Source organism: Coenobita brevimanus, chromosome 106, assembly GCF_032717465.1.
Source record: "Coenobita brevimanus isolate Jiangsu-jjx chromosome 106, ASM3271746v2, whole genome shotgun sequence".
Classification (NCBI taxonomy): Eukaryota; Metazoa; Arthropoda; class Malacostraca; order Decapoda; family Coenobitidae; genus Coenobita; species Coenobita brevimanus.
This window is the reverse complement of record NC_137059.1, coordinates 5,308,655-5,371,540: the sequence shown is the minus strand read 5'-3', so window position 1 is coordinate 5,371,540 and position 62,886 is coordinate 5,308,655. Positions and strand designations below refer to the sequence as shown.

General features: G+C 42.6%; 1 protein-coding gene and 1 non-coding gene across 2 annotated transcripts; both read right to left on the bottom strand.

Moving 5' to 3' along the window:
- Positions 1 to 9,215: 9,215 nt before the first annotated feature.
- LOC145416517 (ethanolamine-phosphate phospho-lyase-like) lies at positions 9,216 to 46,399 on the bottom strand. The gene is made up of 12 exons (XM_080285475.1): positions 46,292 to 46,399; positions 26,862 to 26,980; positions 25,189 to 25,294; positions 21,281 to 21,409; positions 21,007 to 21,100; positions 20,103 to 20,311; positions 17,258 to 17,434; positions 15,083 to 15,276; positions 14,877 to 14,976; positions 14,518 to 14,665; positions 12,704 to 12,803; positions 9,216 to 11,419 (listed from the first exon to the last, which is right to left on the bottom strand). Exons 1-12 carry the CDS (start codon positions 46,351 to 46,353, stop codon positions 11,415 to 11,417), a joined length of 1,443 nt encoding a protein of 480 aa, XP_080141601.1. The 5' UTR covers positions 46,354 to 46,399; the 3' UTR covers positions 9,216 to 11,414.
- Positions 46,400 to 58,330: 11,931 nt separating this feature from the next.
- Positions 58,331 to 58,449, bottom strand: LOC145416556 (5S ribosomal RNA). The gene has a single exon (XR_013900288.1). It is a non-coding gene; the product is annotated as a 5S ribosomal RNA (ribosomal RNA).
- Between the last annotated feature and the right edge of the window lie 4,437 nt (positions 58,450 to 62,886).

The following is a 62,886-nucleotide window of genomic DNA, read 5'->3' as shown; positions in this document are numbered from 1 at the left end:
CTTGATATGATATGAGGGGTACAAAATCACATGCAGCAACCTGTGCCTCGCGTCACAACATAACAGACAGACAACACACCTAGGCACATAAAACAATCACCACACAAAACATTATCAAAACCCTTTACAACAATAACCCATCTCCAGACATTTCAACACGTTCAGTGAAGAAACACCTACCGCACATGGTCACTTCACGCACAGGGCAATACAACTCGAACACAACACTGTATTACAAGCCCCCCTTCCTGACTTCCACTTACTGAAGGTGTCTTTAAATAGGTATGTTCACGTTCATCTAACAAGGCTAAGAGGTGACATTCCACATGGACGATCGTCTGTTTTTGGCAGATTTTACCATCCCACTCAGACGATTCCATGTCACACAATTCTTATAGTCATGGTTACAGTTAATAATAGGTGAATCATGTACCGCACTTTAATGAAATGACGTTACTTTTCCTTATGTGGCCAAATTTAAGTAGAAAATATATGTACTGTCATACAAAAAAGCAGAATCAATGATGTAAGGAGAATCTTGCACGTATTTAATAAATGTATGCGCTTACGGACAGACCATCACTTAAGAAAATAAATTTGTTTTCGGTTTTGGAAAATGAATTCTATTGTTAACGCTGCCCAGTGCCCAGGATATCACAGAACTGCATGTCACCAGTTATTATTATTATTATCATTATTACAGTATTGTTATTTTATGTGTGTGTCCTTAAAATGCCAGGGCCTTGCGTAACATTCTCTGAAAGTGCGTATGTTGTCTAGAGTGGTGTTAACTAAAGTGTCATATCGGTCAGTGGAAAGATTTACCTGAAAACTTTGTTTAAAATACGACGGCCACACACCGAACTGCCTAATTTGTTGTGTATACTGTCCCTTTATATGACAAGAAGCTAATCACAAGTTTGACACTTGAACAGTATTCACTATATTATCTGGTATGAAGACAGTCACTGATTAAAGTACCATTTCATAGAACTATAGAATGATATAAATAATAATTTCGGTCCTCATAAAATAACTAGTTATGCTAAATGATCAATGCTCGAGTGATGACAACACCAGCATAGTGGCAAAGAATAATCCAACTCGGAATCGTCTTTGATGAGAATGTCATTGTGGGAAACAATAGTCATTCTGGGCATCATCGCAGTTGGAATAAACCGGTTTAGATCTGGATATCACCCAGCCCTCCTCAGCAACTAGCTTAGATTCGGGTTAGGTGGAATCCCAGATGGCATGTGCCCCACCTGTAGCACACAACACACATAATGGAGCACTGCACAGCACATGCCACAGTAAGGCGCAGACACAATCACCGGTGTTGGGAACCTAAGGAACAACCCCATATAGGCAGCGGTAGACGGATCTGCTCTATGAGATGGACCGAGGTTGAGCAACAACAGCTTCATTACGAATTTTGATATATTGAGGAATATGCTTTCCCTCTATTCTCGCTTTCTTTCTTTCTAAGTGTGCGGCCACACTTACTCGAAACATGTAATCGCCAGTATTAACCGAAGCACCGGCTTCTTTGAAAGCAGTGATAAGAAACAGGGAAGTGAGCATGGAAGTGAAAAAGTTACTACATGACAGTATTGTGATACCAACTCTAACGTACGGAAGTGAAGCTTGGACGTTGTTGGAAGGACACAAGTCAAGAGTGAGAGCCGTGGAAATGAGTTATTTAAGAGGAGCCTGTGGAGTCACATGGAGAGACAGGCTGACGAATGAGGATATAAAGGAGCGTTGTGGTGTGGATGTGGATGTGATAGGAAGCGTTATGAGGAACACATTGAGGTGGTTTGGCCATGTGGAGAGGATGGAGGGTGAAAGACTGACGAAGAGAGTGTATGTGAGTGAGGTGGAAGGGGAAAGAGGGAGGGGGAGGCCGAGGATGAGATGGAGAGATGGGGTGGAGAGGTATATGAGAGAGGGGGGGGTGAGTTGGGAGCAGGGGAGTGAAATGGCGGGGGACAGGGCGACTTGGAGGCGATTTGTTTGTGGCCACCCCAAACGGGATTGAGGCGTCTGGCAATAGATAGATAGATAGATAGACCGGCTTGGAATCGCTGCAGTATCCGAGTCAACGACGGACTCTTGAGTTTCCCCTTGTCGATCACATGTCTGGAGCAAGTCGCATTCGCACCCAGAGCCTTGGCGCGCAAATGATGATGATGATGATGATGATGTGTGTGTGTGTGTGTGTGTGTCCATATTCACGTACTGTATATACATACGTGTGTAAGCATAAGTACGAGTATATATACTTCCAACATACTCTGGCTTAAGAATCTAGGTGCTACGTATGATTTTCTGGTGTATCTTTTCATCTTTTTCTCATGTACGTACTGTCGTGCTTTCTTACTGTGTAACTGTACTCAGTATGACAACTTTTGCCGCATATATGCAATAATATATCCTTGTCCTCATGTACTCTTGCCTGCTTGGTCTTCATTGGCAACGTTCTCCAGGGTACTGTGAATGGAAAAAATCTAAAAAAAAAAAAAAAATCCCTAGCTGCGATCTGCCACTTTCTAAATCTTTCTATTCGGCCTCTAGTGACAATGTTCCCCTCAGTGCTCAGGAAGTCGCTGGGTGGTAAGTTAAGAGTACACAACCACGCCCCCCCCCTCAAAAAAAAAAAATGCTAGTAGCTTTAATACAGTATTGTCTTAAAAATTCATTATCCTGCTGTCTCCAAAAGATTTTATTCAGTCATGTGCTTCTTTTTTCAAAGGGATGTTTGATATTACTTTATTTAACTACTTATCTCCTAAGCAATCTCCTGTGAGTTTATTTTTGCAAATGATGCACTGATATGATTTTGTATATAATCATTTGTATAATTATAATGACATACGTGTCTGATGATAAAGAAATGATTTAAATAACATGAAATAAATCACTAAGGGAAAAAACCAATAAACCGACCAGAATGCGTCCCACGGTAGTTTGCTCTTCACCAACCACTTATCAGTCAATCTGGTTACTATTATCCCCAGACCCATACGACTACTCTCATCCTAAAATGCATGTTGCACACAATCATGTTCATTGCCTCCTCAAATTCGAGTATCCTTTCTCTTCCACTTTCCTTGTACCATATGCACATCTCCCATGCATCCCTACATATCCTTGAGCAGCTTCATCTACATGACCAGTTAAATCCCAACCCAAAAGTCTAACTTCATTATCTCCCATGCCACCAACCACATGTAACAAGTCGTCCCAGAATCTATCTTTTTCTTTTATCATCCAAACCAACCTGTGGAGTATATGCCAAAATAATTGTAATCATGAGTTTACGAAGCAGTATTTTCATTTCTATAATCATTTAATTTATTCCCATTATTTCATGACAAATTCCACCCATTTCTCCTCCAACAACACACCCATTCAACTATATCCATCTACACTTCCCTGCCAAAAGAGCTTATACCTACAGTTTTCCAAAGCAATCATCCTAGCTGACCCTCCCCTATACCTGACCTCCTGTAGGCAACAGACATGCATCTGCCTGCTACTCAATCTCTACCATTTCGAACAACCCACAGTCCACAATTCCACTCTGAACCCCTTAGGTGATTTGATTTTCACATGCTTGCTTTTGATGCATTTGCTTTTCATTTTTGTCAGTTGGGTAAATAAAGGGGAAGACAGATCACGGGCCCTGTCCACCCATACAGTTCCAAGTCCACACATGGGACCAGGAACCTATAGCCCACCAGCTGTGGCCAGTGGCTGTGGCAGTGGCCTTGGAGCACCCTGCCAGGACAGCTAAAGAGACACTCTCCAAGCATGCATTGACACTGTAACTGCCTAGCCGTTTTACATTCACTGATAGGGCAGCCTCCTGGGGTGCTATTCCCAGGTTTCGAACAACCCACAGTCCACAGTTCCACTCTGAACCCCTTAGGTGATTTGATTTCCACATGCTTGCTTTTGATGCATTTGCTTTTCATTTTTGTCATGTTGGGTAAATAAAGGGGAAGACAGACCAAAGGCTCTGTCCACCCACACAGTCTCAAGTCCACACATGGGACCAGGAACCTATAGCCCACCAGCTGTGGCCAGTGGCTGTAACAGTGGCCTTGGGGCACCCTGCCAGGACAGCTAAAGAGACATTCTCCAAGCATGCCTTGACACTGTAACTGCCTAGCTGTTTTACATTCACTGATAGGGCAGCCTCCTGGGGTGCTATTCCCAGGTTTAAGCTCCTCTTTGCTGGGCAAAAGCAGCAGCCTGGGAATTGCAATGCTCTGTACCTTCTTGCACAGATCCGAGCCCCCTCCCGTCCTGGCCCCATAACTGTGCTGGCAGACCAACTTCCCCTCAAGTCTGCCACTAGGTAGCGAGGGCAAAGTTTTCTGGCAACATACCCTTACTCTCACTGGTCCCTGTGATGTAGTGGGGTAAAATGTGTGGTATGTAAAGTAAATGTAGAGTAGTACATAAGATAGAGAAAAGTGCTTGGGAGAGTATGCTGGCCTACTTTCCATGTTAGTATCACAATGAAAAAGGTCAGCAAAGGGGAATGGTCAGGGAATCTTCATTAGCAAGTCCAATGGAGATGCACAGGCTGTAGAACCAAAGCAAGAGCCACTTGCATGACTTAGAGAGATGTGCACAAGACACTAGCACAGCACCACTGAACACATTACACAGTCACTGATAGGGTACTATTGAGGGGCCAATAATATCCACTGCACTCGTCAGGTTGCATGATTAGTTTTATGTGCGGGATCTTTGTATGTGGCATGTGCTAGGACCGTAATGCTGCATGGTAATGAGACCTGGGCAGTTATGCAAGAGGATATTCTTAGGCTTAAACGTACAGAAATGACAATAATTTGGTGGATGTGTAGTGTGTCCTTGAATGCAAGGCCTGGGGGGGCTAGGTTTATGATGGAAGAGTTGAGAGGAAGGATGGGACTGGAGTGTAATGGTGTTGTGATGAGGAAGGGTAGATTGAGATGGTTGGGCATGTGGAGAGGATGGGGGATGACAACTGGGTGCAGAAAGTGAGAAGTGTGTACACTGGGGGTAGCGTTGCGAAAGGCAGACCAAAAAAGACCTGGGATGAGGTCATAGAGTGTGACCTCAGGGATAAGGGACTGAATAGGGAGGCTGCCAGAGATTGACCAGCAAGGATAGCTGTCATTAGGTGACCAAGGCCGATGCATGCAAGCATATTGGAGCCCCTATAAACGTAAATGAAAATGACGAGATAGCATGGTGAATCGACAGTAGGTCAGTCATGGCTCTACATGTCTTCATTGAGGCAGCAGTGATGCACAAGATGTGGCCAAGATGGCAATATAAATGTCACCATATGGTATTTTTTTTAACTAACTTGTCGGTTTTGACACAGTTAATGGATGCCTTGCTGAATTTTGGCAGAGCATATGGGCACTGAATAAGTGACCTGTGTGCAAGCAGGGTCCATGTAAGAGGGCTTAATGTAGCTTATTACAGTTCAGGCTCCCTAGGTCAGATGTAATCTTGGTCTGGAAGAGTCTCCTTGGGGTTGTGAAGCTAGTGAATGTTATGGGCCACTGATCTTTTGGCTATGCTGTCACAAAGCCCCCTCTTCCCAAGAAAAAATAAAATAATAATTATTATTAAATACAATAAAATAATAATCGCTGTTGTTAAGCCTTAACTGACATATTCTGTTTCTTGCATGTGAAAAGAAAATCAATTATGATTATTTTATTTGATCTAGCTTCTGCATTATTATATACTGTATTAACTGCTTATCAGTAAGGTCCTGATTTGCTTTCCAGGCACCCCTTGGACCCATACCTTCATGATTTGGTATGGTGTCAGTAACACCCCCCCTCCCTTCTCACAGGCCCTGCTTCTAGTAGAAAGGCCAGTGGCATGCACAGACAATTTTGGGGAGAAGGGCTACAGCTTAAATAAAGGGTCACCTCACAGCCTGCTAGTTACCATTCAAACTTCATGACAATACTGTTTAAGTAATTGTAACTGGCAGGAAAAGGGGCATGGGCTCTAGCTCCTTTGAGTTATACCTCTGCAAGGCCCTGACAGTAGCCATACACTGGCTGACAATGGCATTACTATTGCAGATCCCCATGGGCATAGCTTGAACCAACAAATGTTAATCCTTTTCTGGTAAAAGGAAGTGCTGTCCCACAGAGGGATCTCCCATTATAAATGTAAAGAGTGTATTGCAGCATTGTTACTACTTGGCACACAATGGCCAAGAAGTCATCTTCTCTTTTCACAAAGGATGAAATCTGGTACTCAAGAGGAGGCATCCTGGTGAGGGTGTGATGATTCTGCTATCAGTGGTATGCGTGGTCTTTCTTGCACAACTTATTATTCTGGACCAAAGGATAATGATAAAAAAAGAAATATAATTATAAGCTGTATATTGTACTTTGCTTGGGATAAAAAAGTAGCCTATTCAGTTATGATCCTGTACATGTGATATACACACACAACATGGTCAGTCTTTTAGATGATACAAATGCCATGCAAGTTTCACTAATATAGTGATAAAAAAACCTCCTTCCAATCATAAAAAACATGAAACACTTGAGCCAAACCAATCATAGCATGTCTCACAACCTATACATATGGACACTATTCCACTGTTTGTCAACTAATCAATTATTATTACTGTACTATTGCCTTGGATATTTGTAAGGACTATGGATTGGAAAATGATCATGACAAAAAAAATGCTGGATGCACCGTCTTACACATATTAAATCTCAACTCACACTCACTCACTCATACTTACAAAATAGTATCCTGCCTAACATTACAGCAGGATTATGTACATGGTGTTTTTTTTTTTTTTTCTACAGCATCTGTAAAACTTAGTGCACAACAGTACCTGCAGTAGTAGTAATATTAGTTGATTAACCCTGGTCTGTCTGACTGGACTCATCAACCACAGGCAAGCACTTTCCCTCACAAGATATCCTCACTACTAATCTGATCTTTTGGCCAGCTCCACATGCTCCTCTCAAATAACTCATTTCCACTGCTCTCACTCTTGACTTGGATGGACACTGCATCTGTGTTTCTTCACCCAGTTAACAAGGGCACCATGGTGGGTTCCACAACACCTAGCAAGGTAAAATAGTCTCCTGGGTTACAGGAAACCATTAAACTTGTCACTCAGTGAAGAGTCACCTTAGGAAAAAGAAAGCAGCACTGCATCAAGTGAGTACAGTACTTAGGATAAAAGTAATAATCCTTCATGAAGTATGATATGGTTGTTCAAACTTCATGCTGCTGTAGCTGTTACATAAAAAACTGGTGTTAATGTTTAAAAAACAGGTTGTGCATTTTAAAGGTATAAATATTCTTACACTACTACGTATAAGAACTTATGTAAGCTAACACATCTCCATGAAGTACTCAGCATCATACACTGTTCACAGAGCTGTCCTCCTCTAAAGAGTGTACAGCAGCAGTGTTACTATTTGACATGCAATGACCAAGAAGCCGTCTTCTCTTTTCACATGACAACTTAAATTGAGAATGTATAAATGCCTTAAGAAAGTATTAGTTTCAACATGAACATAGGAAAACAATAGCACACTATATAACATCCTTAAAGTCCATAATAATATAATGTCTTTCCACATGCCCAATCCTTGAACTGGTCCTGGGTGAGTATGGTAGTAATACACAGTACCTCTCACATTCCCTCCTCTTTCCCCCACAGTTTCTTCACTACTTTCCTCTAGGTAATCCTCCTAAATTCAGTTCTAGTTCCCCTCCCTGCTTCTCTATTACTCTTCCACCATTTTTTAAAAACAGGGTGTTAGTAGGAAGAGAAGTCTGGTCAAGAAGGTGCAATGGGCAAACAGAAAACAACTTTCATCACCTACTTCTTCCTGCACTACAAACTACCTTTCCTCATACACCCACCCATTCACACTATCTATCTACATATATATTTAACTGCTCATCAGTCTATCTACCTAACAATCTATCAATCCAACTAATTGGTTTTCCTCATCTCATTCACCCATCACCTTTGTTACATCTGCCATGTTCACACCGTATTTGTAAATTCCTCATACTCCCTTCAGTCTGATGACACATTTTTCTACTGTAGTCTTCCTCTTTACAGATGATTTTATTCAACTTAAGACAGACCTCCAATAATGGAGGTGTTAATTAAACTCCCTAATGCAACAATATATCTATCTATCTATCTATAGCCCGACGCCCTAATCCCGCAAAGGGTGGCCGCAGACAAAACGCCTCCAAGTCACTCTGTCACCCACCATATGACTCCCCTCCCCCCAACTCACCCCCCCCTCCCTCATATACCAGTACAATATATGGTACTGGTAAATATTATCATTGCTTTTCACAAATAATTTATCATTCCCCACATTCATTTAAAATCTTTTGCTCACACACAGATTCCAAATTCAGCAATCAGTTTCTACAACTTTCTATCCTTATCCATACACAGCTGAACATTATACTTCAGGAAGATAGGACAGCAGTCATACTGATGTGCTGAAGTGACTGCATGCATAACTTTGAACTTTAGCAAACTACAATAACATGTTTTTCCAACCAAGACAATTCTGTGTTGATATCTATTAAAAAAAAAAAAAAAAAAAAAAGTCAGGACATCAGAATTACCAACTTGGCATTTAATAATCACTGCATTAACACTTTATTTCCTTTTTCTAAATGAGGGTATGGAGGTTAAAAACCAGTAACAGATATCCTCACTACTAATCTGATCTTTTGGCCAGTTGATAGCCCTTTCCATTTACTCCTTATGCTCTAATTATATATATTAGCAAAGCAAAATAAAACAAAGTATCAGATCAGAATAATGTTAACTTCTATATAAAATAATTTACCGGGTACTGAATCACCAAATCACTAAAAATGTAACCAGTAGGTCTACTAACAAGGTAATGGTACCAGCACTATGGTTTATGACGTACGACTTGAGTGCAACTTTATTTCAATATTACAGCGCATTGTAACAATCTATCCATCTATTGCCAGACACCTTAATCCTGTAAGAGGTGGCCACAAACAAATCGTCTCCAAGTCCCCCAGTCCCCCACCATTTCACTGCCCTCCACCCAGCTCAAACCCCCTCTCTCATATACTTCTCCACTCCATCCCTCTCTCTCATCCTTGGTTTCCCCCTCCCTCTCCCCCCCCCTACACCTCACTCACATACACTCTTCACGACAGTCTCTCATTCTCCGTTCTCTCCACGTAGCCAAACCATCTCAAAGCATTTCTCCTAATGCTTTCTATCATATCCACATCCACACCACAACTCTCCTTCACTTCCTCATTTGTCAGTGTCTCTCCAAGTAACTCCACATGCTCCTCTCAAATAACTCATTTCCACTGCTCTCACTCTTGACTTGTGTCCTTCCAACAACGTCCAAGCTTCACTTCAACACATCAGAGTTGGTATCACAATGCAGTACTATCATGCAGCAACTTTTTAACTTCCATACTCACTTCCGTATTTTGTATCATTGCTTTCAGGGAACCAGCAACCTTTCTTTGTTGCTGTACTCTTTCAATCACTTCATCCTCCAAATTTCCATCCCTACTCATCACAATACCCAAATACTTAAATGCACGCACATTTTCCATTTCCTTTCCAATCTCACTGTAAATTCAGTGACTTCTTTTCTCTTGAAGACCATAATTTTACTCTTCCCTACATTCACCTTTACATTCCTTTTCTTGGACACTCTCCCAAACTCATTCACCAAGCCTTGCACTTTCCCTTTGTCTTCATTTAACATCACACTATCATATGCAATAATAGTTGTAATAAGACAATGCTAAATAAGCTGTTGTCTCTACTGTTTCTGTGGTCCCAACTGCACAGTGTTGTCATCATGGGCAATCTCTCTAAACATCCAACATTTTTCCCAAACTCATAATACATGATAAGCTGCTTCTTGTATGGCAGTGCTAAATGAAAATTTGATATGTTAGTAATAATTGCATGCAATAATTACATTGCTAGCACCTGTACATCCATAAGTCACTTTATGTTCATAAATTAAAGTAAAACCTCAATCTCTATGTTGTTTTATATTGTAAAACCTCAATCTCTATGTTGTTTTATATTGTATCATTTATAAAGGCTCGAACACGTTTGCATGCATCGACCTTGGTCACCTAATGGCAGCTCTCCATGCTGCATGATCTTTGGCAGCCTCTCTATTCTGTCCCTTAATCCTGAGGTCATATTCTATGACCTTGTCCCAGGTATTTTTTAGCCTGCCTCATACAGATGAAATAGTCATACTACTGCAGAAGACTGAGTCTGGTATTATCTGATGGTTATGACATGAAGTGCTGTCCCCAGAAGTTCTTTAATGCATTTCAACACAAAAACAGTAATATCTCTGTAAATGATTAAAAATGACCTGCACATAATTGTACAAAGAAATACTGTATCACTCAGAATGGAGCTATACTTCCTCCTTTGGAACATATGTCTGAAAGTTCAATGCACTTCAAACGTGTTCATATGCAAAAACCAAAGCACTTGTTATGACAAAGACGAAGATCTCTTAAAACATACAACCATTTGTAAATTCAATAATGTGGAAAAATAACAGTTAAAACAAATGCATATTTTTGTTCCTCATTGTAATGCACATAATGTGAACATTTACTTGGTGAAAAAATCATCCAAGGTATTGGAATAATTTAAAATGTGCATGTAGATTTGGAATTCTGTACGACAGGTAGGGTATGTGCAAGTGAGGGCATATTAAAAGTTAAAGAATACTCAAATGACCCAGTAACATCTACAAATGATGAACACATACTCTGTACCACAACATTTCATTCTGAAGTGACAGAGATAAGTTGTAACAGTACTCAGCCAACTGTACTGTACTTTCAAAAGTAAATACCAGTGACCACCCAGTAGATGAAGCCAGGATCAGATGAAAGCTCTATTCAATCTAAGGCAAATGAACTCAAATGATGATGAGAGTAAGGATGAGTTCACAGTGAGATGGGGACGATAGTGGAAAGTAATCACAACACTGACTGATGGCTTTGTCTGCAGGGGGGTACACTGATTATTGCTTTTGTCTGTACATGTGCATTAACATAAACCGCAAAGGAGGGAATAATCAATATTAACTACTGTAGTAGAAATGTACCTGTATACCACAGTAAAGCACACTACTGTACATTATAACACATCATCCTTCATAAATACCAGTACTTACTTCTTTTAATTTTATGGCAACCATAAATAAAAAGCAATATTCATATTCCTTAAACAAATAAGCTCATAAACAAAGGAAACTGAGGCACTAATAAGGCTATTTTATGACCCCAGCTGCCACACGCAGAGGTGTCTTTTGTCGCAAGGGCCGTTCTCATACTGGAAAAAAGAGTAAACAATGATTTCACTACTTATCTTGAAACTTGTGATAAAATTAAGACTGATATTTACTTATCATTCCACATGACCTTATATGTAATATTTAGTATGACAAAGAGAATAGATATTTCTCTAAGATAAAGGTGCACATATATTGCTTCCTTTCATGAAGGATAGTCAAGGTGCACAAATAAGTGACTAACTAAGGCTCTCTGTAAGGTATGACAGAAGAAGGATATTTCATTATAATTACCATCATTACTTGACCTTTTTTATCATAGATGGGGTAAAGCAGGATCAAAAATGAGGAAAATACCGTATAATATACTGTATATCAATCTGCAATTGTTACAGTACTTATAATCTGAACATCATTATCTTAACTCTGTTTTCCTTTTCACACTTCTTAACTCTCTCAACCAGAGGAGGAGGTTTTTGTTTGCTTTCTACTGTTCTCTAAAAACTTGATTTGATTTAGTAAGGATCTGCAGTAGTGAAGGGGTTAATTAATGCAAAAACAAACTAAGAAATATGTTACAGGATTCAAGGGGTTAAGGGACATGAAGTGGAGGAGAGAAGGGGAAGCCCCAGGAACAAAATCCTTCACTTGTTGTTGTTGTTGTTGCTGTGGCCCTATGCTCATCTGGATGTGAACCCTATGAACTGTATAAAGCCAGCCACTTCAGCCATCCATCACCTAATCCTATGTTGCCCCATGAGGAGCATTGGAACCTGGGGCTAGGCAAGTTGGTCCTGACATTTAAGATTAGATTAACCAGCCTCACTCATCCCTGAGTGGCATTACTTGAGCAATAAACCCCAACCATCCCTTGGATATAAACCAACACAGGCTCAATCCGATTGGAGCACCTTAATTACCCACTAAACCACCAGGCGTCATAATTTGGATATATGGTTACCACCCAGCATAGCAAATGGTTTCCTGGTGTACAGGAAAGCATTTGGCTTGTCACTCAGTGCAGAATTACCCATAGACAGAAGGAGGATGAAAGAATGAAGGAAAGAAAGACAGAAGAGGGAGTGTAAAGTCACCCGTAGGCAGAAGAATGAGGAAAGAGTGAAGGAAAGAAAGACAGAAGAGGAAGGATAGAAGAGGGGAAAGGGCAGACACCCAAAGCAGCACTACACTGAGTGAGTGGATGGTGAGCGCCCCCACCTACCATTAAAATTAGTGTAACACATGGGAAAAAAAAAAAAAAATCAACATTTTTAATAAATTTCCAAATACCGTACACAGTAAAATTACAAATTAGTTTCTCTTACCTTTCACCTGAATTTCACTTGGACTCTTTCTGTTTATTTGTGGTTGTTGACTTGAGATGCTGACACTCTCATTGACAGAGGCTTTATCCAACACCGTCTTCTGTGAGAAATGAGCATAATTAATTGATAAACCTGGTAATTTACAAAACATAATGTACTTCACAGTACAGAAAGTCCTTGTAAAAGATTGGAGATGTGTTGCAAAATATCAGCTTTTTCCCAAGTAACTGGGAACTGTAATTTTGGGGAAACTGGCATTTCAGCTTTATGTGTAACAATAAAACATTGATGGCTAATTTTTCTTGGAAAATACTTTTGGATTTCTTAGCAAAAGAGGTTGTCAGAAATTGACTTATAAGGACTTAGTGTGAAGCACATTAAAAGGCCCAATTCATCTAGTAGGGGACTTCTACAAAATATATTCAGACACCTGAGGGCCATATAATCTGGAACCACTTTTTCGTAATATTCTTGGTCGTCTACAGGTCAGGACACCCCAGATGGAGTGATGGCCTTACATGGATTCAGACTCCCATGGCGTGACTGGAGGTTTCTGATCATGTAATACTTCTAATAGGAAATGGCTATTCATCTCTCTTTAAATGTGTTGTACTATGGTAGTCTAGTCTTGGGCCATCTAACTTCAATGGGAGTAATATGTGATTGGTTGTAAGTGTGTTTGAGTGACTGATTATCATTTACTGTATACTGTATTACCATTAGCTGTACCTGTCTTCCAAATGTTTCTCTAAAAAAATTTAATGATAACTATAGGTTTGCTATAAACCTGTAAATATACACTGTTGGTGGTGGATGGGGACACCCATTATCCACTAACTTGATGTAGTGCTGCCTACTGCTTCCTTCATGTCTATCATTCTTTTTCTGTGTCCATCCTTCTCTCTTCCTATTTCTACCATCCTTTCTGTCACTATTTATTCTTCTTCTTTCCATTTCAGGCAACCCTACACAGAGTCACAAGTAAAATGATTACTGTAACTCAGGAAAACATTTACCAGTAATATGCTGGGTAGTAACTACATACACTAGCCAAATGAGGAGCTGAGGAGCCTATTTTGGTGACCTTGTTAACTGGGTGGAGAGATACAAATGTGGCATCCACCTAGGTTTCAAACCTCCATGCTAATCCCGGCACTTTGCTGTGGCAAGGTGCTGTCAGCCACATGGGAACACTGACTCACGGCATGGGATGGTCCTGCAGGGACAGATACTTGCCAGTCTGCTCAATCAGACAGACAGGTAGCACAACAACAACAACAACATATACACTGTACATGGTCCAAAGTCCCCTAAGAACTTCAGAAGTACACATACATAAACTAAGTAATGATTTAAACTGTAATTATTTGTATACACTGACTAGATGCTAATAATCATATAAAACAGATGCAATGCTACTTACTATCTATCTATCATCAGAAACTTTAATCCCATAAGCAGTGGCCACAAATGAATCACCTCCATGCCATACAGTCCTCTGCCAACAGACTGTCCTTTCTCCAGTCACACATCCCTCCATATCATCCTTCTCCCTCCATGCCCCCCTTCACCTCATCCACATACAGTGCATTCTCCTAGTCAGTCTCTCACTCTCCATCCTTTCCACACAGTCAAACCATCTCACTGCTATTCCTAACAGTTTCTAGAATATCTACATCATCACACTGCTACTCATCCAGTACTAATATTTGCAAGTGCTTGAAAGTCAGTTAATGTCATATGGCACTGTATTTTATAACTCACTGCTAGAAGATAATATGCAGTACATCACAACAAGTGACCAGGTTACATACCTCTGCCATTTCCATTTCTGTCATTAGTTTATCAAGTTTGTCCACAAGTTCTTTGGCATCATCCATACTAAAGACCAGAGGTGATTTAAATTTGAGAACATTTCTGTAAGGGCCATCTGCACTAAGCAGTACATACTGTTCCTTCAATCTGCAAAGAGAAAATACAACTCAAGGTGACTCAAGAACTGACACATGGAATTCAAATACTTAACAAGGTTTATGGAGAAGGATATCCATATCTTTACTCAATGCCAGAACAGAATGAAAGTGTTGAAACAATACTGTACACAGCAGTCTATACTTTACTAAAGCATTTGGAATTTTCAATCATTTTTTTCATAATTCAAGGTAATTGTTACCTCTTATTGATAAAGGCTGCCTCAGCTGTGGCTGGCTCCCTAGTCTCTCTGTCTTTAACCAAGTCAATCCCAAGGAACATTCCTTGCCCTCGTACATCCCCTGCAAAATAATGTAGTTCACTAAATGACTGCAAAGATATATATGATGAAATCAGTTACTGCACTGACTAAACATATTGAGTAAATCATTATAATGCCTTTCTTACCAATCATCATGTGTTTTTCTTTCAGACGATTAAACTCCTTTTTAAGGTAACTGCCCATCATTACAGCATGTTCCATAAGCTTCTCATTTTCAATGACGTCAAGGACAGCATTTGCAACTGCAGCAGAAACTGGATTGCCTCCAAATGTATTGAAATATTCCATACCAGTGGCTCCAAAGTTCTCGGCTATTTCTCTGTTGAAGAAAATTATATTACATACACTAAAATATAAAACCACAAGAGGGAGAATTGGTATTTCCATACCAATAAATCACACACTAAATTTTGTTGTTTAAGAGTTAAATGCAAACGCATCCCTATTGATGACAGGCAATGGAACATATTATGTCAGCAAAGGCCATCCACATACAGTACACAAAAGCTTCACCTATACTACATGAGAGAGAGAGAGAGAGAGAGAGAGAGAGAGAGAGAGAGAGAGAGAGAAAACTTCAGTTTACCTACAATGATACACATTTATCATACCTGTAGCAGGGATTAAAACCTTTAGTACCCACTAAAATACATTTGCCTGTTACTCTGACACAGGCTGGCATTAATGTGATAAGTTCAGGCATCTCTATCCATTAATCATATATGTACAAACATCAATCGTTCATCCATCCACCCACCCATCTATCACCCAAGCCATTACTGCTCCATGAGAACTTACCTTGGGCTAGGCTGCTAGGTCCAGACATACAAGATGAGACAAAACAGATAATTTAACAACCCATTTCAGTCACATACCTACAAAGAACCTCATACCACTCTACAACATCCACCAGTTGATAGTATCATCATTATTCACCATCATTCTGACCTCTTTCCTACCTAAGGATAGGGTGAGGCTGGGTCCAAAAATCAAGGAAAATGAAAGTATGACAGGGGAAGAACTATCAACAGCATGTCTAGTGAAATGGGCCAGACACTTATTCACTCACCATTCAAGCCCCTCAAATCCTTGCTCTATCTCACAGGCCTAACCTTTGGCACTTTTTTTTTCTTTACACAGTAGATGCACATTACATTACACATCCTATTATGTACTATAACAACACAGCTTTTTACTCTCTGCAATATATCTGTCATCTAATGTCTTCATTGTAAATATAGGATCTAAATACCCCTACTCTTTTTAAACCCACCTTGTTTCTCATCTGTATTATCTTCTGTTTGGTTATGAATCTGCTGTGTAAGTACCCTACCATACACCTTCCCTAATCTGCTCAAAAGGCTGCTCCCTCTATGATTCATAAACACTTCCCTTCATAGAAAACTATTATGACTACCTTTCTCCAGCCTGCATCTTATGCAAGTTTGCCTACTGTGTGTACTGTCAAATGCCTCATCCTTTGCTTGACTAATGTCACTCCTGCTGCCTTAAGCAATTTAATCTTATCAGCTGCTATAAGTACTTACGTCTCTAGTATCTGGTCCTGTACCACTGGTCTACCATCACTCTTTATGATACACCAACAAGTAATTATTGCATTTTTCTTGTCTGAAACCGCCAGAGTGTTAGAACGTGCTCTCTGTCTATCAACTACATCAGCGTTATGCTCTTGCACACTACTGTACTATCCAAAATCTAAAGTTTATCCCCACCCTCCCTTCAAATTCTGTGCTCTGGATTCCTTCACTGCTTTGTAGTATTTCTTTTTATCACTCCCATACTAATTACTTATTCTTCTTACATACAGTACTCACAATCCCCTCTCCTACAGGTTTCTCTTCTGATCCATATGGCCGTTTCATGCTCTTTTATCTATGGGAAAATTGTTAGGAAGACGATGAGCACGCAAATGAGTCACTCAATAGAGGTTATCCTACTTTCTGTGTTATGGATTACAGAAGCATGGATTCCTTATACCTTAAAGAGGGCGATAAGGGAAGAGCTACTATTGCCATTGAAAAAAAAAAGAAAGAAAGAAAGAAAGAAAGAAAGAAAAGCCAAATACAATAGTTGCACCATGCTTTAAAGTGTCTGCATCTTTCTTAATATGGAAAAATGTGAAAGAATCCTACCATATAATTTTGCAGCCCTTCACTGTACTGTACTTTCTGTTTTCTATAATGCTACAATACATTAGACTGCTGACATATAAACATAATTTCAGCGAAATTTACTCTATCAGCATATACTACATACAGTGATAATTTGTGGTGCAATACCTGGTGGTGATCACAGCTGAAACAGGATGTCCATTGCCCATGGGTTTGCCAAGGGTAACAATGTCAGGTACTACGTCTTCCCCCTGGGTCTGGAAGGCCCACATGTGTGACCCTACACGCCCAAACCCAACCTGTACCTCGTCTGCTAAGCAAACACCTCCAGCGGCATGAACATGCCTGAAACACAAAGGTCATTAAACTTCTAGTTCATTATTATCTCTGACACTTCTGAACTTAAGGTGATGGACACTGCATGAATGGTAGATTTATTAAGTTTACATACTAGGGTTTAAATGAGACGTATGGGGATGAAGGAAACAGCAAGGTAGAGTGATGAGGTGATATGAGCTACTGAAGAGAAGAAGAAAGCATACAATGACTGAATCACAGTAACAACAGCAATAATTGCGGTAAGTGAAACTTCAGACTCATCTGAATATGAACCCATTGGACTGCAAGGTGAAGTTGTCCTCGTCCCTCAGTCCAAAATGCTTCTTTCAAAGGAGAGGGAGGAAACAGAGACATTCTATAACTGAGTAGTGAAGCTGACCAGTCATATCAGTATCACTGTAAGAAACTGCCCCTCTCCAGAAGTGATAAGATGGCAAATAAAAGAAATAAGGATGTGGAAAGGTGAAAAAATTTTACAGTTGAGAGAGAGAGAGAGAGAGAGAGAGAATATCTGAAGATGCCCAAGAGTAAAATGGAAGGACAATAAGAGGCTGTTTTGGAAGGAGGTCAAGAAAGTATGGGAGAGTGAGAGGGGAAGTGCTGGAGTACTGGAGAGAAAGATATACAAAGGATGAAGGCTAGTGGTCAAGAAAGGGAGAAATGTGAGACAGAGAGAGTTTACCGAGTTACTGAATGCAGAGAATGAAAGTGGATACTGGTATCAGTGGATGGGGAAAGGCTAGGAGAAGAAAGGATGAAGGAATAAGAACAGAAGTGTATGAGGCACTAAGGTAAGTCAAAATGGGAAATTATCAGCGACTGATGGAGTATGTGGTCAAATGCTGAAAAACAAAGAGACAGAGACTGAATGAATTTAAAAAATCTCCAGATTGGTGTGTGAGAATGGTAGAGTGCCAGAGTATCTGGTATAATAGTTCTCTTGTTGAGTACAAAAATAAAAGTGGTGTATGTGGAAAAGACAGGGATACCTGTCTTCTTAGCATAGTGAGAAAGGTACAGTACATTGATTACTGTATGAGAGTTGTTGACAGAACAAAAAACAGATCTAAAGGAATGACAGGGAAGGAACAAGGGGGTTTTTAGGAATGGGAGAGTGTGTGAGGACCAGATATTCTCTGTGAGATGAATAAAGTATTCAGAGAAGGGTAAGAAATGGTATGCTGCCTTCATCATGGATCTGTTTAGGAGGAACCATAGAACAGAGTTAACAGAAAGGGAATGTGGAAGGTACTGAAAATATGAAGAGACAGGAAATTGTTGAATGCTGTTGAAAGTATTATACTCGTATGGGAGCAAGGGAAACAGCAGGTGAGATAGATAAACTGAATACATTCATAAACCTCTGAATAAGAGTTCAAGGATAGCAGTGCATATGGAAGGCAAACTGAGTAATTTCTTTAATCTGAATGTGAGGTTGAAACTGGGATATGTAATGTCTCTATGGTTGCTGACTGGATACAGGTACTGTATATGGATGATGTTATATAAGAAATACAAGGCAGGCACTGGATTTAGGAGTGTCCCTAGTGGAAGACAGGAGGACTAGGAAACTGCCTATACTGTTGCTTGTTGATGATACTGTTCCATTGGGAATTGTAGGGCATGGTGAGTGAACTTGGAAAAAATAAAATTTTAAAGTAAATATCGTAAATTTTGTAAAATCAAGTAAGGTTATGATTTTTTTTTTCTTTTTTAAGAGGAAACAAGCCACCTGGTGTAGAATAAGGACGAATGGGCTCAAAATGGAGAACATGAGTGCCATCAAGTTTCTTGGTGCAGCAGTGTGATGAGTAAGAATAGGAGTTTAAAAAATGAAATCCAAGAAAAGGTACTGCTGGGAGGAAAGAGTGCAGGTATGGTCAAGAACAAAGATTACCTGATATTTCACCTCCTTTGTGTCTCGTCTTCCTCTGCTGGCTAAAACAGTATTCCTGATCTTTTTTGTCCAAAGATGATTCTCTGTGAGACGATGTGTCACGGAGGAAAGTGATAGACATGCCACAAGTGGAACAGTATGTGAATTTCTGAACCTGAGTGTATACTGATGAAGGTGTAAGGAATGGGGAGGTAGGTGAGCATGGATGTAAAGAAATCACTATTCTGATCTTCATGCTAATGTACAAAAATGCATCTTCAACTTTTATGGAAGAACAAATGTCAAGAGTGAAGGAAGTGGAAATGAGTTATGTGAAAAGAGCATGTGGAATTGTGTGGAGAGACAGACAAACAAGGAGGTTCGCAAATGATACTATGATGTGAGTGTGTTGGAAAGTGTTCAGAGAAATACCATGCAATAGTAAGGCCAAGTTGAGAGAATGGTGATAGACTGACTATAAAAGTTTATGTGAGCAAGGTGGGAAGAAGGAGATGGAGATGGAGGTCAGAGATGATGTGAAGGTATTGGGTGGAAAGGCTGGCCATAGCTATAAATGAAAGTGGTGTGGGATTAAGGTAGGACAGCTTGATGGTAGAGGACAGGGTGAGGTTCTGAGTAGAATTAAGCTGAGGTGATTCAAACAAGTGGAGAAACTGGAAGGAAGATAATTATAGAAAGCAGAAAGAAGAACAGATCAATTATGGGAAACCATTTGGCTTGTTCATATATGTAAAATCAAAGAAAGGATAATATTTGTATGACAATGCTAACACCCACTTGTACACCTGTCGAAGGTAGCCAGGAGGGAAGACTATCTGCCCACCACAAGACTGCATGGACTCAGCAAAGAATATGGAGACACCACCGGAACGTTCAGTGGCCTCCTCACACAGCATTCGCACTTCATCAGCATATTTGGTGGCCAACTCTTCTAGTGTGTAGTTCTTGTCAGTATACTTCCCACGGTATATGTCAGCAACTGGTGCCTGGAAAACAGTTTATGGTACTGTATTTATTATCTGTCCATTCAGAGAATTACCATTATCATAACCCTATTTCTCATTAACAGATGGGTTGGGTGGGATTCAGCAATACAAAGATGAAAGCAAAGAAGTAAAATAATCAACGTATGGACCAATTAAGTAGGGCATAAATCCAAACACTTCCTTTGAAATTCCAGGTTCCACTTCACAGGCAATGAGCAGTGCAAAAACCAATTTATAATATTAAAACTGCTCTTGCACAGCCTTGTTATAAAAACATTTTGTCATCTAACAAGTTTTAGAAGGTGTATGTGAATTTTCATATACACTACATTCACCAACTTCTATCCTTGATTATTATTTTGTTTCCTCAAATTCTGTACTTTGCTTTCTCACACATATATTTTACTAAACCACTCCTCTCCTTTTTTTTTTTTTTTTTTATGTGTATCAGACTCTGGGAACAGATCAGTCAGCATATTCACAGAAACACAGCAGTTCTGTATAACAGATCTGATACTGTACAATACCATACATCACTAGGCCCGGGAAGGACTATCACAATTCATGTATCAATGTTTGAGATTTCTTGGATGCTTGTGTATGACCTTAACAGAGTAAATTGAACAAGAGAATCTACATTTTCCCCTATTTCACTTCAGTTACATAATCAATGATGCTAAGTACACAACACTCACCACATGTACCCAGTCAGGCTTGCCCTCTCCCCCAGGGTGGTTGAACTTGTAAGGGGATATGTCAATGAGCGATGTGACATGACCATGGTAGGCACTGCAAACACGGAATAACAGACAACATGTCAGCAACAATGTGGCAAAGAAATCATAACACTGACTTGCAAAAAGGGAACTATAAATTGATTACTCAGTCCAATCACTTAAGAAGTATGAAAAAAAAAAAAAAAAACAGCTTTAAGGTTTATGGTGAATAACAGAGAACCCAGAGTCATACTGATCAAGGGTGATGACATCCCTGTGGCCGGTGTGGGTGCGAGCCAGACGTATGGCCAAGTCATTTGCCTCACTCCCAGAGTTTACGAAGTAGCACACACTCAGTTTGTCAGGGAACAGTGAGGTCAACCTGGGGAAAAGAGACAGATAAAAATAGATTACATGTACATAAAACAGCAGAGACAAATTCCCCTTGACATCTTTAATTCAACAATGTAGTTTTATGTTTTACTTTTGCCACCTCCAGACAGTTTTACTCAGCTTCTGAAAGACCTTCAGTAGTAAAGGTGTTAATGACGGCTAAAACTATCTAACTCCTCCAATTTAAAAAATCTCTCTAATACCATATAAAATAGTCTGTCGGCAAGAAAAATGAAATAAAGGTTACATCACGCTCAAGTACTGCACATTACATCACTGTACTGTAGGCAGCTTCAACTAAACTGTGACATCCCATTTTCCACACTTTTAACCCCTTCAATACGTGAGGATTTTCCAATGCAGCATAGAGCTTTCAGGAACAGCAGGATCATAAAAAAAAAGCCACTATAGTTAACAAGCTGATGAAGATCATCTACAATCCTCTCAGTATGAGTAGCTTTTCCTATATCAATTAAAACTGTGTGGAAAAACCAAGACCAAACAGAAAATATTAAGTATTCTGAAAGGATTAATTAAAAAATACTGAACACTTATGGTGGTAAAATTCGTATCCAAATAATATTCAGAAAGCATTAAACTGAATGAACTAAATTTCTCTATCTCAAAATCTAAAACATAAGCACTGCATAGGTACTGTCAGTGTGGGGTTGTGGTGATGTCTGCAAGACTTAGGTGAAGTCTGTCGGGCTGTGGTGATGTCTGTGATGTTGTCTGAGGGGTTGTGGTGATGTCTGTGGGGTTGTGGTGATGTCTGTGAGGTTGTGGTGAAATCAGTAGTGTTGTGGTGGTCTGTGGGGTTGTGGTGATGTCTGTGGAGTTGTGGTGATATCAGTGGGGTTGTGGTGATGTTTGTGGTGTTGTGGTGATGTTTGTGGTGTTGTGGTGATGTCTATGGTGTTGCAGTGATGTCTGTGTTGTGGTGATGTCTGTGTTGTGGTGATGTCTGTGGGGTTGTGGTGATGTCTATGGGATTGTAGTGATGTCTGTGGGGTTTTGGTGATGTCTGTGGGGTTGTGGTGATGTCTGTGGGGTTGTTGTAATGTCTATGGGATTGTAGTGATGTCTGTGGGGTTGTTGTAATGTCTATGGGATTGTAGTGATGTCTGTGGGGTTTTGGTGATGTCTGTGGGGTTTTGGTGATGTCAATGGGGTTGTGGTGATGTCTATGGGATTGTGGTGATGTATGTTTGGTTGTAGTGGTGTGGAGTTGTGGTGATGTTTGTAGGTTGTGATGATGCCTCTGGAGCTGTGATGATGTCTGTGAGGTTGTGGTGATGTCTGTGGGGTTGTAATGATGTCTGTGGGGTTGTGGTGATGTCTGTGGGGTTGTGATGATGTCTATGGGGCTGTGGTGATGTATGTGTGGTTGTGGTGATGTCTGTGGGTTATGGTGATAATGAGTGTTGTGATATCTGTGGAGCTGTGGTGACATCTGTGGGGTTGTGGTGATGTCTGAGGGGTTGTTGCGACGTCTGTGGGGTTGTAGTGATGTCTGTGAGGTTGTAGTGATGTCTGTGGGGCTGCCATGATGTCTGTGGGGTTGCAGTGATGTCTGTGGGGTTGCAGTGATGTCTGTGGGGTTGCAGTGATATCTGTGGGGTTGTGGTGATGTCTGTGGGGTTGTGGTGATGTCTTTGAAGTAACAGTGATATTGGTAGTGTTGTGGTGATGTCTGTTGGGTTGTGGTGATGTCTGTTGGGTTGTGGTGATGTCTGTGGGGTTGTGGTGATGTCTGTGGGGTTGTGGTGATGTTTTTGAAGTAATAGTGATATTGGTAGTGTTGTGGTGATGTTTGTGGGGCTGTGGTGATATTGAGAGTGTTGTGGTGATGTCTCTGATCTTGTGGCGATGTCTGTGTGGTTGTAGTGATATCTGTGGGTTTGTGGTGATATCGGGAGTGTTGTGGTGATGTCTGTGGGGCTGTGGTTATATTGAATGTGTTGTGGTGATATTTGCAGAGTTATGGTGATGTCTGTGGAGTTGTGGCGATGTCTGTGAGGTTGTAGTGATGTCTGTGGAGTTGTGGTGATGTCTGTGGGGTTGTAGTGAAGTGATGTGGCGATGTATGTGATGTTGTGGTGATATCTGTGTTGTGGAGATGTCTGTGGTGTTGTTGTGATGTATGTAATGTTGCGATGATGTCTGTGATGTAGTGATGTCTGTGATGCTGACTGTGATGTGGTGATGACTGTGGTGTTGTGGTGATGACTGTGATGTTGTGGTGGTGTATGTGGGGTTGTAGTGATGTCTGTGAGGTTGTGGTGATGTCTGTGAGGTTGTGGTCTGTGATGTGATGGTGTCTGTGGGGTTGTGGTGATGTCTGTGATGTGGTGGTGCTTGTAGTTTTGTGGTGATGTCTTTGGGTTGTGGTAATGTCTGTTAACCTACTGATATCTACAGTTACTGGTGATGTTTGTGATGGCATCAGTGATGTCTAATGATAATGGTGATGTTTGATGTTACTGATGATGCCTGTGGGGGAAATGATAATGTTTACTAATAATGGTGATGTCTGACGTTAATGGTGATGTCCAAGAAGGTACTGGTGATGATGTCTGAGAGAAGTAAGGACAGATAAGGCTACAAGAAAAGACCAGAAGGAAGCGTAAGAGTACTCTGTGTTGCTAAAAATGCTAGATAAAATATTGCAAACATAGTAGCAATTCTCACATAACTCTACAGTTCAATACAATACTACGCAATAAAAGTAGTCCTATTGGTAGTATTTTGGGTAGTGAAAAAAAAAAATCGTAACAACTCTTCCCCAACGAATTATTTTGCATACTACTTGCGCGCGTACTATGCATAATAAATAGTGAAGAAACATTTGTCCCTAATGTTACCTAAATTACGGGTAAATGTTTGAATATCTGTGGATGATGTGGTTCATGATGACTGATTCTCACTACACGCAACGCCTGAGTTTATATTCTCAGTGGCTTTGGAGCTTTCGTAACATCACTTCCTTACCTATTAATTCTGCAAACCTCGGTATCGCCTAATGTTACTGATGCAAACTACAGTATATAGATATTAATGTAAGCTGAATATCATATGCAAGAATACTTAGGTGTACTATGCAAAGTAAGCAGCCCAGGTAATGGTATTATGAATGTTCCTATGCCTCTTAGAATACGGCTATACCTTGTTGCCAGTGTGGGTGATGCAAACTTGTTACGCAGGTAGTGGGGTGTGGTTAAGCCATGTGTTCCCTCGCCTGTTTACTGTATTTTTCTGTCAAAAACACTGGTAAAAAAAGAAAAAGAAATCCACTGTGCTGAACTGGGACGGGAAATAAATGGTCACAAATGATAGCACTGAAAGAACACAATTTTGGTAATAACGGTGCTATTCTACACACTCAGGAGGGCCTATGTCCAAATATGACCTCTTCCCTTCCCCCTCCCCTTTTTTTTCACACAACCAGTACCATAAACTTAGAGAAAATGGTTAATCGTGTGTGTGTGTGTGTGTGTGTGTGTGTGTGTGTGTGTGTGTGTGTGTGTGTGTGTGTGTGTGTGTGTGTGTGTAACGTTAATATCTTTCCCCACGATCAATGTACACCTGTGCTATTGGAGTATGGTAATGGAAAACGAGTGAGAAAGGATGGTGCAGATGTGATGAATTGATGTGTTACGTCACCATGCTTCGAAACTGCTGAGTAGGTTGCTCGGACACTGCACAGGCGCCCAATGATCGTGTGGAGGGGCCATCAGCTAAAGCCAATGGTAATACTCGTAACTATACCTTTCAGCGTAGAGGACGAGGTTGTCGTGAAGGAACCTGCAGTTGGTGTTGAGGACGGCCATCTGTTGCATAGCGGCTGATACCACGTGGGGGTGGCAGTGCCCAACTGTACACACACACACACACACACACACACACACACGATAAATATTAAATTACACAACAAAAGGCTGGCATATATATTTCAATAATTCATGAAATCTAAGCTGGTAAACTGAAACTGTTACAAAATTCTACTGAATCTTTTTAACAACACTATTTTTGTATTACAGAAAGTACATCAACAGTGAAATATTTACATATCAATTATACATTCATAAAATTAATGCATATGAGATGGTTTTTCAGTATGGGAAAATACAATGTCCAGTACTTCATATAAACATAGCTAAAACATGTATTAATTCCATCACTACAAGTAGGCTACAAAATTTCAGTTTTATTCTACACTCGTTTTACTCTAACTTGGCCTGAAATTGCCATCTCTCCATCTTGAATTTGAGTTGTTGCAACAGATGAACGCCAGAATATGATGCTAGTCACGAAAAGGTGCTGTGGAAAAGATGTTAGGCCACAGCACCGTCCTTTTCTGCCACTGAACTACATACAAATAAGTTGAAAAATTACGAAAATCTGGGCCAAGTTAAGGTAAAAGGGGGATAGTTTTCTCTCACCGAGTTCACTCAGCTCAGGGGACGCATTTATAAACGTCTCCTAAGCTTAACATATATACTATCTGTCCTCTCCATTACTGCTACCAAATAACTAAAAAAATAAACTAAACTGAATAGTACAGGGATAAAACAAAATAATCTATATAGTTAACTGCTATGGACTCTTGTTTATCATAAAGACTGATTAGGAACTCTGATATTGGACGTCAGGAGAGACTCTCTTTTTCTTTTTTCCCAAACTGAAGGGGTTTGGATGGCCTTCATTGACCTACTCAGTACGAGAGGCCGTTCCTAAACTGAATGAAATCGTCTGTAAGTAGCAAGAATAAACTATAAAATAAGTCCTCGGATTCAGAGAGGAAAATACAGGGTGGTAAGTAAATAGCTCTCCACTAGAAACTCACCTGGCAGTATCTTATGTTTTGCAAGGACGGCTCAGTGCGCTGGTGTGGGCGTGGGTGTTGCAGTGGCGGTAGGAAGTGGGTGTGGGTGTTGCAGTGGCAACAGGAAGTGAGTGTGGGTGTTGCAGTGGCGTAGGAGGTAGGTGTGGGTGTTGCAGTGGCAGCAGGAAGTGGGTATGGATGTGGCAGTGCCAGTAAGAAGTAAGTGTGGGTGTAGCAGTGGCAGTAAGGAGTGTGGGTGTGGCAGTGGTGGTAAGAAGTGGGTGTGGGTGTTGCAGTGGCTGTAGGAAGTGAGTGTGGGTGCAGCAGTGGCAGTAGGAAGTGGGTGTGGGTGTGGCAATGGCGCCAGGATGTGAGTGTGGGTGTGGTAGTGGCAGTAGGAAGTGGATGTGGCAGTGGCAGTAGAAAGAGTGTGTGTGTGTGTGACAGTGGCTGCAGGAAGTGGAAGTCAGTGTGGCAATGACTGTAGGAAATGAAATGATGTTCCACGACAGACTGACAACACTGACTGGGCCGCCCCCGCAACGCAAGAAATCGCCCAGCGGAGTGGAAGAGAAGCGCTATATGTGGACGACCCTGTGCATGAAGTAAGGCTTACCGTGGCATACGTTGTTGATGCAGTCCAGGTATCTTCTTCCTTCTTCATCATACATGTAGCAGCCGGACGCCCGAACTATTTTCAGGGGATCTCCCTTGAAGAATAACTTGCATGATGGCCTGCAAGAGTTATACATATCATCATCGTCGTCATCCATCCATCCACCCATCCATCCATCCACTACCATCACTATCAATCAATCATCACCATCATCACAATCAATCATCAGCCAACATCATCATCATCATCCTGACCTTTTCTTCCCATCTAAGGACACGGTGAGGTAGGGTCTACGCTGCAATAAAAGAGAAAGCTTGATAGAGGAAGAACTATTAAAAACATGTTCACGGAAAAGGGCCAGATTCTCATTCACTGACCAATCAAGTCCCCTGAATCCTGCTCCATCTCACACCTGTACATGTTTCTCTCTTTTGGTACCTATATCTCTTGTAGATGAGCTTCTCTGTGCCTATCAGACTTATTTAATCCGTCGACTGGAGTCAGAAAAAAAAAATGTTTGGCAAATCCTTGGTACGTGCTCTTTCATATTCATCCAACCAATCTTCCCCCTAGTGGTTGTGACGGGGGTTGCGACGCGAGAAATAAATAAAATGGAGCGTAACAACCACTCAGTTCACACGGCCGTATTTTAGGTGGCACGGGAGACTTTACAGACCCGCTTCCTTTCCTGTGTATTATTTATTTTTGCATTTTACATCCTAGTATTCTTCTGTATAATTCAACATCGATAGTTTTCATTAACGCTACACTGCCTAGGGACAGCATTTTCTTTCTTGCTCCCTAGAGACGATTTTGTCCAACTACAAAACCATTTCTCTCGAACTGGAGGGGCTACGGACGGCCTTCATTTAACCCCTTCAGTGCCAAGGGGTTATTCTTTGTAGAGTCGAATCTCGGGAGGTTGCAAAAAATAAACCAAACACATGTCTCTGTAGTGAAGGAGTTAAAACCAAAGCTGTGTCACGAAAATGCTCATAAATCAACATACACGGCAGAAACATGTGGACGGGGGGTTTGGCTTGGATATGACAGTTGAACAAGTCGACTAAGGTCAGTACAGACAAATTAATGTCGTGTCAATTAAGAAATGTGGCAAAATCAGCCCTGTGTGTGTGTGTGTGTGTGTGTGTGTGTGTAATTCACCGGGTCGGTCAGGATCACTGGATGGTTGTGATCGTCAGCTTTTACCCTCCCGGAAGGGAGCTGAGAGCTCATATAGTCCGATCTAAGGGCAAGGCTGTGACATTCACACACGCATACACCCGTCCCCTTGCTCAAGGGGGACAGTAACCACCCACTTCGTCAGTGAAACTTTTCGCAACCTGAGCGAGGCGCGAACTCCCGTCTACCAGATGGCAAGCGAGAACGCTACCACTGCGCCAGCGAGCGGTGTGTGTGTGTGTGTGTGTGTGTGTGTGTGTGTGTGTGTGTGTGTGTGTGTGTGTGTGTGTGTGTGTGTTTTGTTTGTTCATTCAGGTGTTTCTGGACAACCTCACCGATGTTTTTGCACACATGACTGCTATTAATAACAAGTATTTTACCTCACCGTTGTTTTTGCACACATGACTGCTACTAATAACAAGTATTTTATGTAACATGGAAATTATGCACTCCTTTAATACACGGCCGCATTATACTAAAACATACTCGGTGATTAACAGGCTCCTGTATGGATTGACACATTTTCAGTTTGGTTTATTACAGGAGATGAGACCAGCATTAGACCATTTCCTCCCTTCTCTCATATTGCATTTAGGTAGGCGAGGCAGTGTTGCTAAATTCCACCCTTTCCTCCCCCATCCCCTACTTCCATCTCTACCGACTTTTGCCGTTAATACTGTCCCTACTCCACCTTCACCTTCAGCTACGCCATATCCCCCTTCTTGTAACTTTTCGCTACACGTGTGTGTGTGTGTGTGTGTGTGTGTGTGTGTGTGTGTGTGTGTGTGTGTGTGTGTGTGTGTAACGCTGTTGCAATCCAAATTACTGACCACACTGCGATATATGTTGACATAAAACACAGTGGAACACCTGGTGAAGCTGATGTACACTAAAACTTCCAACATTTTAAATAAACCTTTTTACATGGTTGGAAAGCGGGGGTAAGCTATTGCCATAAACTAAACTGCATATATATATATATACAGATTTTTTGTTCATGATTATTCATCCATCATTCAGTAATTTTTCACCTCATCATGATAGCTGAGGTTCGGGTCTACGCTACTTAGTCCCGACATTTAAAGGAAGGATTGCTAACTTCGTTCTTCTCTGAGTGGCATTATGTCAGCAATAAACCCCGCCCACACTTGGATGTAAACCCTTACGTGCGCCTTCCGGCTGGGGCGCCTTAACCCATTAGACCGTAAGGCGTCCTTTGGTTGGCTTACATGGTTACCAACAAATACAATAAATGGCTTCCTGGGTTATAGGAAACCGTTGGCTTGTCACTCAATATAAAGTTTCGTACTGGCATCAAGGCACACGACAGAGTTGATGCCCTTCCAGAGGAATCTTGTGATACGTCTACAGTGGAGTATCACACTGGTTTTCCGGAGCAAGTCCTTAAGAATAATATGGTCAAGGATTCTAGAGATGAGTTCCAGGCCTACAGGCAAGTCCTTTGGTATAAGTGTCAAATCGTGTAGCAAAAAAGTGCAATATGAAAGGCAACAGCACATATTCGTCTGCGATTGTACAGTACCGGTATTCATCTTTGGGAAGGACACAGTTTGGTACATTTTTAATTAGTAGTTAATATTACGAAAGTGCAGGTTGTAGGCGCTGAGGAAAGGTTATTTAGGCTACTGCGACGTTTGCCGATGGGTGTTATATGGATAGGGGAGGACTGAAGATGTCTGAAATGAGGCCCTTGGGTTTTGTTAGCCACGGTAGCTTATTTGAGGTGTCGTGGATGATAAAATGCTTGAGTATCCACAGAAGTTTAGGAAGATGTCATTATTAGGTGTATATGTGTGTGTATAGCTTACGGATCTGCGTGTAGAACTATGCACGTACGGTAGCCATGTATATTAAGAACATGAGATGAGAGGATAACTGCAGTAGCCAGATGGCCCATGGTAGGCAGCTCTTAGAAGTGACTAAACTACTGGAATAAGACAAGGGCAGAATATCACTGTAAGGTTGCTTTACGTGTAGGATGTTTGTCATCACACACACACACACACACACACACACACACACACACACACACACATTATCTGTCTATCTATCGATATTTATTTATCTATCTATCAATCTATCTATCTACCCATCTATCTATATCCATATACCTATATCTATCTATCTATCTATCTATCGATAGATAAATAGCTAGACAGATATAAAGTACTCAGCACCGCGAAATAAACATACGGTACTCTTATAAATTATGGGGTAATCAGCGCTTAAGTATACTTACTTAAGTTCAAATAATCTTAAATAAAGGCTGATCTTATCTCTAACATCATGGATATATTATTACTTTACAACTAAAAATTACGTAAACCCATACATACACACACACACACACACACACACACACACACACACACACACACATATATATATATATATATATATATATATATATATATATATATATATATATATATATATAGTAATAACCATATATTATTATAATTAATATAATTTTACGATTATTTACTTTTTCCTTAAATAATAATTACTGTACTAATATGTCAGGCCACACATTATTCTACTACTGGTAACGTGTAATCCAATGCTACCTGTCTCATAGTCAAACCATAGGCGACTACTCCTGCAATCCCACTGGCCTAGGCCAGTGAAGTAGGTGGCTTGGCACCTCGTAGGGGTAAAAACATACAAACGAGTATATATACAAACGTATACAATAATGCACTTTAGTAGTCTGGCATAGCTGTCCGGGCAAGTGCATTTTTTTTTTTCATGTTTGTGTATGCAGGCATGTATGTAAGTTGCAGATGGTGGAGTATACATAGCATGGGTTTTATTAACTTGTGTTCATTTCTTATATTTCATTAATTTATACATGTGTATTAACAGGTGAGTTCGTGACCAAAATAATCTGTGGTTAATCGGAAACACCAGGTCAGGTGAGAAGCCCTACCCATACGAGGGTTACTCTGACCCATGAGGTCAAGTCTGGTACCCTACCCACGGATTAACTGTTTGGCAACACTTGTGGCAGTGTATATTTATTGCCCACAGTACTTGCCCCTGTTCACCTGTTCACCCTGCACATGTTTTGAAATACAGACGAAAGCTTGGTGGTCCTCTTCATTTAGTTCCCCCCCCCCCCCGTTGTACAAAATATATCTTGTGTATTGTGGGGAGAGATCAGTCTGCTGGTATGGGCGTGGGTGTGTCAGTGAGAGTAAGATATGAACAAATGATGCAAGGCAGACACTGATAACGCTGACGGTACCGTCCCTGCAACACAGAGGAAATCACCGGCAATGTGGAAGAGTAGTGTTAATATGAATCACCCTGTACTTAACCTCTTCAGCCAGATGACACCTCTGTTTAGGCTACTCTTACTATCTTCAAAGGATCATATTCACCTTTGGATACATTTCTCAAGTTAGATGGGTTAGTTTAATTAATTCCTTCACTACCAAACGGTTCATTTAAGCTAAGTAAAATCGCCTACAAGCATTACGGATACAGACATGGTAAATAATACAGGAGGTACGTAAGGCGGCTCACACAATAACTCCTTTAATAGCTGTAGATCATTCACTTTAATTTGGCAGAGAGTTTCGTCCTTCTGCTGCCTATTTCATGTATCGCGCTGGCTGAATGAGACAATACTACAGTTCTATTTTCCATACCTCTTCTTTGTAATTAGTAGTATATTCTGTTCTAGCTGAGCACCGAAGAAAGAGTGATGATAATATTACGTCTGCTTAAATTGAACATCGTATAGCATTGAGCGACAAAAAAGATCTTGTGGTTTCTGGAGAGAGAGAGAGAGAGAGAGAGAGAGAGAGAGAGAGAGAGAGAGGGAGTTTTACAGATACATTCTCTCAACCCCTTCTCCATGACAAAACCTCTACAGTGTTATTCTTGCCGTCCCACACGATTCATGCAGCTTTGGGGAGAATACTAGAACTGGAGGGGTTAGGTATGGCCCCCACAACCCCTTCATTACAAGACTCTCCCTTGAGCTGTAGAAAATCGTCTGGTAATAGTCAGTCTGTTTTCTATCTATATATCTATCTATTGCCAGACGCCTTAATCCCGTAAGGGGTGACCACAAAGAAATCGCCTCCATGTCGCCCTGTCCCCCGCTATTTCACTGCCCTGTTCCCAGCTCACACCCACTTTCTCATATACCTCTCCACTCCATCCCTCCATCTCATTCTTGGTCTCCCCCTCCCTCTTTCCCCCTCCACCTCACTCACATCAACTCTCCTCGTCAGTCTCTCGCTCTCCATCCTCTCCACATGGCCAAACCACCTCACTGTGTTTCTCCTAACGCTTCCTATCACATCCACATCACGTTTTCATATGAAGAAACTGGGTCACTACTACAAGTTAATAAATAAAGTCGTGGCTGGATGAAAATCGATGAACTTTGGTTATTACGCGTAGGAATGAGTCTCCCATCGACTTTTCAATAACAGTACGCTTAGTCATCAAGCTTAGTCATCAACTGAACTCAAAGGGGTTATGGATCTCTCTTAGCCCTCAGTAAATGTAATATACAAGGTGCAAACAGGAGTAAAATTTCGCCTACACATCCTGACCGGCTGTGGAGAGGGAAGGTTTCATATGTTTTGTGTGTGTGTGTGTGTGTGTGTGTGTGTGTGTGTGTGTGTGTGTGTGTGTGTGTGTGTGTGTGTGTGTGTGTGTGTGTGTGTGTGTGTGTGTGTGTGTGTGTGATGGCAATATGAGGCAGACAAGAAACAGTATGAGAAGGAGCGATACAATGCTCTTTGAAGATCAGTGACGAATGAAAACTATACAAGGCCGAATGCAATGTTGTCTGGGGAGTGTTACGAAGTCAGCTCGTAGCGGTACCAACCCAACCGCTAATATACGCAGGTGTGGCCGTACTGAATCCAGGTGTTTGCACTCTCAAATACCTTGGGTTCACTCTCAGCAGCATATGATAAAAGCGTCTGGCATTAGCTGGAACAGAGACTTCTCCCCACCATGAACGGGTCAATGTACTATATTTAACTCTAGCCTGGCCTAAAATTGTCATCTCCCCACGTTGAATGCTAAGTTGTAAATTCGGAAAACATTAAAATATGATACTAGTCACGAATAAGTGCCATGGAAAGGATGTAGAGCCGTAGTATTGTCTTTTTCGTCCACTGACCTTCGTGAAATAAGCTGCAAAAGGTCGAAATTCTGTGCCAGGTTAAGGTGAAAAGAGTAAAGTATTAACACACCCAGGTTCTTTCTAAACAGGATGGAATCAAAGGCTTTTCGTCTCATTAACTCTCCTCTCACTTCCTTCAGACTCTCTTCGCTACAATATTCCATCTCTCTCTCTCTCTCTCTCTCTCTCTCTCTCTCTCTCTCTCTCTCTCTTTTAATCGCTATAATACAGTACTGGCAACTGCTAAACTCTCTGCTTCCATTCCTCCACCATTTCGGTTGGCACGCAGCACCCGTCTTAGTGCACACTCTCATCCATATTCTGCTCAGCTCTCATGCACAAACCAACCAGTATTCTGTTCTTTAAGTACGCAAACTGGTCAACTCTCACAGTGTCATCCTCAGTCTATCTTTCCCAGTGTCTGTGATCTCCATTCCTGTCAGTGAAGTTCATTTAGGTATATAGAAATGAATGACTTTTGCAGGCTCTAAGTCCTGAGTCCGTTCGTCTCTGAATTAAAAAATATTATCTTACTTTCAGCTGAATAAAATCATTAATTGGAAAAAGGCACGAGAAGATGTAATTATAGACGGGTTATTAACGTCATGAAGATTATTATTATTACTGTTATTATTATTATTATTATTATTATCATTATTATTATTATGGTAAGTAGGTTTATTGGCTGTTTGTTTGTTTGTGTGTGTGTGTGTGTGTGTGTGTGTGTGTGTGTGTGTGTGTGTGTGTGTGTGTGTGTGTGTGTGTGTGTTATACTCTAAGTGCTCCCATACATTACCTAACACGTCTTCCTCAGCAATTAATTCTGCTAATTACACATTAACATCTTGCACGTTAACTATGCTAACTATAACGTCATTAGAACAAAACACACACACACACACACACACACACACACACACACACACACACACACACACACACACACACAAAGAATGCTAAGTGATAATATGTTTTCGAAAAAATTTTGCTCCTCTGCTTTAATATATTACTCTGCACATAACACCGTAACACCCAATTGTATGTAACTGATGCAGACTACGTGGATATTAAAACGACATAAATAACACAGAAATCAATGTTAAGGTTTAATGTGCAAAATAAATCGCTACGGAAGAGGTGTTACGAGGATTCCTATTCCATTCCTTGTACTGTCATGCATCTGAACTTCACATTTAGATTTGTGTGCTTTTTTTTTTGCGTTGCCATGGCGAGTTATTGTAAAAAAAAATAATAATAATAAAATAAAAAAAACATCAACTCGTTCTCACCTGACAAATCCCTAACCCTTTCAGTTCGATTGATGGCCAGGTGTAGTAAGGTTGGAGGGTCACTATAACTAGCAACCAAGGAGATTCTTTCCTAAATTATATCTAAAGTTCAACGGATTTCATGGAACCACGACATTGTATTTAAGGTGTGGGAGTGCCTTAGTTCGGTCAGTGGGGTGTAATTTGGGGGGAGGGCAGCGAAAAGGAAGGGAACAGGGCGACATGGAGGCGAATTGTCTGTGGCCACCCCTTATGGGATTAAAGCGTCTGGCCATAGATAGACAGAAAGACAGAAACTTTGGTTTACGGGTGTGTGACGGGGAGAATCATATTTCAAAGTGAGAAGTCCAGTGGGGATCAAAAACTCATCTATTACACCTCTTCTGCTTGTTACTTGCCTCTGCTGATTAATATTCCGATGGAGAAAAAGATTTGGGGTTCCTTTTCGGTGCAGTCGGCGTCAAAAGTTCGCCTGATAATTCACCTCTGCTCACTTTCCTCCGCTGGTTCGTACGCACATCCTGAGAGAAGCCTGGGTTGTTCCTCTGCCCACACCTGATTCTCTCTGATATGATGGGGCAGGGAGGAGAGTGACGGGCATGCCATAACTGTGAGGCAGACGCAGTGGAAAAGCAGGTAAACTTTTAGACGCAGTGGAATGGCAGGACAACTTTTAAACGCAGTGGAAAATCTGGTCAACTTTTAAATGCAATGGAAAATCAGACCAACTTTTAAACGCAGTGGAAAATCTGGTCAACTTTCAAACGTAGTGGAAAATCAGCCCAACTTTTAAACGCGGTGGAAAATCAGCCCAACTTTTAAACGCAGTGGAAAATGTGACCAACTTTTAAACGCGGTGGAAAATCAGCCCAACTTTCAAACGCAGTGGAAAATGTGACCAACTTTTAAACACTGTGGAAAATCAGGCCAACTTTTAAACGCAGTGACAACTCAGACCAACTATTAAACGCAATGGAAAATCAGACCAACTTATAAACGCACTGGACTATCAGGTCATATTTTAAACGCAGTGGAATAGTGAGCCAACTTTTGTCCTGCGTCCGGATCCATAAGCAGGCTTCCGATCAATTGTCTCATGGCTAATACCTTTCTCTCCAAGCACAAGATGAGACACTGGAAAATTCTGCCCCATCATACCTCGCCGCTCCTTCATAATCAAATCACAGTTCGACAGGAAATCGATCGTAAATCTATGTGAAAATAAAAGACCTCGAATTGCACCAGACAGGCCTATATAAGCGTAAATATTGATCGAGAATAAATACAAGGCCAAAAAACATAATAAAGGAGGGAATGTCAATTAGGAAGAGCAAGAAGGGAGGCTAAAGGCGGTGAAAAAAGAGGCCAGCAAACACCTGTCACCTGAAAACACCCCCTCCCCACCCCTACACCCCACCTGCCACCTGACAACACCCCCCTCCCCATCCCCTACACCCCACTCCACCTGTCAACTGAAGACACTCCCTCCCCATCCCCAACACCCCACCCCACCTGCCACCTGACGACACCCCCTACCCATCCCCTACGCCCCACCCCACCTGCCACCTAAGAACACCCCCTCCCCATCCCCTACGGCCCACCCCACCTGCCACCTGACAACACCCCCTCCCCATCCCCTACACCCCACCCCACCTGCCACCTGAGAACACCCCCTCCCCATCCCCTACGCCCCACCCCACCTGCCACCTGTCACCACCTCCTCCCCATCCCCTACACCCCACCCCACCTGCCTCGCACTGTGCCAAGTAAGCCTAAATATGGGTCAATATTGATCGAAGAGACAGTAAGAAGAGAGGACTGAGGTAGTGAGGAGTGAGACAAACACACACATGCCGACGGACTACACTCCCCCTCTCCCTCCCCCTTCCTCCGCCACTTCAGCATCCCCCCTCCCCCTTCCCTCTCTCTCCCACTTCAGCATCCCCTCCTCCCCCTTCCCTCTCTCCCCCACTCCAGCATCCCCCCTCCCCCATCTCCCTCTCGTCTCAGGCTCTCACCTCAGTGCTGCATTTTCTTGTGGATCTAAATTTGATTAGCCTATCTTTACTTGTCCCTACCGCAAACACACACACACACACACACACACACTGTACGGTATGTGTGCATACATACCTGTATGCGTATAGCCTGTCTATCCATCCATATATATATATATATGAAAGAGAGAGAGAGAGAGAGAGAGAGAGAGAGAGAGAGAGAGAGAGAGAGGGGGGTGGGGGTGATAATTACAGGTGAAAGGTGAAATATCTCAGTCCTGATGTAGCTATGCACATGTACTGTGAGACTTGCTAACAGGTAACAAAATTTGTGGATTGGTTTAATTCTGTGACTGGCAGGGTTGGAAGGACCGGATATGCTGAGAGTGTGGTGTGTGTGTGTGTGTGTGTGTGTGTGTGTGTGTGTGTGTGTGTGTGTGTGTGTGTGTGTGTGTGAGAGAGAGAGAGAGAGAGAGAGAGAGAGAGAGAGAGAGAGAGAGACAGACAGACAGACAGACAGACAGACGGACAGAGACAGAGGTAACTCAGTGTGATGTGTTGGGGATTAGTTAAAGAGTAAGTGTGAGAGTTTACTTAGGTGCAATAATAATAATAATAATAATAATAATAATAATAATAATAATAATAAGTGCAAAGGGAGTGAAGGGCAGAGTGGGACAAGGAAGGAAGATAGACGGTGTACTGTAGCAGACTTGATCATTATGCAAAACCAGCTATTTTTCCATCAGCTCAGTCCCTGTTTTTAAGCCGTGCAAGACCGAGTGATGAGTCAGTGAATGGGGAGTGAGTGGATGAGTAAGTGAATGTGAGAGAGTGAGTGAGTGACCAGAGAGAGTGGGTGAGTGCATATACAGTGTGAGAGAAGTGAGTGGATGAGTGGAAAATGAGTGAGTGAGTGCATTTGAGTGTGAGAGAACTGAGTGGAAAATGAGTGACTGAGTCGAAGTGGGTGACTGAGTGGGTGGGTGAAGGTAGCGGGAAGTGGGTGAGAGTGTGAGTGAGAGTGAGCCTGTGATGAGTGAGTGAAGGAATGAGAGAATGAGGACTGTATTTGACTGGACTTCTGAGAGTATAGGCCTATGTGGGAGAATAATTCACTGGTTGTGTGTGGGGGAGGAGGGGAGTGAGTGAGTGAAGTAAGAGGAAATGGAGGAGACTGACAAGAGAGTGGGGGTAGAATGAGCGGAGACAGTACATGGGGTGGGGGAAGAGGACAGGCAGTGGGTAAGGAGTGGTTGGTAGCGCGTGGGTAAGTGAGGGGGGAGGAAATGAGGGAAGTGAGAGGGGAGAGGAGGGGAGGTGAAGAGGTTAAGCAAGGGGAAGAAGTGGGGAAGTAAGTGTGAATGAGACGGAGAAAAAGTGAATTAAAAGGGAAGGAGTGCGAGGTGAAGTGGAGCTTAGTTTTTGCGGAAGGCTTTAAGGTCGTAGCATAGGAGATGTGAACTAATAAGAAGTGGAGAGAAGCGGGGAGGGGGGAGGGGATGAGGAAGTGCGAAGACTGGTGGGGGAAGAAGGAAGTGAGGACTGGAGAGAAGGGAGAGGATGAGGGTAGAAAACCGGGAAGGGAAGAGAGGAGGAAAGGGGGAAGGAAGATGAGGAAAAAGAAGAGGTGAAAAGAGTAAAAGAGTGCGGTGCGAGGATACGGGGAGGAAAGAGGAGAGGAGGGGGTTGAGGAGAGAGGGTGAGGGGTTCAGATGAGGAGAGGGGTGAGAGGAGGGGGAAAGGGGTGAGGGGGTAAGAAGAGGGAGAAGGTGAAGGGAGAAAATGAGAGAATGATGGACGAAATGAAAGAGATGAAAAATTGACGAATGGGAGACAGGTGTACGATTTGAGTAAGGAGATGAGATGGGGGGGAAAGTGCAGGTAATGATAGGAACGGAGGGGGAAAACAAGGTGGGGGGAAAGGGAGTGGAAGATGGGTAGTGAGGTGAGAGAAGGAGAAGCAGAGAGAGGCAAGAGGAAGGATGAGGAGAGATGTGAAATAATATAGAAGATTAGGTGGGGAGAGTGGAGGGAGAAAAGAGGGAGGGGAGATGGGAGAGAGGGCAAGAGGGAAGAATTTAGAGGGGGAGAGATATAGTACCAAGAGGAATACCCAAACTATCTTACTCTACCCTGCCTTTGGACTCGATCTGATTCGTTCATTAGGATTTGTTATCGCTCAGTCTGGCATCTCGACATAGCTCACCCAGTGTTTGTTGTTTTATCAAGTTGCTAATCTTGACTGATTTCTCCATCCCGAAGTTAATTTGGTTCCTTTCGACACTCCATTATTAGTGGCCAATTAACAGTTATCTGCCTCTTTCATCCTGTTGCGTATCATCACGACGATACACCAGCACTCACTCTGTCATCCACTAATCCTGTCCCCAATCATTTACTCCTTCTACCGGAGTGGCCTTCAGTCGCAGTCAAGGGTTAAAGTTTGCATTTCGACTGCGGTAAAAAAAAAAAAAAAAAAAAAAAAAAAAATGCCCATGCTTTGTTTCAAACACAAAAAGCCTCGTGATGTTCAAAGACCGGCGCCAAGGTACTGTACGGGGTATATTACCCCAAATAGGGCGATTTTCTTCTGTTTGCTATGGGTTACTGGTCAGGTGAACACTGTAGTCAAGCCTGCTCTTCCATGTTCACACAAGAGAAGGAAATCTAGATCAAGGAACTTTCATTTCCCAGAGGGCAGGCATCAGAATATTAAAGGAACTCCAAATAATGTCTCCCCCTTATTACTTCGCAGGGAATACGAGAGCTTCGTCTGCGACACAAGTGCTGGGCGGTGGGGTTGCAACATCCTTATGCCATTACATGAAGATGGGGAAGGTGTTCAGCTCCTAACTTAAGTTCCTTTTAATCGTTTTTTTTTTTTTTTAATGCAGGTATTACGTAGGCAAATTTCTTCTTTCTCATCCCAGACACACTGTCATTTTCACTAAAATAGTAGACTGTATAATCCCTACCAGTTTACAAGCCTACAATGTCGTCCCTTTTATGGAATCCTTGGGTTAAGCTCCTGTTACACTAACTTTCAGGCCGTCAATTGTGGAAATACTGAATATTTGGGGTAGTGGGTCGACGAGAATGTGGAAAATGAGACAATATGAGTAGAAAAGCGTGGGCAACCCCTGCCTCAGGCTCAGATGGAATACGGTCCTCTCCCCTTTTTCATCTGCTATACATAATGCTTTTCACAAGTTTCGCTTCCCTTTACATAGTTTGCGAAGGATGAAACGCTTGTCAACACTCCAAAAGCTACAGTAATAAATATTTCCCAACTCATATAAAGGATTAAGCGTTTTTATAAATCTCCTAACGATGAGTTCTAAATTTGAAAATAAACAAATTATTCCATTACTCGGTGTGAGAAACAAATAAATAAATAAATAAAGCACTACCCACCGGGCGCTAATCTAATGCTCGAATAGCCAGCCTGCGCCACTGACGATGTTATGAATGTACTACACAGGTTTGGGTAAGAAGGCTGCGCGGGGATCGCATGAAGCTGTATATGTGTCCATGCTAACGTTGGCTATGGGTGTAAGATTTTGGTGCGAAGCGAGTGAGAAAAGTTATGAGTAAAAGCAATGAAGATGGGGTTATTGATGCATGCGCGTGGGAGGCACACAATAGATAGGGTGAAAAACATTGTCATTCGTGAAGATGTGGTGTAAGGAAGTTTGTGGACAACAGAGTTAAGACAGTGCTTAGATGGTATGGGCACACGGAGAAAACGGACTTATAAACAGGATGGTTAAAAAGGTCTATGTGAGTGAGTTTGCACGTGAGAGGAGGCGTGGTAGGCTCATGGGGCCTATATCAAGACTATCTATCTATATCTATTGCCAGACGCCTCAATCCCGTTTGGGGTGGCCACAAACAAATCGCCTCCACGTCGCCCTGTCCCCCGCCATTTCACTGCCCTGCTCCCAACTCACACCCCCCTCTCTCATATACCTCTCCACCCCATCCCTCCATCTCATCCTCGGCCTCCCCCCCCCTCTTCCCCCCTCCACCTCACTCACATACACTCTCTTCGTCAGTCTTTCACCCTCCATCCTCTCCACATGGCCAAACCACCTCAGTGTGTTCCTCCTAACACTTCCTATCACATCAACATCCACACCACAACGCTCCTTTATATCCTCATTCGTCAGTCTGTCTCTCCATGTGACTCCACAGGCTCCTCTTAAATAACTCATTTCCACGGCTCTCACTCTTGACTTGAGTTCTTCCAACAATGTCCAAGCTTCACTTCCATACGTTAGAGTTGGTATCACAATACTGTCATGTAGTAACTTTTTCACTTCCATGCTCACATCCCTGTTTCTTATCACTGCTTTCAAGGAACCAGCAACCTTTCTTCCCTGCTGTACCCTTTCAAGCACTTCACCCTCCAAACCTCCATCCTTACTCATCACACTACCCAAGTACTTAAACGTACTCACATTTTCCAATTCCTCACCACCCAACCTCGCTGTACATTCACTGACTTCACCTCTCTCAAAGACCATCACTTTACTCTTCCCTACATTCACCTTTAGATTCCGTTTCTTGCACACTCTCTCAAACTCATCCACCAAGCCTTGCAGCTCCCCTTCGTCTTCACTCAACAACACAGTTTCATCTGCAAACAACAGTACAGGGTGTTTCCAAACACTATCCTCTCTCACCAGGGCCACTCCAACATCCGCTACCATACCTTGTACCTCTTTTATTACCCCATCCATGAACAGATTGAACAACCATGGAGACATGACACATCCCTGTTTCAACCCAACTTTCAAAGAGAAAAATTCACTTAGTTCACCATCCACACGCACTGCAGCCTTAGCGCCATCATACATACTCTTCACAGCATTCAACAACTTTCCATCTACTCCATATATTCTTAATACTTTCCACAATCCTTGTCTATCCACCCTGTCACATGCTTTCTCCAAATCCATGAAAGCCGCATACAACTTCTTTCCCTTCTCTAGAAACTTTTCCACTAAAGATCTAAGAATGAATATCTGATCTACACAACCTCTTCCCTTCCTAAAGCCTCCCTGTTCTTCTCCAACTAATTCCTCTGTTCTTTCTCTAACTCTGTCAATTAGTATCCTACCATACACTTTTCCTATTATACTAAGAAGACAAATGCCCCTATGATTACCACACACTTCTTTTTCCCCTTTTCCTTTGTACAAGGGAATAATTATACCTGACTTCCAATCCTCCGGGACTCTACCTTCCTCCCAGGCCAATCCGCACATCTTCCACATCCTTTCTACTACTATCTCTCCCCCATGCTTCAGCATCATTTCACCACACACTCCATCAATTCCTGGGGCTTTCCCCATTTTGACTTTCTTCATTGCTTCCACAACTTCTATCCTACTGATTTCTTCCTGTCTTCTCACCTCCCTCCTTCTCCCATCCATTCCGCAGCCACTTATACTCGCATTACTTCCATCCTGTATGTTCAACAATTCCTTAAAGTGTTCTCTCCATCTGCTCACTTTTTCTCCCTTCTCCACTAGTAATCTACCACTTTTATCTTTCACTCCCCTGCTAACCTCATTTCCACCCTGTCTTGCTCTCTTCACCTCTTTCCAGAACATCTTCTTACAGTCCCTCCACTTTACACTCAAATTCCTTCCAAATTCCTCATCCACTCTCTTCTTACTCTCTCTTATTAATCTTTTCACCTCTCTCTTTCTTTCTACATATAACTCTCTCTTCCACCTCTCAACTTCTTCCACGCCCCTATTTTTCATCCATTCATTGTATGCTTTCTTCTTTTGTGCCACAGCCTGTCTCACCTCTTCAGTCCACCACGCTGTTCCTTGCACCCCCCTCCGTGTTCTCTTCCTCCCACACACCACATCACAAGCTGCACATATTTCTTCTGCAAATATCCTGCACACACCTTCCACGTCCCCCATCTGCTCCAATTCATATTTGCCCAATCGTTCCTCCACTTCTCTCTTATACTCTGCCTTTTTCTCATCAAGACGCAGTGATAAATTCTTTCTTCTCTCACCGTCGTTGTTCTTCGGAGATGCTCTGATTCAAACTTCCACCTCGCCCATACCGGCCAACCTATGACGTTCATCTTCAAAAGACATATATTTTTACCCTGTCTAGTGGCTTGTCTTGTACCAACATCCCAACCAGTACTCCCACTACTCCTTTTTTTTCCCCATCCCATCCACCCAAAAAGTATCATAATAATAATAATAATAATAATAATAATAAAAATAATGTTAATGAAGTACTGCAGTGCAATACAAGGTCCCCTACCGGATGATAACCATACATATGTAATTGACCTTGGGAGTAGATGGCTGGTTGTTCCGCGCGACACCCGTACGGTGTGGGGAACAACTACGTGAAGTTATATCAATATCTGTCCATGCATGTGGAAGTTACAGAGCGAAGACGAATGCAGGTATGACTGTTAAGTATGACAGCATCCGACCTTGCTTGAGTAGACGGTTGTTCGCGCGACACACGGTCATGGTATGGGGAACAACTGTGTGAGGTTATCTCAAACTCTGTCCATGCACGTGCAAGTTACAGAGCGGACACGAAATTGCGGACGGACTGGCGGACGTACTGACGGAACCACGCAAACCTATAGTTCCCGACCGGTTTGACCGGTAGGGGACAGATACCTTCAAGCACTCATACTAGCAAGTGAACTGACCACTGACCTAATCTGTTGCCAGTCCATCTAAGTCACAAGTGATAATAATGAATCACACTGTTGTTCTGACAGCTATGCCCTCGCGACGCAAGTGCACGATCATTGAGCAGTGTGAGTATAAGTGGTTGGGGAATGGCTGGGAGAAGAAGAGATGAGAGGAGGGAGGAAGAGATCAGTAGGTCGGAAGTAGTGGAAGCGATGAAGAAGATTAAGCTGGGAAAGGCCCCAGGAATTGATGGAGTGTGTGGTGAAATGCTTAGGTATGGGGGTGAGATTATTGTGGAGTGGATATGGAAGTTGTGTAGATTGGCTTGGGAAGAGGGAAGGGTTCCAGAGGACTGGAAATCAGGTATAATTGTTCCTCTGTACAAAGGAAAAGGGGAGAGAGAAGTATGTGGTAACCATAGGGGTATTTGCCTTCTTAGTGTGACTGGTAAAATATATGGTAGAATACTCATTGATAGGGTTAGGCATATGACAGAGGAGCTAGTTGGAGAAGAACAAGGGGGATTTAGGAAGGGAAAAGGGTGTGTAGATCAGATATTTGTTCTAAGATGTTTAGTGGAGAAGTATCTAGAGAAGGGAAGGAAAGTGTACGCTGCCTTCATGGACTTGGAGAAAGCTTATGACAGAATAGATAGGAAAGGTATGTGGAAGGTATTAAGAATATATGGAGTGGAGGGGAAATTGTTGAGTGCTGTGAAGAGTATGTACGAGGGAGCTAGGGCTACGGTGCGAGTGGATGGTGAGCTGAGTGAGTTCTTTGATCTCAATGTGGGACTGAAACAGGGGTGTGTAATGTCTCCATGGCTGTTTAATATATATATGGATGGGGTCGTAAAGGAGGTACAAGGTAGGGCAGTGGATGTGGGGGTGGCCCTAATGAATGAGGGTGAGATTTGGAAGCTTCCGGTGTTGCTGTTTGCTGATGATACAGTATTGTTGAGTGAAGATGAATGGGAGTTGCAAGGTTTGGTGAATGAATTTGGGACAGTGTGTAGGAGGAGGAAGCTGAAAGTTAATGTAAACAAAAGTAAAGTTATGGTGTTTGAGAGGAATGAAGTCACAGAGTGTGAAGTGAGGTTGGATGGTGAGGATATGGAGAATGTGAGTGCATTCAAGTACTTGGGTAGTGTGATGAGTAAGGATGGAACTTTGGGGGATGAAGTACGTGAAAGGGTACAGCAGGGAAGGAAGGTTGTTGGCACACTGAAAGCAGTGATGAGAAATAGGGAGGTGAGTATGGAAGTTAAGAAGTCACTGCATGATGGTATTGTGATCCCTACCCTGACGTATGGAAGCGAGGCGTGGACCTTGCAAGAGGGGAACAAGTCAAGAGTGAGAGCAGTGGAAATGAGTTACTTGAGAGGAGCATGTGGAGTGACATGGAGGGACAGGTTGACGAATGAAGAAGTGAAGGAACGTTGTGGGGTAGATGTGGATGTGGTTGAAAAGATTAGGAGAAATACACTGAGGTGGTTTGGACATGTGGAGAGAATGGAGAATGAAAGACTGACTAAGAGGGTGTATGTAGGTGAGGTGGAGGGAGGGAGAGGGAGGGGTAGACCGAGGATGAGGTGGAGGGATGGAGTTGAGAGGTATATGAGGGAGGGGGTGAGTTGGGGGAGGGAGTCAAATGGTGGGTGACAGAGTGACTTGGAGGCGTTTTGTCTGCGGCCACCCTTTGCGGGATTAGGGCGTCGGGCTATAGATAGATAGATAGATAGACGTTCTTTAAGTACGGCATGTTTCACTGATTGGCTACCCTCTTGATAACATTCCAGCTTCAGCCCAGAACAGATTCTGTACAGGCATGGGCTACCTATAAAACGCCCCCGGGGTACCCGGATCGATTATGGGCTCAAATAATACCTGGAAGCATTGTTCTCCGCCACCACGTCTTCAGACGGGTAAGCACACTCAATCCTGTAACAGGGTACAGTCAATGACCTATCACAATTTTCTGACTAATTTTTCACTCTTTGTCAAGTTCAACAAGACTTCCCTCAGTTTACTTCAGGTAAATAATGTGCGAGAGACACTACGCCACAGTACATTTCATAACCGTGTGCTTTGAGACTGGACCTGACAAAAAAAAAAAAAAAAAAAAAAAAAAAAAAAAAAAAAAATCCATCGTTGAAACACTAACTCGACACACATGGTTTTTGCTGAGGAGCATCTCTAATCGGACCGGGCAGTCAGGTACTCCTATAAGGATTTTCGTAAGCAATATGCTCTCCCTTCGACTTCAGCGACACCCCATATCAAGGTCCTTAGGGTTCTGCGTTTATCAAGGACTTGAGTATTCGTTAGCATAAAAATCTAGTTGTGAAGGTGCGTACTCCTAGTTACTTGACTCGGTCAATACTGAAAGAAAGAAATCAGTCGGACATCGATAATGTGTGTGTGTGTGTGTGTGTGTGTGTGTGTGTGTGTGTGTGTGTGTGTGTGTGTGTGTTCCTTTACATGAAACGCAGTATATACTATACTGTCGCAAGTGTTTTGCTTACGTGGTGAAGCTGAACTTGTTTATAATTAATAAGAATGGTGACTGGATGAGACTAAACGTAAATGGACCATTCCTACCGAAATCATGTGCCAGGATAATGGCAGGACTGTGAAATTACTATTATTATGTTCATAAAAATAGCAACTTCACTTAGCCTCTCAATATTTGCTTAACCTGATACAAATTACTAGTTGTTAATGTATTCTGTATGTGATAACGCACCAAATCTGTGATCAAGACAGGCTGCCGCATCCAAAAGGTCATGGAAAAGCAAGGTATTGATAGGTCACTATCTAGGTAAACTCATTGCTTCATCCGCATCGAATGTGTAAATTAGTCGCAAAGATAATATTAGTGCTCTTAAACGACAGTATTAAAATAAAGGCTGAGTTACATTACTGATATATAACACAAAGGCATGTTAACTTCAGCATTTTCAACAAAGAACTTCCACATAATTCAGCATGAACTGCGGGAAGGCGTGAGCTGGCTGTCTTTAGACGCAAGTATATCTAATGTCGGATGAAGGTCGCAGTCAGCTGAAGTACCAGGCGTCGGATCAATAACTTACCCGATATGCTTCTTCCTCAGTGCCAGCGTTTCCTGCTTACGAAGTTTCTGTGTATCAGCCATCTCGATTGGTACGTCCCCTCACTCCTTCCCGCCAAACCTCCCACCACGGGGGCAGAGTGTATACTGTCAGTCTCGGGAGTCTGGTCCCCCTTATCTGCCAGTGTTATTCCCGTGCACATGCGCACCTCCCGAGTTTTGTCACCAGACTTCTCATTGGCTAGATTTGGAGGCTCGGCTCTCCCAGGGTCTAAATGTGCCAACTGTTGTTTTATTGTCATATTTTATTTCCTACACAGACGATAGCAACATGGCTTTACTGTTACTTTATTATGCTGCGACAGGTACACTGGTCTTTGCTCAAGTCGAAGGTGTGAAGCGGTAATGATGCTCACCAATAATGTTATGCCTACTATTGTACACATTAATTTACAGTGCCTGCATACTGTACACTTCAACATCTTTCTCACTTACAAAAACCACTAAAAAAAAGACTTTAATTCGTTGCTGATGACGCCTAACAGGACTAAGGCATGGAAAGATACGCTGTAAAACAAAACCTGGCCGCTGTGCTGACCTAGTTCATCACTTGACCCACTCCACACAAAGAGGCTCCAAGGTCAAACACGTGACGCAACCACCACACCCACCCTCGCCACCACAGCCTCAACGCACATCCCAACCACACCATCACACTTCATCACACCACACAGCCGCATCACCACAGTTCATCACACCACGACAATCACTACACCACCACGGTTTATCACACTGATACATCACCACAGCTCATCACACCACACAACAACCACACCACCACAGTTCATCACACCACACAGCCACATCACCACAATTCGTCTCACTACTACAACCACACCACCACAGTTAATAACACCAGTAAGTTACCACCACACCAACGCAGTTCATTACACCACTGCAACACCACCACCACAGTTCATCACACAACACGGCGCATCACCACGTTTCATCACACCACCAAGCTCATCATAACTAGCCTCAACACACCAAAAACACACCCGAATGACCCCAATACCAATATACCAAGAGTAAGGGTGTGGTAGTGGAGTGAGGGTGAGGCAGGAGGGTGGTGGTGGTGGTGTGGTGGGGCTGTGATGAGTACTGAGGAAGGAGTGTGACGCGGATGGTGGGCGGTGAGTCAGGGATGTGGTGAGCAGAAAAGCAAGGATATGGGTGTGACAAGGGTGTGAGGGTCGGGTATGGTGGTGATGGTGTGGCTGGAGTTTGGTGGTGGTGTGGTAGGAATGTGGTGGTGGTGCAGTGAGTGTGTAGGTGTGGTTGGCTGGAGTGTGGTGGTGGTGCAGTGAGTGTGTGGGTGTGGTATGCGGCTGTGGTGGTGACGTGACGGGTGTGGTGTGGTAGGGGTGTGGTGGTGGTGTGGTTGGTGTGAGGGTGGGATGTGGTAGGGGTGTAGTTGGTGTGAGGGTGTGATGTGGTAGGGGTGTGGTGGGTGTGAGGGTGTGCTGTGGTAGGGGTGTGGTGGGTGTGAGGGTGTGCTGTGGTAGGTGTGTGGTGGTGGTGTGGTGGGTGTGAGGGTGTAATGAGGTAAGGGTGTGGTTGGTGTGAGGGTGTGGTGTGGTAGGGGTGTGGTGTGTGTGAGGGTGTGGTGTGGTAGGGGTGTGGTGTGTGTGAGGGTGTGGTGTGGTAGGGGTGTGGTGTGTGTGAGGGTGTGGTGTGGTAGGTGTGTGGTGGTGGTGTGGTGTGACTGGGATGTGGTGGGTGTGACTGTGGTGTGGTATGTGTGGTTGTGGTATGGTGGATGTAAGCTTGTGGTGGGGCAGGGGTGCGGTAGTGGTGTGGTGGGTGTGGTAGTGGTGTGGTGGGTGTGGTGTCATGTGGTTGGGGTTTGGTGGGTATGAGGGTGTGGTGTGGCTGGGGTGTGGTGGTGACGTGGTGGGTGTGAGGGTGTGGTGTGGTAGGGGTGTGGTGGTGGTGTGGTGGGTGTGAGGGTGTGGTGTGGTAGGGGTGTGGTGGTGGTGTGGTGGGTATGAGGGTGTGGTGTGGTAGGGGTGTGGTGGTGGTGTGGTGGGTATGAGGGTGTGGTGTGGTAGGGGTGTGGTGGTGGTGTGGTGGGTATGAGGGTGTGGTGTGGTAGGGGTGTGGTGGTGGTGTGGTGGGGTGTCGGGACTAATCGATCACTTCATTTCTCGCTCATCCGGTCAGCACACACCACCTGCGCGACACGTGCTGTGGTGTGGCGTGGTGTGGTGTGGTGTGATTGTAGTGTGCTTTGGTGTGATCCGGTTTGGTGTGGTGTGATGTGTGGCAGGGTGTGGTGTGGTGTGATAGGGTGTAGTTTGATGTGGTTGGGTGTAGTATGGTGTGGTGTTGCAGCAATGTAGTGTGGTGTGGCAGGGTGTGGTGAGGTGTAACAAGGGTGTGCGTGGTGTCATAAGGGTGTGGTCTGATAAGGGTATGATAGTGTGGTGTGATAAGGATGTGCTGATGTAGTGTGATAGGGGTGTGGTGTGACAAGGGTATGGTAGTGTAGTGTGACGGGTGTGGTGTGATAATGATGTGATGGTGTGGTGTGATAGGGGCGTGGTGTGATAAGGTATGGTGGTGTGGTGTGACGGGTGTGGTGTAATAAGAATGTGGTGGTGCGGTGTGATAGGGGCGTGGCGTGATAAGGGTATGGTAGTGTGGTGTGACGGGTGTGGTGTGAAGGGTGTAGTGTGATAAGGATGTGCTGGTGTGGTGTGATAGGGGTGTGGTGAGATAAGGGTATGGTAGTGTGGTGCGGTAGGGTGATTGGGATAAAACAAACACAAAGCTACGTTTTACATTTCCCCTCACTCTCCTCCTCAGCAAAAGGGGCTTCAGTCCTCTTTCCTTCTCCATATTCTCGTGTGACAAGGGCTTCATATTATCTAAACATTTTGCCATTTTTTACCGATTTTTTTCTATTAAATATACCTTATGTTAATTCTATAGTGTATACCAAACCTGTCTTGGTTACGGACTAAATGTACTATAACTCTGGCATGATTGTTTTCAGTTAACCACAATACCAAACTAGGAAGCACTTAGAGAGCGCATTTACCTCCGCCAATGCCATTAAATTCCCTATGGACATTATCTAACCTACATTCTAATCCCCCAAGACACGTAAAGAACAACATACCAATTCATTTAGCGCAAAGGCTGAGGATGAGATGGAGGGATGGAGTGGAAAGGTATAAACAAACCTACTTCTTGCTTGTTACCCGGCACGCAAACGTCTCTGAAAAATTAGTTTATCGCCGTTATCACCATAATTTCCATTTATCTTGACTATTATCGTAATGAGAATAAATGTGTCCCACGTCCAATCCTCCTTTATCTTATCTGTGGGTTATGAGATAGTGTGTTGTGAAGGTGCCATTCATATATACTGGTATGCACAGCTGTTCAGATAACTCCACTTTAGATTATTATCGTTTTTCTTTCACTTCTCTCTGATGAAGGCTGCTATACATCAGCCTACAGACGGTCACTGATAAGGTAAATGTCATATAATATAGACAGTGAAACCTAACGCAAATGACTGAGAGAGAGAGAGAGAGAGAGAGAGAGAGAGAGAGAGAGAGAGAGAGAGAGAGAGAGAGAGAGAGAGAGAATCTAGTTTCATAAAGAGATAAAATGTTCGTTTGTAGGTCACGAGTACGTATCCATTACGTAATGATACGGTATGCAAGTACTTGATGAAGTGCTGCGGTGTTGTTTGGCAGATGATAAGGGTGATAAGGAGTGGGGGTTAGAGAATCAGATAAACACTTGACTGTATATGCTGTGTCACGGAACATCTGTCTTGTAAAACGGATTGTCTCCTAAATATGCAGTTTGTACAGATGATACTACTACCTTTACTGCTTCTACTACTACTACTACTAATAGTAATAATAATAATAATAATGGTGTGTCCTGATTTTTTTTTTTTTTTTTACAAAGATATGAAGTATACGCATAATTATAATGAGGAAAATATTTGTAATGATACCACAGTTGGCTTATATTTATCTGACGGAACTGGTCCACGCCCATAACTTGAAAACTATGTTAGGGTTAAATGAAATTCACTGTGCCCTAGCTATGAGACAGGGATGGGTCTCCTTGGTTTCTAAAATCAGGTTTTTTTCACCAGGCGAATTAGGCCTTGAGCACCACGTCACGACTGCATTAAATTCAATGCGTCATAGTCAGAAGTAGGAATGAGTCTGTTTGGCTACGAGTAAAATCGTCCACTCATTTAGACTGCACCTGGTCTTCAGCTGTGGTTGAAAAAGGTTGTGGATCTTTGTTAATAGAGATGCTAGTCAGGGCCCTGTGGACATCGTTAGTTACTTTAAAGATGGGCGTTGGTGCTGAAGAGAGATGCCATCACGTGGTGGCACTAATATAGCCAGATTGATCAACTGTCTGGTTATGTAAATATTTATCACTTACATCTCTTTCTCACAAAAGGAGTTTGGTGAGCTGCAAGAGAAGGGTAACTTTGGTCTGCACTCCACCGGGTTCACATTTCAGACGAACCAGGGGTCACAATAAGAAGGGCGATAGGTTTATTGCCTTACAATTTTCGACCGATAAGCCAGGCATAAATAACAGGGAAAACAGCTGCCCACCAATCACAGTGAATAAATATCAAGAAAAACTTAGAGGGGTTCAGGACAAAGGAAAAAAAATCTATCAGTATCTAATGCCATTCTTTTCTGGATTACGCTTTATGAAAAATTAACTATAGTCTAAACCAGTGGTTCTCAATCTGGGGGGCGCGCCCCCCCTGTGAGCAATTTCCAAGAGGACCGTGAGGACTCGGAAGAAATAGTGATTGACTAGAAGTGTGTGTGTGTGTGTGTGTGTGTGTGTGTGTGTGTGTGTGTGTGTGTGTGTGTGTGTGTGTGTGTGTGTGAGATCCCATTCCACAGCTTCATGGAAGTGGGCAAAACGCCAAGACACCATTCTTCAAAGTGAAGGAGATTCATAGCAACCGGGAGCGTTTAGCCTATCATCAGTGTTTCGTAAAAGGCAATCCAAAGAAGAATGACATAGGTTACTCATCGATTTTCTTATGAGCCTGAACCTCTCCAAGTTGATGCGGTGTCCACAGAGAACGCGAGATGAACTCATTACCATCACATCAACATAGCTCCCCTCTGTTATCTTTGTCTTATTCCCGTAATTAATTCGTACTTAGAAAAGAGGTCAGTATGGGACACACGGCGTACTGCAAATTTATTCTTTTATGTTGTTGTTCTAAGTAAAATCTTCTATTAGTTGTCAGAGTAAGAGGTTTGGGAATTGTAACGTTATCACCCTCTCCCAACCCCAGACTTTGTAGTTTATTCTTGCTGCTTCCATACGATTCTATTTATTTTATTTTGATTAGGATACCCTAGTTGCCAAAAGCTAATGAAGGCAATGGTATTTGTCTCCTCGTGTCTCTGAAGATAGCGAGAAAATTACAGACACGTCATCAGGGTGCATTAAAAAAAAAAAAAATAGTTTCGTTGTCTCAAGGTGTTTTCATTTTTGAACAAACTTCTCGAACTACAGGGTTTGTGACAATGCTATTAACCCCTTCATTACCAGCAGGCTTTCCTTAGCTCGTAAAACCGTCTACAGATAGCAAAAAAGTGGAAACATTATCGTCGTGAAGGGATAAAACGTTGCCAACACAATGTCATCATGCAAGATAAGAGTTGCCAGGTGAGATAAAAAAAAGTTCATGCGAGACTGCCTATAATCCATTCAGTCCGGCGTTATGTTCTTAACATTCGTCTTTCTATCCTCAGACGATTTTATTCAGCTTAGAGAAAGAAAGCGAGTTACGAAAGGGTTAATGGAGACTAGTTTGACCCTGGTACTATAAATAATTAAAACTGACAAAATCGTCTGAAGGGAGCAAGACTAATTCAATAAAAGAAGTCCTGGGACTGAGTAAACCTCTTAGATGCGGTGACGTACCGGTAGTTCTTCCCAGTATTCTTGCTGTTTAGAGAAGATTCTGTTCAGTTTAGAGGAGGTTTTTCGAAAGGAGTTAGATACAGCCTCCATTATCACTTTCACCACAGAGCTGCTTACCCACCCTGACTAAAGTCGTCTGGTGGCAGCAAGAAGATAATAAACAAGAAGGACCACTCAGGGAATGCATGGCTAAGAATTATGCAGTAAGTCAAAGGGAGGAACTTTGACCTTGCCTTTGACCCAGATGCTAATCACTTGTTCCCCTGATGATCCTCAATATAATCCAGATATTATTAAAAGAAAGACAGATACGTAACAATTCGCAGTATCGAGTGCAAGAATAAAAATAATAGCCTACATACACACATACATGCATAAATGAATAAATAAGTAAATAAAACGTCATGGTATATAAGAAGTAAGTAATGAAGACAGCCGGCAACATCAGTGACCTCAATATCCGACCTTGATAACCTCACGTCCTGCTTAGTCGCTAAGGGAGACCATTTACTGCAACCCCTCCACCCTCGACCCCTACCCTACCCAATGGCAGGACGCTACCTCCCCTTTCTCTCTACCAATCTTTTTCTCGATCCATCTATCTATCTACCTATCTATCTATCTGTCTGTCTGTCTTGGATTCAGAGGGAAGGGAGGAAAGAGGTTGGACTGAGACGGTACAGTAAGGAGAACAAAAAGGCACTGTTAGAGTATTATGTATAGTCAACTATATTTTCACAATGGGTGTTAAATTAATTTCCATGACACGTTGTTTACGAGTATATATCACCCAGTGAGCTAGGTGTAAGGGTGCGTGTATTATCGTGTCTGTGTTGTGGTATACTAAACAAAGCGGTCAAACTTTACACGTTACCCTCATCCGATTTTCGACTTTTCGTTAATATTTTCTAGTAGAACTGGTCATTCTAAGAATCTTTTCTTCTATGACATTTCTCTCGCAAATTGATAATAAACGAGTTACTTCCACCAATCACAATCACAGACGAGCGCGCGCTCTGTCCGCTCACCCGCTCACATTTGAAAGTTTGTCCCCGAAGACCAAACTTTACACAGGTCTACCAGCAAGAAGATAAAACTGTAGGCTTTGTGCGATTGCATGGTGTTTTACCTTCAACAGAAACAAAGTACCCAAATCAAGACAAAAGTCTCATTTTACGTGAGGATCAGACTGTTGCACTGTCGCCCGCCACCAGTTGCCGTTTACAGCTACAGACGGCTCTTCAGATGCAGACGAGGAACTGTAAACTGCTAGGTAAATGCATTGTTTCTTATTTACACTCGGTTAGGTTAGGTTAGATGAGGTTTGGTTAATGTCATGGGGGGTCTGGGGGGCGAAGCCCCCCAGTTAGGAAGCACGGCCAGGGTTGGGGGGTCTAGGGGGCGAAGCCCCCCAGTTAGGAAACACGAACTCCCTAAGAAGCTTAAAATTATTTTCTTCCGAAGGATTTTAGTGTTTTTCATTTGATTTTGATAACAGTTCCAGTAGGAAATCACTCACTTTTGCGTTTTTCCCCCACCCAACACCCCGGTTTCCCACAGGTCCCCCAGTATTCCTGGGGGAGGGGGAAGAACCGCAAAAAAAATACATTTCAAGTGATAACAAACATCCAACCTGAGTGTTTTCGGTTGTTTTTGGTGTGATTTTTGTTGATTTGGACCGGTCCTTTCCACCGGAAGTCGCTAGTGGCGTTCAACAAAAACTAGCGACTTGCGATAGAAACGAAGGTCAAAATCGATCGAATCATACCAAAAACAACAGGAAACACTCAGGTTGGATGAAAAAATCGGATGAGGGCAACGTGTAAAAATGAGGAGTACGTGTAAAGTTTGGTCTTCCGGGACAAACTTTCAGATGTGAGCGGGTGAGCGGACAGAGCGCGCGCTCGTCTGTGATTGTGATTGGTGGAAGTAAATCGCGTGTAACTCGTTTATTATCAATTTGCGAGAGAAATGTCATAGAAGAAAAGATTCTTAGAATGACCAGTTCTACTAGAAAATGTTAACGAAAAGTCGAAAATCGGATGAGGGTAACGTGTAAAAATTGACCAACAAAGCTACATTCTGATACACCAGCACACTAGAACACTGATTATGACGAAAACCGAATAAGTGCCTCACCACACAAACCAACCATTACCCTCCTGACTACAGACAGACAGGAGTCTCAAATACATCCTCAAGTTACTCTCTTTAACCACGTGACTTCTCAACATAAAAGCAATAACAGTACAAAGGCATCTCCTAAACTCCACGCCTTGAAAACACTCACAAGCACTACCGTTGGAAAACAGAATGGAGCTTAACCGTCTATAAACAATTCATTAGAACAACACTTAATTAACCTAGGTTAAGCTGAGTCCCAAATTTAACCATTACAAATATAGATATGCTTCAAAAACTCAAAACAAAGCCATCTGCAAGAAAAACAGGATGCACTGAAACCACCAGTACAGATCACCTACGTCAAGAAACAAAAATACTTCCAGTCAAGAATGATATATGGTAGGCACACACTTCCTCGCATCACCTCAAGATTCATCCCGTCAATGTGGCTGTATGTTGCATCACCCCGTCCACAAATAAACAAAAATCGAACAACCACTCAACACTACAAAGATAACCTCAGTAATATCCATCGTCCTCCACCCGGACCAGTCAGCACTACACTTTACAAGCATATACTGCACAGAAACACATAACCACCATAACTGTCCCAAACCTCCAGCCAAACAGCATCCTTCATGAATCTCTGCCAGACATCCACCCCTTAGAAACTACTCAGCCTAGAGCAGTGGTGTCAAACCTTCCCAAGGGCCACACTTCAGTTTTGTTGATGGTCTGAGAGCTAAGTCCACCTAACCTTTTCGAAATCAGCGTAGGTATATAAAAAGAGTACATAGTGATGTGAGATATATACTGTTTAAAAACAAGCATGGTTTACACCTCAAGGTTTAATTATAGGATAATAATGGTTGCGCAAGCATCAACTCACCCAAATTTGTTGTACGTATATCCCTGGGAGCCTGGACCAGCGTGTTTATATTTTGCACTTCATCCGAATTTATTAGAATATGACACTGTTTGCAGATTTTCATCAGATTAGTGGACTATATTTCCACACTGTACTATACAGTATTACTTGAAAGTGCATGCCAGTTTCAAATTTGAGGTAGAAAATTGGAAACTTGTTGAAATGAGATAATACCGGGATAATATTTAATAGGACAAAGCCGCAGCCTAATCAAACGTTCTGAGAAGTTCGGTACGCCTTCTAACCTCTGCAGTGGCATTGGCTGCTGCTTCAAGTTATTGATAAAATTTAAATAAAAGTTTGGTGACATTTGTTCACCAATAAATTATTCAAATGGTATTTTCATCACTCAGAGTATCAACAAACATGTCCACACAGTGCTGTATATAATATTTGTTCAGTCGATAACATGACAAATTTTAGGTGATTTTGCGTTTGTTATTTCTCAATTTTTCTTAAGCCATCGCGGACCACTCTTTTACTCTTTAAGGGCCACATGTTGCCCGCGGGCCACCAGTTTGACACCTCTGGCCTACAGAGACACCAGAACACCTTGACAGACTCGTTGTTGTCACCACACATCCTGGCAACAATACCAACTCAAAATACATCTCACAAATACACTGCAGTGCATCCCTCACTAAACCATTACAGTTATCTCATGCAACACACTTTCACAAGATACACAGTCCTTCAACATAATACAGTACAAAATTTCTGAGCGAGACCAGTTGAAAGGGCCGGCGTTCTACAGTTCACTGGGTTCACGTCCAGATGAACCTGGGATTAACATCAATAACAACAACAACAACAAGATCTAGTGTTTAGTCATTATATCCCTGTTTTAGTGCTGGGCTGGAGGAGCCTAAACGTGGTGACACTGTGAACCCAGGATGAGCGGCTGCCGCGTCCACCTGGGATTGGGAGCCAGACTTCCTCGTACTTCCCTGAATTTCGCCCTAGAGAGAACCCTGGTCCGACCCTGGTGAGGTGCTGCCTATCACAAAGGGACGCCGGCTTCCTACATGATGTAAGTACTGTATATGTAAGACGGCCCCACAAGAGTCATCTCGGCCAGATAGACCTGAGTTACGTAACAACAACAGCAACTGGTAGTGATTCCCTAAGTGTTTTTGGTTACAAGCTAACCAGTTATGTTGCATGTTCGTGCTTTTGTCTAGTTCTTGAATAGGACTGAAATTTCTATTGTCGTAAACTTTAAACATTTCCCATTTACTGGAAGCCCCTTTCCTTATAAGTAGGTGCTAAATACCTGGCTCACAATAGGGAGTGTTGTTCTGTGATGTCGCCAGCGTATGGGTACCTCTGATTGGTAGCATATCTTGGTGTCGGGTTTTATTACGCACTCTCTGCAGATGCAAAATTTGTGCCTTGAGGCCATGTGTGTTAGTACAAAAGAATAATACAGAAGAAGCAGTATCGTGGTTTTTACTAAGCAGAGTTCAAGTATTTCCGAAACATGACAACATTTTCTAAGATCAGTGAGCATCATTCTTTCTTGGGATATTCTGCTGCACTATCATTCCGTGGTGTGGGGCTTCCTATTATACTTTTTTTTTTTTTTTTTTTTGCTGGAGTATGGTATAAAACTTCCCTCTGTCTGGCCTGATTTTCTTAGTGCTACAGGTATAAATTAATCTGCTTGTTATTTCGAATCTGTCAGGTCTCACTGCCTCCCATTCAGTCAGTCATGTTCGTGTACAGTGTCATTTCATACAACAATGTGTGTGTGTGTGTGTGTGTGTGTGTGTGTGTGTGTGTGTGTGTGTGTGTGTGTCCATACACCTGTTCACCTCTGGCGCTGGCTTTTCAACTGTATACGTGATAAACAGGGTGGCCGTGATAAGACACCGTACCGTGATAAAAGCTCAACAAGGGGAAGTTTGGTAAGGTTGCCTAGCCAACAGCAATAGCGGCTGTATGGAAAGCGAGGAATTTACTAAGCAGCGTTTTTGTTATTTCTGGGATATCCAAATGTAGTAGTTTGTATTGGAGACATTTTTTCCCAGACCAGACAAAAAGCCTTGCTAATGTCTTCGTGGATAATTTTACATTTTATTCTTTGCACTGGATGAAGGCTGCTATATATATATATATATATATATATATATATATATATATATATATATATATATATATATATATATATTTTTTTCAACGGCTATAGATGTGGCTGCAATAGTACTTCTTGCCCTTCGGAACCCATACTGATGTGGACGATACAGATTTTCTTTTAGACGGGACTTCAAGGAGAAAAAAAGAGCTTGGTATATCTTGGGTCAATGTTGGGTTTTCCTGATTTGTTACTCATAGTGGTTGATGCTTCTTTGAATAGTACAGGGAAGTATTCAGAGCTAAGAAGTGTTGTATTTGGTGAGCAGGAAATTATACTTTTTGCCGGTAACTTGCCCATGTGTAGTTGATTTTATTGTTTCCTGGTGGCGTGTTTTTTATTTACTGTCATGGGTAGTTCCGGTTGTTACTTTCCTGAGAGAGAGAGAGAGAGAGAGAGAGAGAGAGAGAGAGAGAGAGAGAGAGAAGGGGGTCAGTAAGAGGAGGGGAGTTGATGAGATGAAAAGGTTTTGACTCTACCCTATTTAGAAGAGTTGTGTGTGGGAAGACTCCTGTACATGAATTATACTTACACAGGGGCGAATACGAGCCCTGTACAAAGGCAGCAACTGTGCGGGGGTAAAGAAGGTATGGAGTCCAGTTTGTACATCAATTTCCTTGGGGGAGGATAGGGAGGGATAATGGATTGTATTTGGTATATATGGTGTAGAAGGAAGTTTGTTGATGGTAGTAAAATCCTCTTATTAGGGTAGTATCGCATGTGTGAAGGTGAGGAAGCAGCTCTGTGTTCCATCCATCCATCCATTGCCAGACGCCATGTATCCCAAACGGGGTGGTCAAGGGCTTAGAGTTAATTGTTTTACAGGGAGGGGCACTAATCCTCCACCAACCCCACTTGACATGTAGGGATGCCAACAGCATCTGGTGTTCCCAGGCGGTCACCCATCCAAGTACTAACCAGACCCAACGTTGCTTAACTTCGCTGATCGGACGGGAAGCGGTGTACTCAACGTGGCATGGCCGTTACCTTTAGTATTAATACAGGTGTCGGAGAGATTGTTTCATGTCACCCCTGACTGTTCAGTATATATGTCATCAAGGCGCTGAATGTAAGGAGAGTTTTCACGGGTGTAGACATGTTCTCAAGTGAGATGATGCAGTACGGAAGTTTTCAACCTAAATGTACAGATAAGGACAAAATTTGGCCCACTACTCCACTACATTTCATTCGTACTTGGGGCATGCTCATTACTTCCTCCCTGACCCATCATATCAGAATGAATCATCTTTAGGCAGAGAATCAGATCATATGTGGAATAGAAGAAGTAAGTGAAACAGTTTATTGGTGAGAGTAGGAAGAGGAAGAGGAAGAGGAGTGTCTCAGAGAGTGAGGGAGGTATGTGACGACAGAATGTTGCTGTCAGGGCCATCCCCTGCCGGAAGTTTCCCAGGATGGAGGAAGATGTCAGAGAAAATGCTAATGATGATGATAATAATGATGATGGATATGTTATTCTGAGTAAGGACGCCATGCAGACAGTTCTTTCAGTACGACTGAACAAAGATGGCCAGAAAAAATGACAGCAACGGCTTTATGAGGTGAAAACAACACATCACAACTTGCATTATTATATCTTTACTTATGAAGTGTTATCCTGTTGACGCTAAAGATACCTTATCAGTTGCCAAGGTCAGCAGTGGTAGAGGGTACGCTGGACATTCTTGTTGTACAGGTATGAATAAAACACTTGATATTATCTTTTATCTACGATTTGCTCCTCATCCATATACCAGTTAATACTGGATAAGTAAGAATTGATATTGTAACTGGTGTGGCAGTCATTCTTGTACTGTTATGACATGTGATAAAAACCGTATCATTACCTAATTTAAACATGTGGGGCCTTACTCAGCAATACCAGTCTGTCTGTCTATCTACCTATTGCCAGACGCCTTAATCCCATGCGGGGTAGCCACAAACAAATCGCCTTCACGTCGCCCTGTCCTCCGCCATTTCATTGCCCTGCTCCCAATTCACATCCCCCTCTCACAAATACTTCTCCACTCCATACCTTCATCTCATGGGCCTCCCCCTCCCTCTCTCCCCCTCCACCTCACTCACATACACTCTCCTCGTCAGTCTCCCACTCTCCATCCTCTCCACATGGTCAAACCACCTCAGAGTGTTTCGCCTAACGCTTCCTATCACATCTACATCCACACCACAACGCTCTTTTACATCCTCATTTGCCAGTCTGTCTCTCCATGTGACTCCACAGGCTCCTCTCAGAAAACTCGCCATATGTACAGTATTTACGGTGGCAACAGGTACTGGAAAGGGACGCCTTCTCGCGGCGGTATTTATATAACCGGTCAGGTCTGATGCCTGGTTATACAAACTCCCTCAACTCCCTCCCTGTTCCCCGTAAAGAGGGTAGTGACCTGCAAGGGAGGGAAACCAACCAACATTCCACTGGGTTCACGCTCAGATAGCTCTAGAGTTGCAGCTATTAACTATACAGTGGCAACATAAATTACAATTCTAGTATAATAAAAATAGCTACCGATCAAGAAGTAGCTGTTTAGTAAAAGTACAATAAATAAGCAAGATTCCCATGGCGGGTTTTTCGGACTTGCGCCCTGTCGGAACTTATATTTTCCTAGGATGAACTGGAGGCATTAGGGGGATTGTACACGCTGAGTTCCTTGCCTTTCCTGCAAAATAAATAAATATGCCACGATACTAACCCCCCAAAACTAACGCAGCAACCAAGCCCTAGCACACTAATATAATCTAGCCTGACCTGACCCTAACAGAATAAATTAACACTCTAACCATAACATTAACCTAAGCTAACCTAACGCGGACTAACAATCTAATCTAATTCTAACAGATCAGCTTAACCTTATGTATCACTAACAGTCTAACCTAACCCAAACTTAGCAGACTAACAAAACCTAACCCTAACAGACTTGCCTAGGCTAAATTAACTAACCTAACCACGTCAGACCCATTTAATGCTAACAGACCAACCAAACCTAACCTAAACCCTAACAGACCATCCAAACCAAGCCACAGCAGACAAATCAAATGGAACCTAACTACCCTAACTCAGCCCTAATAGACTAACCTAACCTAACTTAGCCCTAACAAACACCTAACTTACCCTAATCCTAACAAAATCCTTACTGGCAAGAAAATAGTGTCCAACGGAGATTTGCACCCTTACCATAGCTTTCATATGTAAACAGTCAGTCCTACGCCTATTTTTTTTTTTTTTTTAACTCTCAAGGGCGTTCATTTAATAGATTTATCACGTGACAGCTTCCTAACCCCTCTTAGCTCAGCTGATGGCCAAATGAAGTCAGACTGGAGGACTGATTTGACTAGTAACCATGGAGACTCATTTCTACCTCATATTAAACCTCACGCAAGTTCTATCTGGAAGAATTTGTCAGGAAATAAGGGGTACAAAGTAAAGTCTTAAGTATTCCAGTGCTGTAAAAGAACTGGGATGGTTATTATTCTAGGTACAAGTTTTATCCTGGAATAAGATAAGGAAGTAACCATAACAAAGCTCCTGTGTTAATACCATTGCACGAAGAGAATAGAAAACTTAAAAGCCAAGCATTTTCTTCATCTCATCTTTCTGTTCAGTTTAATCATACGTTACCCAGGTGGTCATAGAAAGATCACCCATTGATATAGAGGAATTTTGAATTTATTTTTCACTTATAACCCTTATATACATTTTCTCCTGAACAAAATTGTCAAAAAAATTATATATGGTAACCAAATATGCAGTGATGGGTTGGGGAGGAGGGAAGAATGTACAGTACCTGGATGTGGTTGGGTAGTAGAAGTAGTTGTTCCCTAGGCAGTCTCGCCGAACAGCCCCGAGTCCCTTAGGAAGGCCATGGCCGAGACCAGGCTTTCCCACAGAATCTCAAAGAGTGTATGTTGTGTTGCTGGCGTAGGTGATTGTATGCAATGCAGTCTTCCATAATGTGCTTAATAGTATGGGGTGCTGTGTTGCATCCTGGACAGGCATCAGCGACGGAGTCATCTAGCCTCTTCTGGTAGCTTATGAGGGCTGGATGGTGCCCACGTCTCAGCCTGGCCAGGTGGACCCTGTCCTCAACGAGGGAGATAGGATTCAGAAGGGTGGATGTCAGGAGGTCGTGCATGCAGCTGTGTGTTGTCTTTAAGTGACTGAATGGAGCGGCGAGTGATCTGCGTGTGGATATGCTTCTGGAAGCTGGTCTGAGGTGGGCGAGGGGGGAGAGATGACAGTATTTGTGCATGGTATCGTGTGCCAGGTGTTGTTTTGATGTTCCTTGGTGTGGGTGGATGTGCTGCCATGTAATATAGTGGATGTTGTGGATTTGTGGAGGCTGCAGCAAGAAACTGGGTGCCTTTCATGTCTAGGTGATCCTTGACTTTGAGGGCTTTGGTTTCTTGATGTAGGTGGTCTGTGGGTGTAGTTGCTGTGCAGCCTGTGATTATTTTTAGGGCCTTGTTCTGTATGGTCTGTAGAGTGTTGTAGTGTGTTTTGGGGAGGTTAGAAGCCCAGGCAAGGCTTGCATAATTCATCACTGAACGTATGTATTGTTTGTATACTGTGGTGGTGGTTTCTTTGTTGTGTCCGAATGTTGTATGGGCAAGTGACCTCAAAGCATTGAATCTTGGTGTTATTTTATTGTGATGTGTTGTTTAAATGACATTGACGTATTGTATGTTACACCAAGGATTTTGTGTGTGTGTGTGTGTGTGTGTGTGTGTGTGTGTGTGGTAGGGGAGTGTTGTTTATGGTAAGGTGTGGGATGTGACTGTGTTCTGCTGTCCAGTTTGTGAGAAGGGTCACTGTAGATTTGGCTGGGGCTATTTTGAGCCTGTTTGTGGTGAACCATTCGTGTAGTGTGTTTAGGTAAGGTTGAATGATGTGTGCAGCTGTGTTTGCGTTTTGGTGCGTACAGGTAAATGTTATATCATCTGCATAGGAAGCTATGTGTATCTGTGGTGTGTGGGGTGTGGGTATGTCGTGCATGTATAGGTTAAAGAGTGTAGGGGACAAAAAGGATCTTTGGGGGACGCTGTTTGTGAAGTTTCTGATGTTAGAAGACTGACCGGCAAATGTTACGTGTGCACATCTGCCTGCTAAACCAGCCATCATTTTGTGTTATTGTGCATGTTTGTGTTGAGTATTTTGTTTGTGAGTTTGTGGCGGGGGATGGCATCAAAAGCTTTGCTGATGTCTAGTGTGATTAGGAGTGTTCTGTGTGGTGGCCTAGCTGAATTCATACCATAGAAAACTCTCTGTGTAGGGTCTGTAAGAAGGGTGTTTGTGGAGTGTAGAGGCCTAAAGCCATGTTGTGATTGGGCTAGGGGAATGTGAGTTGTGACTAGTTGTAGTACAAGTCGTTCAGTGACTTTAGAGGGGGTGCAGAGGAGTGTGATGGGGCGG

Coding starts and splice junctions, on each gene's coding strand:
- LOC145416517 (XM_080285475.1), bottom strand. CDS start 46,353: ATGGCTGATACACAGAAACTTCGTAAGCAGGAAACGCTGGCACTGAGG. Junction 25,295..26,861: donor CATCAACAACGTATGCCACG/GTAAGCCTTACT, acceptor GTGTGTGTACAG/TTGGGCACTGCCACCCCCAC. Junction 21,410..25,188: donor CTCGTCCTCTACGCTGAAAG/GTATAGTTACGA, acceptor TCTTTTCCCCAG/GTTGACCTCACTGTTCCCTG.